General features: G+C 40.0%; 3 protein-coding genes across 7 annotated transcripts in view; 2 read left to right on the top strand and 1 right to left on the bottom strand.

Annotated features, from left to right (window-relative positions):
* Armcx5 (armadillo repeat containing X-linked 5) overlaps nt 1–3,589 on the bottom strand; it is a 4,745-nt gene extending 1,156 nt beyond the window's left edge. Inside the window, exons 1-5 of one of the 4 annotated variants that reach the window (XM_070040019.1) lie at nt 3,506–3,589; nt 3,249–3,373; nt 2,283–2,471; nt 1,436–1,501; nt 1–1,102 (exon numbers count right to left, since the gene is read on the bottom strand). The exon at nt 1–1,102 is cut by the window's left edge and continues 1,156 nt beyond it. In XM_070040019.1, coding sequence (XP_069896120.1) covers nt 1–853 — 853 coding nt within the window. In that variant the 5' untranslated portion in view covers nt 854–1,102; nt 1,436–1,501; nt 2,283–2,471; nt 3,249–3,373; nt 3,506–3,589. Of the gene's footprint in view, nt 1,103–1,435; nt 1,502–2,282; nt 2,510–3,248 lie in introns of all 4 variants that reach the window. The other 3 variants (XM_070040017.1, XM_070040020.1, XM_070040021.1) reach the window with 3 other exon arrangements.
* Nucleotides 3,590–28,497: 24,908 nt separating this feature from the next.
* On the top strand, nt 28,498–31,384 carry Tmsb15a (thymosin beta 15A). The gene is made up of 3 exons (XM_070039018.1): nt 28,498–28,550; nt 29,961–30,065; nt 31,008–31,384. Exons 2-3 carry the CDS (start codon nt 29,966–29,968, stop codon nt 31,043–31,045), a joined length of 138 nt encoding a protein of 45 aa, XP_069895119.1. The 5' UTR covers nt 28,498–28,550; nt 29,961–29,965; the 3' UTR covers nt 31,046–31,384.
* An 11,780-nt stretch (nt 31,385–43,164) lies between these two features.
* On the top strand, nt 43,165–61,290 carry Tcp11x2 (t-complex 11 family, X-linked 2). 2 transcript variants are annotated; one of them, XM_070039015.1, is made up of 10 exons: nt 43,165–43,236; nt 43,789–43,923; nt 50,547–50,649; nt 56,178–56,298; nt 56,821–57,041; nt 58,277–58,413; nt 58,643–58,860; nt 58,962–59,143; nt 59,871–60,034; nt 60,901–61,290. In XM_070039015.1, exons 2-10 carry the CDS (start codon nt 43,821–43,823, stop codon nt 61,131–61,133), a joined length of 1,482 nt encoding a protein of 493 aa, XP_069895116.1. In that variant the 5' UTR covers nt 43,165–43,236; nt 43,789–43,820; the 3' UTR covers nt 61,134–61,290. The 2 variants fall into 2 exon arrangements, with proteins under 2 accessions (XP_069895116.1, XP_069895118.1); XM_070039017.1 differs by lacking the exon at nt 43,165–43,236 and adding an exon at nt 43,427–43,477.
* The last annotated feature ends 10,406 nt before the right edge of the window (nt 61,291–71,696 follow it).

Here is a 71,696-nt window from a genome sequence, read left to right as displayed (position 1 = left end):
CCTGTTCTTTTATCTCAGCTAAGGTCTGATAGTAAGGTCCATCATAAGGTGGGATCTTGGTCAGAGGCCGAATACCCAGAGGAGTTTCAATCAAGGTGGCAACCAGGGTCCAGTTCCCTTTTGGAGGCGTAGATTTTTTCCGTGCATCAACTGGGGCTAGGACAACATACCTGGCCCTTGCCCATGCTGCTGCTTTTTGTTTTAGGGTAAGAACAGGTTCGGGTGTAGGCTTGGGCTCTTCCTGAATTTTAAGTGGGGGCTTATAAACTTGAAGAGGGGTATCTTCTTTAGGCCAAAACCAGGACCCTACACTAGGTTCTTCCCCAGTCCAAAACCAGGAGCAGACATTTTCTTCATCTTCATCGGTGGATCTGAGGACAACACTACCTGTGTCCTTGGTCTCAGACTGGATGCTGGCTTCTTCCTCTATGTTAGATATACAATCAGTATCAGCTTTATCATTAGCTTTTGCCTCTTTGCCAGCATCAACACTGATTTCAGATTTGGTTTCAGAATTGACATTGGCCTTAGACACCGGTATGACCATTGACTTGGTTTGAGGCATTACATCAGATGAAGTCTCAGTCACAACTCGAATATTAGTCACATCTTCCACTTGGCTCACTTCAATTGTCACAGCCACAGGCTGAGTGTAGGTCACTGTTTGTGTCATAGCCATTGTTCCATCACAAATCTTGGTGTGGGTCACTAATTCTATTGTTGGTTCTGCCTCAAGTGCTGTCTTGGCCTGAGTCATAGCTTTCACTTTAGTATAGTCAGGGCTACTGATTTCAAGTTTCAGGTCAATCTCAGCCTCTTCTGCAGCCCTTGCACTGGCTGTAGAACCAATCATGGTCCAAGTTAAAGGTACGACCAAATTATATGCCCTACCACTGAAGGTCTGTCCCAAGTTGGTGTTTCCACACAAAGTCCAGCAGTCACTCAGCCCCCTTTGCAACTACAAGTTCTGCCAACAATATAGACAATATGCTGAGGAAGCTCACTCAAGGTAAAGAAGGATGACTGTGCCTTGGCACAGCCCGGTGGAGGACGGTGGTCTTCAGCCACTCCCAGGCCACCAGATCTGCCACTGAAGTTGGACCTAGGGGTGGAGGAAGGAAATTGGGCTTTAAGTCTCTTCCAAAGTTTTTCTCCTCATGCTAATTGGCACATTTATAGGAAAGTATGGAAATTCAGTGCTACATGAAAGAAGTAAATTTAACAAACCATCTCTCTTATTTCCTCCACTCTCCACACCTCTCACTCTCCACATCTCTCACTACCAGATATCAAATAAGTTCCTGGAGAACAGGAGTGTGAGATGGAAGTGAGAGAGACTGAGAATTTGCTGGATCATGATTCCTACTGGAGTGAAACACATCTCTACTAATCCATGCCACCAATCTATCCAAGCAGTTTCCAAATTCATACCAACCTTCACTGATTCAGAGTAATTTTCTCTTTTCCTTGCTTCCAATGATGATAAGATCTTCAGGCAGACCTATGGAAAAATAAGCAAAGAGGAAGCTATAGAAACTGACTTTTGTAACAGATCATGGTCTCTGACCCATATTTTTCCTTTTGTGTGCTGGTACTTAGACACTGTTTCTCAGCTTTTTCACTTAAGGCTGGTGCTCTACCACTTGAGCCACAGCTCTACTTCCAGTTTTCTCTTGGTTAGTTGGACATTAGTCTTAAACATGCATTTTTTTTCTTTGAACCACATTCTTTAGATCTAAGCCTCCCAAGTAACTAAGATTGCAGGTGCATATTCTTGCCTTTCCAAGTACCATTCATCTAATGTTTCCCTCCATCTGGTCCCCTCTCCCAATTGCTTGGCTTCAAAGCTGTTCCTCCTTTCTTACTCACTATTTTCTTCTTCAATGATTGTTCTGATATTTCTGTAGTTCAGAATCAGATTACAAGGACACATAAGAGTATGACAACCAAGACGGAAAGGGAAAAGGTAGGTTTTTCCATTGTGTACATCCAAAGCATAACAAATTACCAACTAAATTGTCAAGAGGAGGACAAGCTAGAGTCACCAATAAGCTGGCAAAACAGAAGAGATGAAATTTTCAAATCTCAGTCATTACTGTCCCTGTACCCATACACCAACATTAATAGATATAGTTCAATTTCTCTTCATGACTTCCTAACTCCAAGTTATGATATTTGTTCAAACCTTCACAAAAAGTCTTATTTCTAGAGACTTAGGGACAGGTCTATCCACAAATATGAACAAACACACAAACTAAAAATGGGAGAAGCAGGATACGTACCAGGAACACCGAGTTCTTGGAAGAGAATCACACCTGGGGCATAAATGCTTCAGGATACAAGTACTTCTTTGCCCAACATTGTCTACTTCTCTTTTTCCACTCCCAAATCTCCAAACCCTTCTACTTCACTCTTAAAGTCTAACAATTTCCATGAAGAAGCAACTCAAGCATCCTTGCAAGAGCACTAGGCTTAGTGGGGATGAAATGAACAGACAAACTATAAGAGACTGGAAAAAACAGTAAAAAGCCTTATTTCCAAATTTCTTGGTTTTTTTTTCCTTTTCTCCCCCAAAGCCCGTCGATTTTCTGCAACAAGCTGGGACTTCAGGAAAGACATTTCTGGAAAGCTGACAAAGAGGCAATCTGGAGATTATCCCATATCCTTATCTGCTCTAGTACTCTCCCATTTACCACATTCAAGGGCTGCCCACTCTGCAGACACTAGGCTCTTTTTATCCTGTTCCCTCCTCTTAAGGTTTGCTGCCCCCTAGTGGTCATTACAGAAATTTAAAGTGCTGCAAACCTGAACGGATCTACACAGCTAAATGAATGTATGACATGCACCTAAAGATCAAATGAGAAAGACAGTGAGGGGTGTGATTAATAATAGATTAGTACCCTGGAGTTGAAAGCCTGTTTGAAACCAGGGCTTTGGTTACGCACGTTTCCAACGACCTCCCCCATCAATGTCCTCTTCAGCAGCAACAACCTATTTTTTTCTTCATCATCATCCATTTTCCTGTTGGAAAACGCTAGTACACCCCTTCCCTATCTCCTTCCCCTTCCCAACCTTCGTCTAAAGTGGGGCGATTTTCCGGAAACGCAGCTAAAAAAGAGGCATATCCTTTTATGATTCCCGGTGCATCAATCCCTCCCCCTCGCTTTCACCACCTGCCTCCCAAGCCCACAGCACTCATTTCCAAATTCACATTCATACCCCCAAGCGATGCCCGCCTTCTCACTAACCTGCTCGCCTTGGATCAGAAGCAGTTTTCTTATTTCCTTGTCTCAAGGAGTGCCATGCCATATATAAGGGGGAACTGACCGACACAAGGACCCAAAACAATGGCGGCGCCTGTTTCGGGGTCAGCCTGGAACGTAGAAGTTAGAACGAGATACTTGCTTTTTCAGACAAAAGGCAAAAGGCCATAACTGACATCATTTCTCGGTACTGTCTTCTCTTTCCGGTTCCCAGGAACCCACACTTAGTAACTAGCATCTACCTTGTCCTCTGCAGAATACGGTCTACTCGGTTCCCATTACCAAAATCTGGCAGCGGGAGGAGCTAGAGTGTAGTTTAAGGGGATCCGGCTTCGGGAAGCGGAGTGATACTGGGCTTTGCCTAGCGTCACTTTTCGCTGTGTCAGAGGTCTTCGTCCCGCCCACTTTGCAGGTTTTTGGTGCAGTCTAAGACAGATGCCTGCAGACTTCGGGAAAACGCAGTTCAACGCAAAGCAGCAGACCCAATAGTCAAGTGTCGCGGTATTAGCTCAGCTCGTTCAGAAGCTTCCCCTACCCCACCCCACCAATCTTACCATGTCTTTCCGTACTGAAAAAAGTACTTCTTTTGGGCTGTAGCCTGACAAGGTGAACAGGTATGAGAGTCTTAGTGTCTACAGATTCACCGGTCCAAACTTGACAGCGCTCCAAACTGCATGGGCTGTGAGAGGGGCTGCAGTAGGAATGTTAAGAAAGACTGAAGACTGCGACAGGAGTATAAATTCTAATCTACTAAAATATGTACTAATCTGTGCCAACTGCAAGAGAAACCCTCTATGCTGCCCTTTCAAGCACTGACTTTTCTTCATATAATATGTGGGGTTGTGGCAGAGTATCTGGCAAGCTGCTCTGAACTTTTCCTCTTGGTCTTTTTCTGCTCCTCTTGCCTGTTTCCATAGACCTATTGCTCCTCTCCCAAAGGAAAGTCAATCTCAACCTCCTCTTTTAGGAACTTAGCAACTGGTCTATGCCAAGTGTGATTCTTTCTGCCACACTAATTTTTCCCCATTTGTCGGAAGCCCTAAGCTTGACTATCTCGCTGGAACATCTCAAGGCGGTTTACAGAATCTTTTCATCCTGCCCCAAACAAAGACCAGGTAGTTGCTATCGACCACCTTTTCACACTGCCCTAAGCAAGCATCCTGCAGCTGCTACGGCCAATGAAAAAGCTTCCTTATTCTAAGCATATAAATACCCCTGTGTGAAAAATAAAATTTGCAGCTTGATCAGAATCCTTGTCTTGCTGTCATTCTTCGTGTCTCTTGTCCCTTCATTCCTTCTCGCTTAGGTTCACTGCCCTCGTTGAAGTCCTGCGGGTCGTGTCACCCATTCAAAATGGAAATGTATTTGGTTATTATACGGTTCTTGCAGTTATCCAGTTAGGCCATATCCTGTCTCATCTTCCATTTTTCTGTCAGGAAAAGCTACCACCACTTCCCATGCACTTCCTCAAGGCTGATCTCAACTGTGCATTTCAACTTCACCTTCCCTCTAAGACTTTCATTCTACCTAATGAAGTATATTCTCCCAGTATACGAGTTCTGTCTTTCTGCAATGATTGGTCGTCTAAGTTAGACTGTTAATTTCCTCTTTTCTACCAATCTGTACTCAGCACATGATAGACTGATTAGTCAATGTGTGAACCACTGAGTCATGAGAATTCCATGAAACCAGTTCTTTTTTTATTGTAAAGACGCTGTACAGAGGGGTTACATTTACATGAGCAAGGCAATGAATACATTTCTTGTCTAGCATTGTTACCCCTTCCCTTGTTAGTTCTCTCATTATCCTTTCCCTCCTTTACCTCCGTCACCCCCCCCAAGTTGTAAAGTTCATTTCCAATATACTGTGTTGTGGGTATCATTGTAGCAATGGGTTATCCTGTGTCCTAGTTTCAGAATTTTGTAATTACCCTTCCCCTCCCCAAATTAGACAAATGTATATACAAGATGCAAAGTACCAAAATCAAGTACAGTGACAACAGGGGATATACCATAGGGGGAAGAACATACAAAGGAAACAAAAAAATCACATAGTACATTAAAAATAACAACAAAAGCCGGGCGCTGGTGGCTCACGCCTGTAATCCTAGCTACTCAGGAGGCTGAGATCTGAGGATCGCGGTTCAAAGCCAGCCCGGGCAGGAGAGACCGTGAGACTCCTATCTCCAATAAACCACCAGAAAACCGGAAGTGGCACTGTAGCTCAAGTGGTAGAGTGCTCGCCTTGAGCTGAAGAGCTGAGGGACAGCGCCCAGGCCCAGAGTTCAAGCCCCACGGCCGACAAAAAAAAAAAAAAAAGAAAGATCTCTTTTGTCCATATCTTGGGTTTCATTTCACATAGCATCATTTTATATGGTCATTTGTACATAGGTTTATAGCTTTTCTGCTCATCTCATCAACTTCTCTGGCCATAAAAGAAATGTGAATCAAAACAACATTGAGATTCCACCTCACTCAAGTTAGAATGGCTATAATCAAGAAATCTAATAACAGATGCTGGAGGGGATGTGGCCAGAAGGGAATCCTATTGCACTGTTGGTGGGAGTGTAAACTTGTTCAACCACTCTGGAAAGCAGTATGGAGGTTACTCAAAAGACTCCACATAGAGCTCCCCTATACCCAGCAATCCCACTTCTGGGCATTTACCCAAATGATCACAAACAAGGCCATACTAAAGCTACCAGCACAATTATGCTTATTGCAGCATTATTAGTCACCATAGCTAAGATACGGAACCAACCCAGATGCCCCTCAGTAGATGAATGGAACAAGAAAATATGGTATATATACAATGGAATTCTAAGCTTCTATCAGAAAGAATGGCCCCACCCTATGTGTTAGAAAATGGAAAGACTTGGAAAAATCCTGTTAACTGAAATAAGCCAGACCCAAAGAAATATAGGTCCTATGGTTTCCCTCATTTGCAATAATTAGTATACATCTAGAATAATTTTTTCCATGAAACAATTTCTTACTTTCAGATCAATGTTAATCTGTGTGTGTGTGTGTGTGTGTGTGTGTGTGTGTGTGTGTGTGTGTGTGTCCTGTAACCCCAGGGCTTAGTCTAGAGTCAGTCACAAAGAAATAAAGAAATGCTGTGGGGGAAGGAAACAAAAATTTTGCTTTTCAAAAAAAGCATTAATAATCCTAATGTCATATATTGTAACAAATATATTGGGGAATACATTTAATTTGGACTCAATGTTAGTGATTCTTTACTTTTCTGCATTCTATACATGTTTATCATTATGTTTCACTAAATTCCTTAATATATAATAAAGCCCTAATATTAATAAACAAAAACCTAATGATCAACAATCCAGTAAATAAATAGGCAAACATATGAATGTAGTTCATAACCCATACCAAACTTTCTTAAATATAAAAGAAAATATTTAATTTCACCAGTCACATAATATAAATTGTAAGTATAGCAATATATATTTCTCATCAATCAGACTGGCAAAGAGCAAAAAGTTGTACAAAAGATTGGAATGATGCATTCTTACATATTGTTAGAGGGAGCGTAAACTGGTACAGTGTTGTCCCGACCCGCAGGACTTCAACGAGGGCAGTGAACCTAGGCGAGAAGGAATGAAGGGACAAGAGACACAAAGAAGGACAGCAAGACAAGGATTCTGATCAAGCTGCCAAATTTTATTTTTCACACAGGGGTATTTATATGCTTAGAATAAGGAAGCTTTTTCATTGGCCGTAGCAGCTGCAGGATGCTTGCTTAGGGCAATGTGAAAAGGTGGTCAATAGCAGCTACCTGGTCTTTGTTTGGGGCAGGATGCAAAGACCAGATTCTGTAAATAGCCTCAAGAGATGTTCCAGCGAGATAGTCAAGCTTATCATGCAGAGAGACTCCCTGCAGGGCTCTCGACACACTGTAGTCTATACAGGTCATTTGCAAATATTTGTCAAGGCACAAACATACATAGGGAATGAAGATGGGACATCTAAGATTGTGCCAGAACTTCTAGGGAAAGTGGCTGCAGATAATGGAGAGAAGAAGCAGGAGACTTTGCCATGGGTTCCATAGTCCCTTCTCAAAGTGATACTCAGGTAGCTCAGTGTCTAAATTGAGCCTGATGCTATGCTTGCCAAATCCCATGTAGGATTGTTTCCATTCTTCACAATGAGGCTAAGAAGTGTATAGTGTGCACTGCATTTCCTACATGAGAAGACTAAAGCTTAGACAGTTACACAAGTTTATCTCTGGTGATGGAAGCTATACCCAGAACAACAAAGTTGGTGTTATTCTTTATGTGATGGAAATGTTGATTCCATATCAGTATTTATTTTTCAGAAATTCACACTTCATCATCTGCCTCTGTAATGTAAATGTAAATTACTTGAAAACTAGCAATAAGTAGGAAATCATATATATAGGCATTATTTGCCAGTTGGTGGAACCTCATCTGTGGCATCATTCATAGAATTATAACCTGAAAAGTTTATGTGGCTATTACTTTAATTTCAGATGTGATGTCTGCTTTTTGTCTAAGTGCAAGCATTACAAAAGTGTGGAAAAAATTGTGTAGATATCCTGCTTGATGCCTGCCTGAAATTCAGAACTGTTCATTGCTAGTCATTATGAAAAGCCCCCCCCCCAAAAAAAAAACTGACTACAGAGTGACAATCTGTGTCACTGTTGTGACACAGATTTGAAAATAGATGTTCAAAGATTCTTTGGTGGACATGGTGATGCCAACTCTGTGGGGGATGCACTGGGCAGAGACTGACTGCCCCTCAACCTGAGGGTGCTAAGGGTATGCCCTTACAACACCTTCAGGAAGGGGCAGGGATGGGATGGTGGGTAGGACGGCAGGTGAAAGCACTGTGAAAAGGCTCGTTTCCCTTCTACCTGAGAGCAAATCTCTGAAACGATTATGGTATGTATGGTCTAAGAAAACACTCAAATGATTGGGAATGAGCAGTAACATATGTGAACCTGCACCTTTCTTCCCTTCTCTACAGCCCTCATTAGCCAGGAGATGCCTTTTGTGAAGCTCCCATTGTGCCAGGTGTCAGAACAAAGGGCAACATCAGTAAGGAAAACACACAGCATTGTTTGCCCTTAGGGAAGTGATGTTCACTGGCCTACAAGTTAGCTTCCTGGTCATCAAGGGCTCCAACCCCAGTTGTGGGTATGACTTTTGGATTATGAGAAATAATAGATGTCTGTGGATGAAGAGGAAAATGACATATGAGGCCTCCTTTTAGGACTTTGGTTTGAAGGCCTCCTGTGAGATCTTGCCCTCATTCTGGAAAAAAGGAGGTGGAATGTCAGATGAGCTACAGCTTAGCTTAACTATAGTTTTCCGAGTGTGAAGCTATGTTAAGGTTGAGGGCTCCATAGGAAGAATGACCAACAAAAATTCTGACCTACAAAAATTCTCAGAGTCTCCTTTTTCTCTTCTTTTTAATTATAAATGATTTCCTAAACATATGACATGCTGTTTGAACATTAAGTAAAAGACTAATAGTTAATGTGTGTGCAAATCCATATACATTTAGAGCCCCACTGTCTGATTGCACATCCAGGTCCATTATGTAGAAACTGTAACCTTGGATACACAGACATGTATTAACACAAGACACTTCAGAGTTAATATTTTCTTAAATCTGTTGTGTGGGGATATGCAGTTGTTCCTATACAATTTTTGAAAAAGACATTTTTTACGTCTTAGTTCTTTTTAGTACTCTGAAAAACAGTATAAAGTTGATAGTCTGTAAAATTATTTTTTGAGTCATACTTTATTGTATTAATGTGTATTCTTAGGCCTACACAATCCTGCATTGATTACATTAATAGTAACCTTATGATAACTTTGTTGTCTTTGAATTTTGTTCTTCATTTTTAAGATCATTTTTCTATTTGGGTTCAATGATACTTTATTTTATTCTACAATTAATTTTTAATCTCTACAAAGAAGGCAGCTGTGATTTTCTTATACACTGTCAAGAGCACTGAATATGCATATACATTTGGGAAGTAGCTATCTTAACAAAACTAAGTCTTATAATACAAGAATATGAGTTGTCCTCCCACTCATTCATTTATTTCCATAATATTTTATGGATTTCATAGTATACATTTGCATTTTTGTTAAATATTGTCCTACTTACAGGTTTCTCAGAGGACTAAACATTGAGCTTCCCTATGACCCAGCAATCCCTCTCCTGGGCATTTATCCAACTGACCACAAATGATGCCACACTAAAGCTACCAGCCACAACCATGTTCATTGAAGCATTTTTTACAGAAGCCAAGATATGGAATCAAGAAAATGTGGTATATACAATGGAATTCTACTCATCCATCAGAAAGAATGATATTGTACCGTTTGTAAGGAAATAGAAAGATTTGGAAAAAACTATATTAAGTAAAGTAAGCCAGCCCCAAAGAAAATAAGTTGCATGGTTTCCCTCACTTGCAGTAATTAGAATGTGCCTGTAAATCTTCAAGTAAACCCAATGAATAGTAAAAGACAAAAAAATTACACTTGGACATGATAAATTAAAAAGGATTCTAAATATTCACATGGTGAGACCAAAGGAGGAAATTCTTAGGAGAAGCTCACTAGGGCTCAATAGTTATGTGTATATGATCATATAAAATGATGCTTATTGAAATGAACTCAAAGAAGTGGAAACAAGAGGTTTTTCATTTTACTTTTTGTGGTTCTTTATTCTTTTTTTCCCCTTTTGTCACTGTTTTTTTATTTCTGTACCTTTTGTCTTTTATGTAAGTTTATCTGATTTGGGGAGAGGAAGGGGAAGCATAGAAATGGTGGGACAAAGGGTGATCTAATTCAGCAGTGATACTCACTAGACACTATGTTGGAAATGAACTATACAACTTGGAGAGCAGGAGTTGGGAGGAAAAAACTGGGAGAAAATGAAGGGGGGTACACTGTTCAAAAAAAATGTACTCAATACCTTACTTATATAACTGTAACCCCTCTGTACATCTCCTTTACAATAAAAATTTTAGTGGAATTGTTTTCTCTTTTATATTACTTTTACAGTAGTTATAGTGAGATGGGGTTTTATTTAGACATTTCCACTCATGTATACAGTGTATTCCAATCAATCTCACCCTCCTCAATTGGAATTGTTCTCTTAATTTTATTTAGTATATAGTAATACAATTGAACAAAAGAGGAGGAGAGAATAAGAGAGAGAGTTGTGGTTACCTGATGCAGTTACACTTTTTTTGTGTGCCAGACCTGGACCTTGATGTCAGGGATTAGATGCTGTCCCTTAGCTTTTTTTGCACAAGTCTAGTGCTCTAACATTTGAATCACAGTCTCAATTTCAGCATTTTGGTGATTAGTTGGAGATAAAAGTCTCACAGATTTTGCTGCTCAGGCTGATTTTGAACCACAATCCTCAGATCTCAATATCCCAAGTAGCTAGGATTAAAGGTATGAGCCACTGAAGCCTGGGCAGAAACTTTTAAAATATGCTTTTATTGTAAAATTACTGTACAGAGGGGTTACAAACACATGAATAAGTTAATGAGTACATTTCCTATCCAGCATTGTTATCTCCTCCTTTGTTTTCCCCCTACTATCCCTTCCCTCCCCATCTCCCCAAATCCCCCCCCCTATGTTGTAAAGTTAGTTTTCAACATAGTATCTTGTACATCTCATTGTTACAATGGGTCAACCTGTATCCTTATTTAAGCATTTTGTTATTTCCCTTCCCCTCCCCAAATTAGAAAAATGTATATTCAAGATGTAGGGCACCAACATTAAATACTGTGAAAACAGGGGTTATACCAAGGGGGAAGATCATACAAGAGAAACAAAAAAAAATCACATAGTACATTTTAAATATATTAAAAACAATAGCAAGAAAGAAAAAACCACTTGTGTCCCTATCTTGTGGTTCATTTCACTTTACATCATCTTATATGGCCATATGTACATAGCTTTTGACCTTTTCTGCTTGTCTCAGACATATACTAGTTACTACAAATAAGGGAAACCATGGGACCTATGTTTCTGTGAGCCTGGCTTACTTTACTTAATTTAATTTTTTCCAAGTCTTTCGATTTCCTCACAAATGGGGCAGTGTCATTCTTTTTCTTTCTTTTTTTCTTTTTCTTTTTCTTTTCTTTTCTTTCTTTTTTTTTTGTTGTGGGGCTTGAACTCTGGGCTTGGCACTATCCCTCAGCTCTTCAGCTCAAGGCAAGCGCTCTACCGCTTGAGCCTCAGCACCACTTCCGGTTTTCTAGTGATTTATTGGAGATAAGAGTCTCATGGACTTTCCTGCCCAGGCTGGCTTTGAACCATGATCCTCAGATCTCAGCCTCCTGAGTAGCTAGGATTACAGGTGTGAGCCACCAGCACCTGGTTCAGTGTCACTCTTTCTGATGGAGGCATATACTCCCTGGCAGCAGTCCCTCACTGGTTCCTTTTCTTCTGAGAGAATAATCAAACACTGAGTGAATATGAAGGGAAATATGCACATACAAATGTGAACATGGTGGCACAACATGATAATTCCAGCTCTCAAAAAGCTGAGGCAGAAGAATTTTGTGTTTGAGGTCAACCTAGACACTATAGCAAGACCATGTTTTAAAAACAACAAAGGACTTATAATTTTCTGTTTTTTATTAGCTTGCATTATTATTTTTTGTTAGTCATGGGGCCTGAACTCTGGGCCTAGGCTCTGTCCCTCAGCTCTTCAGCTCAAGACTAGGGCTCTACCACTTGAGCCACACTGCCACTTCCAGGGCCTCATGCATGTAAGGCAAACACTACCACTGGGCCACCTTCCCAGCCTTGGCTTGCATTATTATATGAGGGAAATTTTATTGTTACATTTCAATTATCATTTACAATAGGTTCCAATTAATATGTTCCAGTCAATTTTACCTCTCTACTATTCTACCCTTGAAATTTTCTACTTTTCATTAAGGAGTAATGTATGAAAAGTTTTATAACCTGGTAAATATTGGTTAGTTCTTTTGCTACCTTGTTCAACTAATAACAAATAAGAGAGTACTAAATGTATGTTTATAATATGAAATCATTCTACATCTTCAATCTATATGATTCCTTTACTAGGATCAAAAGACACTCTAAATAATTACATATTTCTAGATGTGTAAAAGATGTCTTAACCTTAAAATATTTAAATAACATATAAACACCAATTAAAACCAATAATTGATTAATAATCAATAATCATTAACACATAACCAATCATTGTTAATAGTCAATAGTTGGTGATCAATAGTCAATAATTGGTAATCAATAACGTTTCATCACATATAAATATGTATCAATATAAACAAATACATGTATCACAGTCATCAGTGGACCATGCCTGTAATCCTAACTACTCAGAAGGCTGAGACCTGAGGATCATGGTTCAAAGTCATCCAAGGTAGTCAAGCCCAGAGACTTTATCTCCAATTAACACCAAGAAAAGCACAAAGTGGAGCTATGGCTCAACTGGTAGAGTGCCAGTTTCTAGCAAAAAAGCTTAAGGACAGTACCAGGCCCAGAGTTCAAGCCCCAGTAAGGGTACACACAAAAAATGGTATGAAGGGGGCTGGGAAGGTGGCTCAGTGGTAGAGCGCTTGCCTTGCATGCATGAGGCCCTGGGTTTGATTCCTCAGCACCACATAAGCAAAGAAAAAAGCGGGAAGTGGCGTTATGGCTCAAGTGGTAGAGCGCTAGCCTTGAGCTGAAGAGCTGAGGGACAGCGCCCAAGCCCAGAGTTCAGGCCCCACGACTGGACCCCCCCAAAAATTGATATGAATAGTGAATTTGAATGTCATTCAGAAATTCATTTCACAATATAAATTTGTGCCTTTAGTATTCATGAAAGCAAACATCTTTAGAAGGAGTAAACCTTTGGCATCTTTTACCTTCGTTAATATTGGTGAACAGGAAAGATATTTCACTGATCAAATGTACACTAGCTCTCTTTATCTTTTATCATAATGATTAGAATACAACATAGCATGAATTTTTTTCATAACATGAATTTGGATGTTAGTTTTAATTAAAATTCTTATTTGTTCTCAGGATAAATTATTAATCTAAACCCATCTTTAATTTTTTCCAGCACAGAATTTCTGAGTTGCATTAGGTCACCTCATATACACAAAAATTAACATTAAAATGGTAGCCATACTTAAATTTGGACTGTCTTTTTAGTTAATGTGAAGAAACTGAGTTAGAAGAGAATAAATCTATCTAATCTACTAGGTGTTTTACACTTTATCTTTACATATATTCCTGTGATTCTCAAAATTATGCTTTGAAACTGATACAGCTAATACCTTCAGATTACAGTTTAAGAAAACTGAAAAACATGTTTTCCAAGGCTATACCATTACAAACCCAGGGGCCAGGCATTCTGTAGGGCAAATTTACCTTGTACCAGTCCTCAGAGGGGGGTACTGTGTTTGAACTTGGGTCTCATAATTATTAGGTAGATGCACTACCAGTTAGCCATTCTGTCAGCCCTGCTTCTCACTGGCTATTTTTGAGATTTTGAGATAGGGTTTCATTTCCTTCTGGTCTGTGCCTGGATCCCCATCTGCCAAATTTAGGCTCCAGTCTTTGCTAGGATGAGAAGTGTGAGCCACTGAGTTCAACTTTCCTCTATTGAAATGGAGGCTCTTGGACTTTTCTCTCTTGGCTTGCCTAGAACCTTATTCCTTCCATTCTAAGCTTCCCACATAGCTTAGGATGACAGGTGCATACCACTTCACCTAAAAAAGAGGTCTCATGAGAAAAATCTCAGTCCAGCCCAAAAAGAGAACAATCTGGAGGAGTCAATGATTTTCTGAATTCTTTTCCTCCAAGGTATCTTCTCAGACACCTGAAGATTAGGGTACTAATGAAACAGGTAAGAAAAATTGTGTAATATCTGTAAATTTACTCAAAGTTTATTGTATTAGTTATGGAATGACAGCCTAATATAAAGTGGCTTATTCCTGTCACCTCAGCACAGTGGAGACCAGTGGAAGTATTTTGAGCTTCAGGCCAGCCTAGGCTACATAATGAGACCCTGTCCCAAAACAAAACAAAAGTTGTGGGCTAGGAATGTAACAGTGATAGGACACTTGCCTAGCATGTTGAGGCCTAGCATCAAAAAATGATGCTAGATTCTGCAGCATTTGTACAAAGTCCTGTTAGGAAACTGAGTCAAGAGGGTATTAGAATAAAGAAAGATCAGAAAATAACCTCAACAGACCAGACAAACTTTAATGGAAAGTTGAAGAGGGACACTATTGTGACCTGAGGAGTCAGGAGACAAGAGGCATGGTGTATTGGAGGCAGAGGTGGAGGGTATTGGTTAGGGGGCAGGGTCACAGGGAGCTGTTGGATTCAAAGGGTGGGAGGCAGTGTTGCAGGTAGCTGGAGGGTTCAAAGAGTTTTATTGGTTTATGGGACAGGTCTGGCTCCAGGAATCTATTGTTTGAGCTAGTCTCCTTCAGTCTCTCAGATGCCTATCACCTGAGAGGGGGGGGAGTGGGCTTTCATATTTATATTAAGATTTTGGGCTTGAGACTGGGCTGGAGAATTGCTGAAAGATCCCTTAAGGGAAAGAGTAGTCAATGGGCCAAGCCGTGGAAGGAACATTGAATTATGAACCATGCAGATTCTCATCACTAACTGGGTTCTCATCACTAAAACTGGCCATAACTTACAGGAAAAAAATTAAGAAATTGGGGCTGGGAAGGTGGCTCAGTGGTAAAGCGCTTGCCTTGCATGCATGAGGCCCTGAGTTCGATTCCACAGCACCACATAAGCAGAAAAAAAAGCCAGAAGTGGCGCTGTGGCTCAATGGTAGAGCACTTGCCTTGGGCTGAAGAGCTAAGGGACAGTGCCCAGGCCCAGAGTTCAGGCCCCACGACCGGACCCCCCCCAAAAAAATTAAGAGATGTCACAGTTCACCTTTCATCTGTTACTGCACAGATAATAAGAGGTTTAGAATCACTTCTAATATACAAATAAAGTTTTAGTATTTAAAAAAACTTAAAGTATGGATGTGAGACCTGTCATTCAAATTGTAAAAGGAAATCTCATCCAATTCATAGTCCAGGTAAATGCTAATCCTTTTGGACTTTTCTTTTAGAAAATGAGTGACTAGAATATTGCATCAAGCCACATAATCACTGGACATACTCATTCTATAAATGAAATGTCCAGCATTTCCTCAGACCTGATAACAACCACTTTCCAGCCCTGCAAAGGGCTTACAAACCTCCATGGCCCATCATCCACTTGGATCTCCCAGTAATGCTGGCTGGAATTGAATATCCCACAACTCAGAATAGCTGGATAATCCATAAACTGCGTTGGATTATATGAACACTTTGCTTGTTCTTCAAAAACGTCATACACTTTTCAATCCTCAGAGACACATAGATACTGACACTGTTTCAGGTTCAGAGTAACTTCTCTAAGCTACTGTCTAAATTTCTGCAGAGATGAAAGCTGCTGAGGAAAACTGCCCACTTCTTAACTGGAACTAATAGAGAGCTGGGGGCTTCAGGCCTCACACAGGGTAAAAGACAATTTTGTTATGTCAGCAATCTCCCTTCCAGCATCTGCCACCAATGTGGCAGACTTTTGATTGGGAAATTGTAGTGTTATCTGGTTGGTATCAAGCTTCTCTGTTCAATTTGTTCCTCTTGCTAGCCTTGATAGGACTGCCTGTTTCTTAGGTTCTACAAACTGTTCCAAGTAATCAAATTGAGAGAAATGTCTTTTTTTCTTTTTTTAAAATTCAAAGTGAGAGGAATGTTTATTGGAAAAAGAACACTCTTTCAGTAGACTGAAAGTAGGTCATCTCTAGCGTGAGAATGACAGGATAATCTCTACCTCTAATTTTCTATCTTCTCTGAGTTTAAATTGTTTTCTTCCCTGAGTGGTTAGTAACTTGTGAACAACTGTTACTTCAGACTGAAGTAACTATGGGACTTTTCGCTGAGATGAGAGGTAGTCTCCACAATGAGACTCAGATGATTGCCTTGGTGGTCAAGGGACTAAGTTTAAGAGGATCGGACACATCCATCCTGTTAGGTTTTTAAAAAGAGGTAACCGAGTTAGAACAGCACCAGCACGCACGTGGTATTTAGGTAAGGGGTAGGTTTATTCAGTAGACCTGCTGGGACCAGGCAAGGTTGGCACTCCACGTGGCTGGGAAAGGCCCCTGACTTTAAGCCTTTATCCGAGTCACGGCACCATTTATGTTAGGTTCCTAAAAAGAGGTAACCGAGTTAGAACAGCACCAGCACGCACGTGGTATTTAGGTAAGGGGTAGGTTTATTCAGTAGACCTGCTGGGACCAGGCAAGGTTGGCACTCCACGTGGCTGGGAAAGGCCTGGGAATGAGAGAGAGCTGGGAAGAGAGGAAAGAGAGAGAGAAGAGCCAGAAAAGAGCAGAGAGAGGGGTAAGAACAGTAGCACTCACGTGGTATTCAGGTAAGGGGTAGACCTGCTGGGACCAGGCAAGGTTGGCACTCCACGTGGCTGGGAAAGAGAGAGAGCAAGAGAGCAAGAAAAGAGCAGCAAGAGCTAGAAACAAACAGAGAGAAAAAAGAGGGGGTAGCAAGAGAGCAAGAGAAGAGCAGCAAGAGCTAAAAAGGAACAGAGAGAGAAAAAAGGGGGCAGCAAGAGAGCAAGAGAAGAGCAGCAAGAGCTAAAAAGGAACAGAGAGAAAAAAGGGAGAGTCTGGGCCTGGGCTAGCCCTTATGTAGGGTATGGGTGGGGAAAGGTGTGGCCACATCAAATTCAGATGTGACGTCAGCGGATGCAGATGTGACCTCTTCCAGGTGTCCCAGTTGCCTAGGTAACGCAGGTACTGGGTGGAGACTGCTGCGAGGAGGGTGGAGTCTGCTCGCCATCCAGGAGCGGACCTTACACATCCCAGGGACCACACAAAGGCAGGCACAGGAGAAAGATTATTATAAGGTTTATTAGAGGAGCCATATTTCCCCCAAGAGGGAGCACATGGCTTCCATCACCAACCAAGTAGCAGGAGGATCTGAGGGAAAAGGAAGTGAGGTAGATGGGAGTTCAGGTGGGTCTGGGCAGAGAGAAGGAAGTGCCAGCAGTATGGAGGGAACACTAGGAATGGGGGGGGGCAGGTCTAGGTGGAGCTGAGGACCAAAGGTGAGCATAACACTAATTCCCCACTCTGTTGTTTAATAAAAATAGGGGGTACCAGGCAGGGGGCGGGTAATGGGCAGAGGTAATTTCTTCTGGAGCTACTTCCTGCTGTCAAGGGGCGAAGTAGTCAGTGGTCTCTGCTTTGTTGCTCAGCCTGGTACCATCTATGAAGCATCTGCTTGGCAGTGGTTGGTAAAAGGTCCTCCTTTTTCCATGGCAATAGTTATCTAAAATGCGAGAAAATTAATAAAAGTCAAAATTGCTGTTAAGGCAAAAATTGCTGTTAGCAGCCTAAGAGAGGAATATGCTATTGGAGGATTGATTCCCAGAAGGGGCTATCAAAGACCTGAAATTGCCTTTTCTGTCTTGGATTGCAGACATAGCATTGTACCTGACTCCTGGCATCCTGGAGGAGGGGGAGTAAGACTTTTCTGCTTTACGTTCACAGTAACCTGAGGAGGAGGGAGCAGAAATATTTAAAGGTACCAGAGCCAATGGGTGTCATGGGCTCTTTTGGCTACTTCCTGCTGGACTGGGGGCATCAAGGAATCCCTGGAGCTGGGATCTTTAGGGTCCTGGTCTGTGCTGGGCAAGGCAGGGCAGTATAAGTGATGTCTCGTTGCCTGTAGAAAAAGGATGGCCTTGACTTGTTTCCAAGTGGTATACTGGGCAGGAGATGTTATCCTGTTGAAAGAAACTTTGGGAAGGATCAGGCAAAAAGCTGACAAAAGATCAAGCAAAAAGCTGACATGGTGGGCTGGGAAGGTGGCTCAGTGGTAGAGCGCTTGCCTTGCATGCATGAGGCCCTGGGTTCAATTCCTCAGCACCACATAAGCAAAAAGAAAAAAAGCCGGAAGTGGCGCTGTGGCTCAAATGGTAGAGTGCTAGCCTTGAGTTGAAGAGCTGAGGGACAGCGCCCAGGCCCAGAGTTCAGGCCCATGACTGGACCCAAAAAAAAAAAAAAAAAGCTGACATGGTGACAAGGTCAGTTAACATGAATGACATAGGAGAACACACATTGGCCATGGGCCAGAAATGTTTCATTTGGAATATAAAGCCCAGTTGTAGCCTATTACAGGGAAGGTGAAATAACTGGACTTGGGGCAAGAAGGCAGGAAGGGGGTGTCTAGGGTCTTTTGGGCAACTGGGTAGGGGAGAGCATAACGGACTGGTTGGGAATACCAGTCAGAAGCTACTACAAATACAAATAGCAGGCAACAAAGGCAAGACTGCTAACTTTTTGTCCAGTTAGAAGGTAGTCAGGTATAGACATTAGGTGGGCAAGCACCTATCTCTCTTGATCTCCCGGCTCTGATTAATTTTGAAAGGACAAGCATAAAGTGTCTCCATTTAGGATACCATCTCCTCTTACTCCTTTCCATGGTTTTCCATTGTCAGGACTGACTTTGTCCTGGTGGCATCTCAATGTCGGTTGCTGGGTTAGCTTGTCCCAGTTGGCAGTTATGGTTTGGACTCAAGGCCTGGGCACTGTCACTGGGCATTTCTGCTCACGGCGAGTGCTCTACCACAATGCCATTTTCAGCCTTCCGCTGGATATTTAGAGGTAAATCTGGAGCCACACCTCCAGCCTGGCTCTGTGCTGATTAGCTGGGAAATGGAGATTTAGAGGGATTCTTTGCCTCTGGATGGCTTTGAACAGTGGCCAAAGGAGTCCTTGTTACAAAAGCCCTTTTATTTCCAATTAAAGCAACAAAGAGATCAATGAGATAGAGGTTACTTATAACTTGTTAACAATTGACTAGCAATTACTTGCCAGAGTTTTTTTTTTTTTTTAATAAAACCCAGTAGCTGTTTTTTAAACTGGGACTGATTGGTACTCTAAGTACTGTCCACTGCCTCTAGGCAGCCTGTTTAAAGTGGCTTATATACAACACTTAACCTTTAACAAATGTACAGGCCTTTTCTTGGGCTATAGCAGCATAGCCTGTTTTTTTTAATTTAATTTAATTTAATTTTATTTGTGAACATACTGTACAGAGGAGTTACAATTACATGGGCAGGATAATGCGTACATTTCTTACCAAGCATTGCAGCCTCCTCCTGTGTTTACCCTTCACATCCCTTCCCAGCCTCTCCCCCCCCCCCCCCCCCAGCATAGCCTGTTTAACACCCTGGTGTATAAAAGCATTTTCTGGCTGGCAGAGGAACCTGATTTTTAGTGGCCCCAACAATGCCTACCTGTATAGGCCTTTAGACAGATCTTAGTAGGAACATAATCTCAGCTCTACAAGCTTTTCAACAGATGAATTTAACCAGCTCAAAAGTTACTGCCAATTAGGACTTTGAGCAGATACAGGGGGTTTGGGACTTAAATTACATTTAACAGAAATAAACCTTTAGGAAAATTTCTTTTAAACTTTTGTCTGGGAGGCCAGCCCCTCCCCACAACTTCCCAAATTTTACCTCAGGGAGGTCATATTAATCCCTTTTTGTAAAGTTACTTTAATTTGCATTTAAAAGCCTCATTGAGACACTGGGCTACACTCTTTACCTCTAGGCTGCCCTGCGGGTGGCACAGTGAATAGAAAGAGTGTCCATTTTTTCTGTAGTCTGAGTTACCTTTAGGAATTTACATCTGTTAGGTGTTTAAAAAGAGAGGTTACCGAGTAAGAATCACACACGCACGTGGTATTCAGGTAAGGGGTAGGTTTATTCATCTTTCTGGCTGGCACCAGGCCATGCTGGCCCTCCACACAGCTGGGAAAAGACCTGGGAAAGAGGGCATCTGGGCCTGGGCTAGGCCTTATCTAGGGCATGGGCGGAGAAAGGTGTGGCCACATCAAATCCAGATGTAACCTCAGCAGATGCAGATGTAACCTCTTCCAGGTGTGCCAGTTGCCTAGGTAACAGAGGTACTGGGTGGGCACTTTGCTGCGAGGAGGGTGGAGTCTGCTCACCATCCAGGAGTGGACCTTACAACATCCAATTGTAAAATAGTATGGAAATCAACTTATATCCTTTATTCATACACCCCTTATTGTCTAAAGTGGCTTGTGTTTTACCTCAAGTTAGCAGGCTTTTGGTCATGTGTGATGAAGCAAGGCCAGAGTCTGAGCGACACTGTGGCATCTTTCAGCATGTATGGACTGTCGCACCTCCCATTGGTTACCTACAAAATTTCTACATATACTGGTTAAAGACCTGGTTCACACTGGCTTTTGCAGGCTGGTGCCACTGGTTTAGGCAACTGTGCCTGGGCATAGTCACTCTGGTCCCTTAATCTTAAAGGGAGTTGATTGGCACACAAGGGAGAAAACAGAGAATTAAACCCTTAGCCTTAGTTTACTAGCCAGGGTCAGAGGTACAATATTTAACTCTTAGCATAGATGGACATGGGAATGATATAAATCACAGTCAACTTAATTACCAATTTCATTTACTTTGCAAAGGAAACCGTCTTTTTTAACTCCTTTCCAAAAGCCTTTTAAAACTGCCTGTTTTTTCTTTGGCTTAGTCAGGTCACAAACTTTTAAAGCGATTTAGATGAAATCACAGCTTTCATTGGCAAAGATCTTTTAGTACACAGAATACTTGGTAACCTTGACACCATAACCACTTACATATAGACAAATAGACACAGACAAACATGTTTGTGCACTCATTATAGAGCGTTATTAGATTTTAAAATTGGCCATTTTAAAATTTTGAAATTTTAGTTGTATTACTTTTTCTAATTATGATGGAGCCACATGGTTGGTTTAAAATACAAAACTTTGCCAACAACAGGAAACTTAGTGAACAGGAGATGACATGAACAGGCACGTGGCCTAGCTCCACAGATCAGGTTGGGGGGAGGTCAAAGAATCAAGTTGAGTCTGAATTATCACGATGCCAAGATGGTGCATCCACCACATGCTCAATGCTAGAAAGAAGATTTAACAGAATTTAATACACTTTTGGTAATATCCAAACTTGTTGACCTTTTGGGGGAGTTTAAACTTAAACTCATCCATTTTTTATCTCAAGGAGTATAAACAAGCGATTGCAGGCTACATTCTTCCAGGGCTTAACCAAGTCATTTAGCATATGAAAACGTGTGAATACCTTTAGTTGGAAGAAGCTAATTTTGGAAGCAAGCAGCAGAGTTTAAGGGAGAGGGAGAGAGAGAGATTTTTACCTGCCTGTGCACTGACCAAAGTGGAGTTTTAAATTTGGGGCCAAATTTGACTCTGATGGGGGCTCAGTGGCCTTAATGTAAAGAAATTTAGTGTCCTTCCCATGGTAAGTAACCTGAAGCCATGCGCCTACAGTAAAGCTTCCTCTACAGTGCAGGTTGGCTCCTAAAGAGGGGGTGGCCCTGCCAAGCCAACGGAGAACGTTCACATTGGTCCGCAGGGGGTCCTTGGGCCACGATAGACCCCTAGTGGCCAGGTCCAGGCACTTGGCCAAGATTTCGGTCAGATGGCAGGGGTGGGGCTTGGTTAGCCCACAAAGGACCAGGTGGCCTTACCACTGATATTGGAATTGGAAACCCAGACCTTAGAGAAACTGGTCATTTACCTTGGAGTGGGACTTAATTAGCGATGTTGGGTGGGCTGGTAGAGCGCTCAGTCAGGAGAAAGTTACCTTAGTGGTCCTCTGGCGACCGGAGTGTAGGATCTCAGGATAGATCCCAGGGAAGCTGGTCGAACCCCCTTCTGAAGAGGAGGGGGTAGCAAATCCACTGGGGAGCCTATCCCTGTACCGGCCACCAATGTAAGAGGATCGGACACATCCATCCCAGGGACCACACAGAGGCAGGCAGGCACAGGAGAAAAATTACTATAAGGTTTATTAGAGGAGCCATATCTCCCCAAAGAGGGAGCACATGGCCTCCATCACTATCCAGGTAGCAGGAGGGTCTGAGGGAAAAGGAAGTGAGGTAGATGGGAGTTCAGGTGAGTCTGGGTAGAGAGGCCAGCTGTATGGAGGGGACTCCAGGAATGGGAGGGGTCTCAGGTCTGGAGCTGAGGACCAAAGGTTAGCATAACACTAACACTAACTGCACAGGGGACACAAAAGCTCCAGGTTCTCCTCACAGAAAAGAGTCAGGAGCTGGATTTGCTTCTCACAGAAGGGTATCTCTATCTGTATCTTCCTCTTGTTCATGCTGTGCAATTTCAGGCATACTTTCCAGCTGTGTTTTGCTCCTGAAATTGTCCTCTTTACATTGGTAAAGACAGACAGGATAGGGGAAACTGTCGTTCAGATCTGCCAAGGACTGTTGGATGCTGGCATTTGATTTTTCCAAGGAAATAATACAAATGCATACAGTGACAAGATAGAAGAGAATTATATAGACTGAGTATGACATTCAAGCTAGAGAATGAGGGAAGATAAGACAATAAAGGGAACCAGAAATTGTGACAATCTGATACTATAAATATATTGGAGCTTCTGGTAAGGGTAAAATAAAGTCAAAATGGAGGGAGCTGAAAAGTAGGAGATGAGGAAAAACATTACTTGAATGAAAACTATGGGTGGGTTGTTAAATTGCAATAATAGAATATAGGAGACAGTGTTAAGAAACTGAGTCATGAGAGTATTAGAATAAAGAAAGAGCAGAAAGCAAACTCAACAGACCAGATAAACTTTAATGGAAAGTTGAAGAGGGACACTATTGTGACCTGAGGAGTCAGGAGACAAGAGGCATGGTGTATTGGAGGCAGAGGTGGAGGGTATTGGTTAGGGGGCAGGGTCACAGGGAGCTGTTGGGTTCAAAGGGTGAGAGGCAATGTTGCAGGTAGCTGGAGGGTTTAAAGAGTTTTATTAGTTTATGGGGCAGGTCTGGCTCCAGGAATCTATTGTTTGAGCTAGTCTCCTCCAGTCTCTCAGATGCCTATCACCTGAGAGGGTGGGAGAGTGGGCTTTCATATTTATATTAAGATTTTGGGCTTGAGACTGGGCTGGAGAATTGCTGAAAATCCTTGGGGGAAGGGTAGCCAAGGAGTCCTTGGGAGCAACACTGAGTTATGAGAACTGAGCAGATTCCTACCACACAGTTTTGTCAATAACTGAGGTAGAGTTGAGGACAATGCTATGGAAGAAATATATTAAAAAAAAAAAAAAGGACTGGTGCTGGGAAGGTGGCTCAGTGGTAGAGTGTTTGCCTTGCATGCCTGAGGCCCTAGGTTCGATTCCCCAGCACCACATAAGCAAAAAGAAAAAAGCCAGAAGTGGTGCTATGGCTCAGGTGGTAGAGCACTAGCCTTGAGCTGAAGAGCTGTGGGACAGTGCCCAGGCCCAGAGTCCAGGCCCCACGACTGGACCCCCCCCAAAAAAAAAGAAAAAGAAAAAGGGCTAGTTTTTCAGAATGATCATTTATAAATCATCAAGAATTAAGGCACAACAACTACTGTTGAGATTAACCATGTTCTAGAAATGGACATTTTTGAGAAATGAGGCAAGAATTGTGGAAATGTGGATTTTTTGAGACAAGGTCTCACTGTGTTGGATTCCTGCCTCCACCTCCCAAGATCTGGGCTTACAACTGTGCATAGCATCACACTTGTTGAAAGGATCAATGAAAGGATCCACCATATATATCCATCCCAGGGGACCGTGAGGAGGCAGACAGGCACAGGAGAAAGATTATTACAAGGTTTATTAGAGGAGCCATATTTCCCCCAGAGAGAGAGCACATGGCAGCCTCCACTATCTAGGTAGCAGCAGGGTCTCCGGGATAGGAAGTGAGGTAGATGGGAGTTCAGGTAGGTCTGGGCAGACAGAGGGAGGGGCCAGCAGGTCTGGCTGGAGCTGAGGACCAAAGGTGGGCATAATGCTTACATTCCCCTCTCCGTTGTTTAATAAAAAATAGGGGGTACCAGGCCAGGGGTATGGGCAGAGGTCAGTTTTTCTGGATCTACTTCCTGCTGTCTAGGGGTGAAGTTGTCAGGTGTCCTTGTTTCAATGCTTTGCCAGGTACTGTCCAAGAAGCATCTGTTTGACAGTGGTTGGTAAAGGTCCTCATTTTTCCATGACAATAGTTATCTAAAATGCAAGACAATTAATAAAAGACCAAATTGTTGTTAAGGCAAAAATTGCTGTTAGGAGCCCAAGAGAGGACTATGCCATGGAAGGACTGAGTTCCAAAAGGGGCTGTCAAAGACCTGAAATTGCCTTTTCTGTCTCAGATTGGAGACCTGGCTTGGTACCTGACTCCTGACATCCTGGAGGAGGGGAAGTAAGATTTTCCTGCTTTAGGTTCACAGCAACCTAAGGAAGAGGGAGCAGAAATAATTAAAGGTACCAAGCCAATGGGTGTCATTGCTCTTCTGGCTACTTTCTGCTGGCTTGAGGGCATCAAGGAATCCCTGGAACTGAGGTCTTTAGGGTCCGGGTCTGCACTGGGCATGGCAGGGAAGTGTAAGTGATGTCTCTGGTTGCCTGAAGGTATCCTGGGCAGGGTATGTTATCCTGTTGAAAGAGACTTTTGCAAAGATCAGGCAAAAAGCTGACATGGTGACAAGGTCAGTTAATATGAATGACATAAGAGAACACACATTAGCCATGGGCCAGAAAAGTTCCAATTGGAGTATAAGCCCAATTGAAGCCCTTTACTAACTGGACTTGGGGCAAAGAAGGCAGGAAGGGGTGTCTAGGGTCTTTTGGGCAACTGAGTAGGGGAGGGCATAATGGACTGGTTGGGAGTACCAGTCAGAGGCTATTATAAACACAAATAGCAGGTGACAAAGGTAAAACTTTCTGTCCAGTTACAAAGTAGTCATATATAGACATTAGGTGGGTAAACAACTATCCCTCTTGATCTCTAGGCTCTGATTAATTTTGATTGAGTGAGGGTAAAGTGACTCCATTTAGGATGTCATCACTTCTTACTCCTCTCCATGGTTTTCCATTGTCAGGACTGACTTTGTCCTTGGGGTTCTCAGCATCTGTTGCTGGGATAGCTTGTCCCAGTTGGCATTTACTAGATTTAGACTCAAGGCCTGGGCACTGTCCCTGAGCACTTCTGCTCACGGCGAGTGCTCTACCACTTAGAGTCACAATGCCACTTTTAGCTTTCTGCTGGATACTTAGAGGTGAGTCTGGAGCCACACCTCCAGCCTGGCTGTGTGCTGATTAGCTGGGAGATGGAGATTTAGAGGGATTCTTTGGGCCCAGTATGGCTTTGAACAGTGGCAAAAGGAGTCTTTGTTACAAAAGCCAATTAAAGCAATAAGGAGATCAGTGAGATAGAGGTTACCTATAACTTGTTAACAGTTGACTAACAATTACTTGCCAGAGTTATTTTTTTAAAATAAAACCCAGTAGCTGTTTTTTAAACTGGGACTGATTGGCACTCTAAGTACTGCCCATTGCCTCTGGGCAGCCTTTTTAAAGTGGTTTATATCTTGGGCTACAGGAGGGTGTAAGGTCCACTCCTGGATGGCTAGCAGACTCCACCCTCCACGCAGCAAAGTCTCTACCCAGTACCTGCATTACCTAGGCAACTGGGACACTTGGAAGAGATTACATCAGCATCCTTCTGAGTTTGATGTGGCCACACCTTTCTCTGCCCATACCCTAGATAAGGCCTAGCCCAGGCCCAGACGCCCTCTCTCTGCTCTTTTCTAGCTCTTTCTCAGCTCTTTCCTTCTCTTCTCTTTCCCAGCTCTCTTCTCTTTCCTAGCTCTCTCTTTCCCATCTTTCCCATATGCTCTCTTTTCTAGCTCTTTTCTCTCTTCTCTTTTCTAGCTCTTTTCTCAGCTCTTTCCTTCTCTTCTCTTTCCCAGCTCTCTTTCCTAGGCCTTTCCCCACCGTGTGGAGGACCAAGATGGCCTGGTGCCAGCCAGAATGATGAAGAAACCTACCCCTTACCCGAATACCACATGCGTGGTGCTGTTCTACCTCTTTTTAAAAACCTAACAGAGGGTAGCCTGTTTAACTCTCTGGTTTATAAAAGCGTTTTTTTTCTGGCTGGCTGGGGAACCTGATTTAGGTAGATCTCAATAGAGACACAATCTCAGGCAGCTGAGGCGCCATGTGCTCTCTCTCCAGGAGAAATACGGCTCCTCTAATAAATCTTCTAATAATCTTTCTCCTGTGCCTGTCTGCCTCTGCATGGTCCCCTGGCATGGATGTGACGGATCCTTTCATTGATCCTTTCATTTGTCATAGATGAAGTTTGATTTATGACAAAAACAAAGGCTAATTAGTGAAATAAGCTGTCCCAAACTGGAGGTTTTTAGGGAAGCAAGAGACTAATGGTTTAAAGGAAGCAATGAAAAGTAAAGAGGTCACTTACCTAACATTTAGGCTCTGCAGTTCTGTGGCAGTGAGGAAAAAATTGTATATATCTTTTTAGGTAATCTTCAGAGGATGGAATCCTCAAGGAAAAACTTAATTTCTGGTGAAGCAAGACAATGAAGGGAAGTTTCAGAGAATTTGAGAATATAGAGGAGTTACCAGAGGGGGCGCTGTATTTTCATATTAGGGGAGATAAGTGAAGTAAAAGAGGGAACATGGATATACCCTTTGATGGTATATTGGGAATTGGAGGCTTCTTGTTTCAATGATTGCTCACAGATGTACATAATATCATTACATAAGTTTTTTTTCCTTCTTTTTTCTTTTTTATTGTTATTTTTTGAGATCGGGTCTTGTTATGCAGTCTAGGCTAGCCTGAACTGATGATACTCCTGCCTCTGACTCCCAAATGCTGGTATTACAGACACACATCATGACCTTCAGACCATTGGATGAGTTCTGATGAATTCAAGACAGATAGGAGTAGATGATTTCAGGGTTGGGATAGCAAGTGCAGAGTGTCTGGAGTTTTGCATCACCTTCAAGTGATGTTGAGAGTGATGTTGGAGCACTGTTTTGAATAATGCCCATATTTTCTCTTGGAAACAAATAAAATGGAATTGTAATGATAGGAAAATGGGTTGGAAGGTAAATGGAAATGGTGTAAAGACCAAGAAAACCTCAAATTTTCAATTATGTTTTCATTCCTTGATAAAAGATCAAATAAATAGACATAAATATTAACAACAAAATGTGAATGGTAGAAGTAGTAGGAATTATTGTATTTTAATGCATGAGACATTTTAGAAATATTGTTGAATGCATGTATTTCGGTTTTGAGATCTGTCCAACAATCACACAAAACTCAATACAAAGTGCTATGAGAGTATGGAAAAGAGGATAGAGTGCGGTGGGGAAGACTTCAGACAACCTTTAATCAAGACAGTGGGTTTTGATCTGTGTAGATCTACACCACATGTGTAGATCATGTGGAAAATCTGGGGAGCAATCTGGACAGTTCTACCTCCATTTTGCCTTAACACTTAATATTCTGGGTGAGTACCCAAATAATGACCTTAAACTTTTGTCTCTTCAAGTAACAGAAATATTGTTTCTCCTCACAATATTGTCATTTATTGTGGAATTTTTATTTCCGTCTACTGACATGTTTTTGTCTCTTTTGCGCAAGCAAAGTGTTATGGATTGGAGAACATAAAGATAGTCTCGGCAGATTCTCCCATGATTATTGTAATTTGTCTGATATCAAATTTTAGTGGAAGCGAAAGTGAGAAATGTGTCTTCTACATAGGACTGCATCATTTCACAGAGATGTCCAGCTGCGGGCGTGGATGAACTCGTACCCCCCACCTTCACCATGAGCAGCATCGCTGCTCTTCTGCCAGGCTAAGGATTGGGACAGAGATCACTGAGTTTCGCGTCCGTACCACGGTCATCTCAACATTCTATTAAAAAAAAAAAAAAAGCGGAGAGTGCTTGAAAGCATTTGATTCCAGGGAAATACCGACCCCCTAGGCAGAATCGGTGAGAGGAAGTCGGCTCTCCCTTGGGTTCTCCCCGGGCGAGTCCGAGGCGGGGTCTTCAATGGCGTCTTAAAGCCGGGTAGCGAGTGGCAGGGGTGAGGGTGTAGCAGGGGGTGCGGAGATTCCGAGCTGCCGCCGTGGGAGGAGGAACCGAAGGGCCCGGGATCCGCCGTCCAATCGGAGAGGTCTGGGGCGAGGCCTGAGGGTGTGGCCTGCTACAAGACTTAAAAAGACCCGCGCGGAACCGCTCAGCTCCCAACCGGCTCCGAGCCAGCCAGCGTTCTACTTCTGCCAGCGTCCTCGCGGGAGCCACCAGGCCTCCAGGTGAGAACGCGTGGTCCGGTCGGAGTCGGGGACCGTGAGGACGGGAGGGCGCGCGCGGGGCATGTGCGGGGTTTGGGGAGGAGGAGGCGGCGGTCCGGGCCGATGTTTCGCGGCTGCGCGGCGGGTGGGTCGTGTGAGAGGCCGCGCCTTTGTTTCCTCGGGGCGCAGCCTCCAGGTTTTCAGTTAAGGATACTGAGCCTCCCGGGGGTCCCCGGACGGCCTGAGCCGTCCAGCCGCGTCTCTACAGTTCCCAGACGGGGAGGACCCGGAGGAGGGTTGGGGCTACTCTGGAAGGCTTTCGGGGTCTTGGCCCTTGGCTTCTTCACCCCCATTGTGCTAAGGCACACGACAGCGATAACAGGTACTTTGAAATGTACGCAAACTGCTCCTGACCGCCCGCCCTGCCATGATTCTGTTAATCCCAGGTTAGCCAGCGTTGCCTTTGGCGTCTGATCGCAGAAACAAGTCTCTTGGGGCAGCCTTGACTGGACGGGGCGAGTTTGGAACTTGTGGCTGCTTGGGGTCCTCTCCACTCTACCCTGGGCACTGGCCCTGCCTTCTCCCACCAGGGTGGGGCGAGGCACGCAGAGGACAGAGCTTTCCCCTCTGGTGTGTGTGGGCTCCTATTGTCTCTTCTGAGCAAACCCGGAATGATTGGTGGTCACCAAACGTCTCGCGCCTACAGCCAAGCAGCTTACCTTCTTGCCTCTTACCGGTACCAAGAAGGGTGAAATGAGACAACTCATTCTGCTGAAGTCTCACGTCAGATCCTAATTAGCTGTTCTTTCTAATAGCATTTACAAACCAATGACACCAAGATTGCATGACGTGTAATTGGTTATGCTGAATTAAATACCTCCTTTTACTGTAGCATCTTAGTCTATGGTCTTTGGACATTTTAAATAGAAAGAAATTAGTTCAACTGTATGTGTATGTGTGTGTTGCTGTTTTTCGCTTAGAAAATGCAAAAAAAAACACCTGTAATTGAATAGAAAGTGAAGATACTCAAATAGTTCTACCCTCTATTATCACACAATTCAGCCCTTGTGGTAAGCCTCCTCCTCCTTACCCTTCTTATCTTCATCCCCGATCTTCTGTCCTACTCTGGTGCTTCTGTCCCCTCCATTTCAGAATTGTTGTGATTTTAGAAGTCAGACATATTGGCTCTGGACTTATTGGGCGTCTTGATTTTAGTGTATATTCATTCATCATCACTGCCTACCAAAAGTAATGATGTGAAATTGAGAATATTCTAATAAAAACGTGACTTTTCTAAGGTTGATTTCTGTTTCCTGTTAAAATAAGCAAGAAAAATATACATTGTTATTAAATGAGGTAATATTTTACTTTTGCCTCTGGATCTGATGGTTGTTCTGAATAACCTTAAATTTTGATTTTTCACTGTTTTAGTCAAGATGAGTGATAAGCCAGACATGTCCGAAGTGGAGAAGTTTGACAGATCAAAACTAAAGAAAACTAATACTGAGGAAAAAAACACTCTTCCTTCAAAGGAAAGTAAGTCATGTGGGATTTCTAGTTGAATCAAACAATGGGCAAAGTTGATCAGATCTGTAAATAAGCCTATCAGTTTTGCTCTCCAGAATTTCTCAAGGAAGATTTCTAGACAAACAATATATTCACAGATGCTGCAGAAAACTTTTTGTTATGTCTACATTATTTGAGAACTCCAAAATAAGTCAAAATTATTGAAAAGTGGGCTGGGAAGGTGGCTCAGTGGTAGAGCCCTTGCCTTGCATGCCTGAGGCCCTGGGTTCAATTCCTCAGCACCACATAAGCAAAAAGAAAAAAGCCCCACGACCGGACCCAAACAAAATTATTGAAAGGCATAATTTGGGGGCTGGGAAGGTGGTTCAGTGGTAGACGCCTTGCATGCATGAGGCCCTGGGTTGGATTCCTCAGCACCACATAAGCAGGAAAAAAAAAAGCTGGAAGTGGTGCTATGGCTCAAGTGGTAGTGTGCTAGCATTGAGCTGAAGAGCTTAGGGACAGCGCCCAGGCCCAGAGTTTAGGCCCCACGACTGGACCCCCCAGAAAAAGAAAAGCATAATTTACTTACTGTCTTTTGATATATTTTACAAAATTATTTGCTTTACTTTTCAAATTTACATAGTCTATGGGAAAATGGAAACAGTGCAAAAAAAAACTATAGTTGATGTGGATTCTAATAAATCTTGAGATGGTTTACATTCATGCATAAGGATTTCTAGTAATGATTTCTGTTTGTAAATTTAAAGCAGGTATCACAGCATTCAGTGACTAATTCCTTTCTAATAATGTTAGGGATCAAACCCAGGGCCTGTGCATGCCAGGCAAGCACTCTACCACTAAGCTATTACTTCCCCCTTCCAGTCTGGTAGCAAAGAGCTCTTTTGCAAAAAACTGAAATTAATCTTATGAGAACATTATCCTTATGACTTCTTTTGTTTTTCTCCCCAGCTATCCAGCAGGAGAAAGAGTGTGATCAAACATCCTAAAATGCAGATTGCCTCTCAAGAGCAAGCTTCAACATCACCTGACATTCTTGCTTAATTTAGGCTTATTTCTGTAAAACTATGTGTTTGTGGAGACTTGAGGCACCTGTAGATGATTTCTCTTCTATATTCCCTGGCTAAGAGGTCAACAGTAACCAGTGTCCCCTTAAATTTGTTTTTAAAGTGAAATTTCAGATGGTACATGACATGCTGTCAGTAATCTCACTATTGATGACCTTTGTGGGTATGGTCCTTGTGCCCCCTACAGCGTGAGTCAGTTTAACCTATAATGGGTGCCTTCTGCTTCATAATAATTTTGTAGTCTCTTAATTTTCATTTACAATAAAGCATTAAAAATATAGTCATAGTCTTCCTGTGGTTTATTCTTAGTGGTCTTCTTAGGAATTAACAGTACATAAGTGTAGCCTTTCAGCTAACCAAAATGGTTGAAGAAAACTATATTAACAGATTAGTCATGTGGGAAATAGTCTTTTTGCCTATTCACCTCTCCAGGAACTTTGTTAGACCTTGATCAGATACTTCCAACATCTACAATTCTGAAGAAATGAATTTAAGCCAACTATTTATATTATTATAACAGTTCAAACTGGCAATGCAACAAGGGCTGCGTAGAAATGAGCATCTTCCAAATCCCTGTCCTTAGATAATGCTATTCTCAGTTTAAATTTAGAAAAGCCAATATCCTATAATTCAGTTTTATGTCATATTTGTTATATGTTATATTTATAAATATAAACATTATGGGCCTATTACTGCAGAATATTTATTTACTTATTTTTGGTGATACTGGGTGTTAAGCTCAGGACCTCTCCCTTGCCAGGCTGCTTCTCAACCACTGAGCTACAGACTAAATTTATGTTTGTCCACAATGACTTTTTTTGTGTGCCAGTGATGGGGCTTGAACTCAAGGGCTGTCCCTGAACTTGTTGATGAAGGCCAATGCTCTACCATTTCAGCCACAGCTCCATCTGGCTTTTGTGTGGTTAGTTGGAGATTAGAGTTGGAGTTCCTGTCCGAGCTGGCTTTGAACCTCTATCTCAGATGTTAGCCACTAGTACCCAGTTACAATGATTATTTTTGAGACAAGAGTCTCGCTACCTGCTTGAGCACTCACCTGAACCAAACTCTGCCTATTTACATTTCCCCTGAAGCTGTTTGTGCTACCTGCCAAGAAGGTAATCTCTCATTTTGCCTGGGAATTATCTTGAACATGATCTTTGTACCTCAGCCTCCCAAGCAGTTAAGATTGTAAGTGTGAGCCACTGTGCCTGATGAAGACCAGGACCTTTTTATTTAAAAAAAAGTACTATGGCCGGCCCCGGTGGCTCACGCCTGTAATCCTAGCTACTCAGGAGGCTGAGATCTCAGGATCACGGTTCAAAGCCAAGCCCCGGCAGGAAAGTCCGTGAAACTCTTATCTCCAATAAACGCTCAGAAAACTGGAAGTGGCCCTGTAGCTCAAGTGGTAGAGCCCTTGCCTTGAGCTGAAGAGCTGAGAGACAGCGTTCAGGCCCAAAGTTCAAGCCCCATAGCCAACAACAACAACAAAAAGTACTATGGCCAGGCACCAGAGCTCATGCTGGTAATCCTAGCTACTTAGGAGCCTGAGATCTGAGGATTGAGGTTCAAAGCCAGTCCAGGTAGGAAAGTCCATGACTCTTTATCTCCATTTAACCACCAAAAAGCTAGAAATGGAGCTGTGGCTCAAGTGGTAGAGTGTTAGCCTTGAGGAGAAAAGCTCAGGGACAGTGCCCAAGCACTAAGTTCAAGCCCTAGGCCTGGCACACACACAAAAAAAGTACTATGTCAAATGAACCTAGGCATTGTGCCTCTCTGTTCCTGTCCCAAGAGTATCTCATGGATTTTCTTATCTCCCTTTCCTAAAGGGTCACTTTCTTATATTTTTGCTGAGGTTAAAGAAAATGGAAGCTCTTTGGTGTACTTCATTATAAACTTCCACAAGCAAAATGGTAGGAAGGCCAACTTTGTTCAAGTGCTGATGAGGCTACTAAAAATCACAGGATTTAGTGCAGCTATCGAGAATTTGGACCTTAGAAGAAACTATGTTGGCCAGCAGTACTTTATCTTCTACCTATAGCATCATTCTATTAAGTCACTTAGCCCCTTGAAGGGTTGTACTGCTTTCATTGTGTTCAACCATGTAACTTCTGTCCAATAATCATAGATTTCATACTGAAAGACTTACACAGTGTAATCATTTTCCAGTATTTAAAATCAAATGTTGTGTGCTTGTACCTTTAAATCTTCCCTGATGACACTTCCTATATCCATCCATTAGATCCGAGTTACACAAGATGGGGAACCAATCTTGGTTGTAGATATGCTTATCATCAGATCTCTGGACCCTGATTCTATCATCCAACACATTTACTCTCTTTTCAGTTTTTCCATTTGTAAGTTTCATAATGATACTATGCATTCATAACCGTTTTAATCTACAGCTTCACACTAATCCAGTTTAAGACTGGGCCTATTTCAAAGGGTCTAAAGGAAAGCATGAATGTTGTCAGGTGAACAAGAATGGGCAGTAACTCCTAGTGCCCAGTTGTACCTAGTAGTGCATGTAGTAACCATACTGCTTATTCAAGTATTTATTTACCACTGGGCAGTGTAAGTGCCAGGGTGTGTGTGTTGGTAGGAGGCAGATGAGCAGTACATGGCAAGAGGTGAGAGATGCACCCGATAACACAGAAACATGATGGGAAAAACATAGTTTCTCTGTGGAGTATTTTCCCCTTACATTAAAAAAATTTATTTTATTAGCATATATTATTTCTGCAGGGGATTTCATTGTGACATTTTCATAAACTCATATTATGTACCCAATTCAAATGCCCCCATCACACATCCTAATCCACTTCTCTCTCTTTCTTAAAATAGCTTCAACTGATTGTTTTATTGGTATATTAATATATATATATATTACTTAGTATTTAGTCTCTTTTACTTTCTCAATTTCTTAAATACATAATGTGGGGGCATTTTTTCTTCCTACTGGGATCACTTGCTTTTCCAATCCAACATGTTTTCAATAGCCTCTATACCTGTAAATGAAAATTTACTGCTGTGAATCCATTTATTTGCAAAAAACAACATCATTAAGGCCTTGTAAGAGTTACACTTAACAATGAAAAGAAAAGGCATAACCTGATAGCAGGACCTAGTGTACAACTAGGCGTGCTATATAGTAGAGTTGCATTTGGTAAGTGAAGAAACAAACCCCGAGAGAAAACGAGATATTATTTAGGTTGAACAGGAAAGAGTTATTGCTCAATATGCAAAGAAGGTAGTTTCACTCAAGGTGTGATAATTACTTGCAATGATGTTTAGAACTTCTCAATATGTAGTCCCTGGACTACAAACATCAGACTGACCCTTAATGGTTTGTGTGTATTCCTAGGCTTTTTTTTCTAGATATTAAGGTTCAGTTAGGATGTTCTATTGTCATGGTCTGACAAAGTTAAACTTTGTATTATTATTACTTCTCTCTTTCTCTCCCTAACATATACTCACATCTGGCACCCTACACTTGAACTATACCTCTAATTTTGGACTTTTTGCTGGTTAACTGGAGATTAGATTCTCATGGATTTATCTGCCTAGGCTAGCTTCCTGAGTTCAGCTTCCTGAGTTGCCAAGATTAGAGGCATGGGCCACTAGCTTCAAACCTACTTCTCTCCTTTGATGATGTATCACAATCTTTGGTTGCATGACAATCTTTTGCTTCCAACATTTGGATTCTGGGTCTCATGTAGAAAATTTATTTCTAAAAAATTAGTATATAGAAGCAGGAAGATGATGGCTCATGCTTGTAATCCTTGCTACTTAGGAGGCTGGGATATGAGGATTGTGGTTCAAAGCCAGCCCAGGCAGGAAAGTCCATGAGACTTATGTCCAATTAACCACCCAAAATCCAGTGGAGCTGTGTCTCAAACAGTAGAGTACTAGCCTGTGGACAAAAGCTCAGGGATAGTGCCCAGGTCTCAAGTTCAAGCTGCACAAATGACAAAAAAAATAGTATATAAATGAAATGGAGTAGACTGCAGGAATTTTGCTTTAGGTCAATATTCTTCGAGTACTGTATCTGGGACAGCAGCATTATTGTCATCTGTGAACCTGTCAGAAATACAAATTTTCAGGCTGCCCTCCAGATGTAATAATCAGAAATTAGGAGAATCTGACCCAGAGATATGTTTTCACATGTTTTTCAGATGACTTCAGTGATACATATTTCTGCTTTAGATAAATGGTTTGTTGCTGAGATTGTTTTTAGGACTAGATTATAATATAAAACTTTGTAAAACATTTCAGAAATTATAAAGACAATTCTTCAATTCAGCAGGCATTTATCAAGAGTTTACTGTATCTAAGCTAAGCATAGTGGTAAACGCCCATAGTATCAGCACTAGGGAAACTCAGACAGGAAAATTGGGTTGCATTGTAGGTTACATAGTGGGTTACAAAGTGAGTTCCAATCTACACTAGACCTAGGCTACATAGCAAAAGGTTTATCTAAGGTCATATAGAGACATTCAAGAATGGAGTAACAGATACTTGTTTTTCAGGGACTTACAATTTCGCAGAAGTATTGGATAAATAAGAATATAAATGAGTGGTTGGCTCTGTAACCAAATGAAGTATATAAAGTAGATTGAAAAGGAGAGGCACATCATAGAATGTACATCGAAGTTTTTTTTGGATCCTTTTCTATAATATTATCCTGTTCCTTCAAGGTGTACCAACCAGCCTGGTTTACATAGTGAGTTCAAGGATAGTCTAGCCCTAGGCCACAAACCAAAAAGTTATGTCTAAGTAATTTGTCAAGAATATATTATATCTGAGAAAAATTTAAGTGGAAGAATATATGTGAAGGAGACTAGGAAAATGATGTATTATTACTATCATCACTATTATTGTAGATAAAGAGAATACAATTTTTCTTTACATTTTGTCTCTGCTTTTCAGTGAAAGTGGAGAGAAATCATTCATCCAAACCAAGCCTCGACCTTTCCCACTTACTTCCCACTTCCCACCCAGCAACAGATTTCATTAGATGAAAACTATCTATGGATGTAATGGCTTTTTCTTTGATACTTGACCATTTCAGTGGTCTGAACCTAATTTGCTGTTATCTAGTAATCATCATATTATACACATGATAGTTTTGGTCTTGAGATAGTACTGGAACAATGTTTGAAATCCAGAGTTTTCTTCTCTCAGCCCCTTCCAGGGCACAGAAGTTTCTAGTTTCACTAATCTGGCGTTTAACATGATGTTTAATCTTTTTTTTCCCTTGTTTTTCTTTTTTGGTAGTATTTCATTGGTCACAGAGTTTGAACTTAGGGTTTCATGTTTACTCAGCTTGTTTGCTAGGCTAGCCCTCTACCACTTAAACCATACCACAGCTTTTTTGATTTGGTCAGCTTTTTGCTGGTCATTTTGACATGGAGCCTCACAGATTTCTCTACCCCTGTTGGCTTTGGACTACAATCCTCTGCTCTCAGCCTTGTCCATAGATCAGATTTCAGGCATGAACCACCAGCACCTACATGTTCAACAGTTTCTTAGTAAGTGTTCCATAATATCATCTGAGCCACAACTCCTCTTCTGACTTTTTAAATTTCAATTTCAATTTTATTGCAAAGGGGATGTGTACAGAGGGGTTACAGCTACATAAGACAATGAGTACATTTCTTTTTGAACAGTGTCATCCCCTTCTTCATTCACTTCTGGCATTTTGGTGGCTTAGATAAGAGTCTCATGGACTTACCTGCTCAGGCTGGCTTCAAATTGAGAGCAACAGATCTTAACCCCGTGTAGCTAGGATTACAACTGTTAGCCACCAGCACTCAGTCTCTTCTGTTGTAAGAGTGACCAGATCCAAGCCAGCCACTGGTATTAGGTTTATGTAAGATGGCAAATCAAAAGACTATATCAAATTGACTTTGGGTTTACAGAAAAAGAAGTATTGCTGAAATTTCAGATTATTGTATTTATAGTCTTTTTATGCCTCTCCAGGAAGAACAGAAAATGGAAAATGCCCACTGAGGCATTTTTACTTTTTTTCTTTCTGATTTCCCTGGCTAGAATTTCTACTACTTTACCAAGTGGATATGACAATTGAAATCCTTGTCTTTTTCTTGATATTAATGAGAAAACATCTGGTCTTTCAATGTTAGGTATGAAATGAGTGGTTGGATTTTTCATAGATACCTTAGTAAGGGTAAAGGCATGCAAAGTGTAAAGAAAAACTTTATTTTACAAGTATATCCTTAGGCTAAAGTATGTTATAGATCAGAAAATACCATGAAATATATTGAATACCTCAAATGAAAAACAGAATGGTTGTGACTATACTCTTGCATCATTGTAAATCTGAAAAACTATATCAAAACATCGTAAGTTTTGGACCATCTTATAGATTGTCTGGCTATTGTCTGTATATTCAGTTGAAGCCAAGAACTGAAAAAGAGACAGAGAAGAAACATTTCTGAGATGAGAGAAAGGCTGGCATACAATAGTCCAGCAGGTTTTGTAATGGAGGGTGTTCAATTTTATATCATTCTTCCTACTCTGCTATTTCTCTGTGGGGTTAGGGTATTTATGCATTCCATAAGTAATTTACTATCTACTATGTCCTAGGTACACTAAAAACTAAAATATACATGACTCCTACCTTTAGAAAGCTTAGTTTCATAAGAGTTCAATTATCAGTAAATATTAATTATATAAATGAATATATAACTACAAACTGATGATTTCTGTTTTTAAAGTATAGAATATTAGGAGAGTCTAATAAGAGGTTTTTCCTTATGTTGTAGGGCATAGAGGGTTCTCTGAGTAATTTAGAACTTGAAAGTTGTGACTTGAGCAATGAGGAATCAATTCAGAGAAAGGAATCTAGAAGAGCAAGAAATATCAGAAAGAAAAATAACAGCATGTTTAAAACCTTATGATAAGCAGACAGTTGGCTTGTTTATGAAAAGAGGCCAGAGCTAATGGAAAAGAATAACAGGAGATATGAAAAGAGAGTAGACACTAAAGCACTGCTACCAGGTTTATTTTCTACTGCCTTGAAACTCCTGTCCTTTAAGATCTCTCATAGCTTCTCCAGGTATCATCCCTCACTTTTTTTTACTTGAAAGTTTCACTTTGTGACTGCCCCCAGATCACTTTGAATCTTCACATACTTCTTTCATATTCTGTGGAGAAAAAATATTTGCCAAAAAACAGAAGCATGGGCTGGGAAGATGGATTAGTGCTTGTCTAGTGTGCATGAAGCCCTGGGTTCAATTCCTCAGTACTACATACACAGAAAAACCTGCAAGTTGGTGCTGTGGCTCAAGTGGTAGAGTGCTAAACTTGAGCAAAAGAAGCTCAGGGACAGTGCCCAGGCCCTGAGTTCAAGCCCCAGGACTGGCAAAAAAAAAAGACAAAAGCACATAATATTATGTTTTCTGTGCTATAAAGGAGAATGCAATGAAATAAATTTATTTTATTTTAAATCTTGATTTTATTTAAAAGTATAACCCTGTATTTCACAAGTTCTTATCACTTTAGCTGTTTATCTTCAACTACAATATACTGTTGTGATGTTGAGATCGAGGATTTCATTTATAACTATCATTTACACTTTCATTAACAAATGTAAATGCTCAGTTAAATGATCAGTTTTTGCCCTTGCATGGTTCTGTGTGTTATGGAATAAACAACCTGAGACATATGTTCTAGCTCCAACTTCTACAAAATGGTTATGCCTTAGACAATAATTTGGAATTTCTGAGCCTCAGATGCTTCTGTAGAAAAGAAAATATTTAATTCTGTGTATTAACTAGGTTATTCTTATCTAGTAATCCTTCTAAATTGTGTACCTCTTGAAGAATATTTGTCTTTTAATTGATCCATTTTTATATCTTTTTGCATAGGATTCACTTTTTAGAAAGTTTTCTTTTTTGGAATAATAAGCACAGACATCATTTAATAGATGATTACACTAACAAATATGAGTTAAAGCAGTCTGAAGAATAAATGTTTTCTGATGAAGACATGAAATTCTATTAAATGATATTTCAAACTGTGGTATGTATATCCCAGAATGGAGACCTAAAAGTATGGTAAAGAGTAAAGGAAGCCAATGAATATATATATATATAATATAATATAATATAATATAATATAATATAATATAATATAATGAAGCACACACACACACACACACACACACACACACACACACACACACACACACACACAGAGAAAGAGAGAGAGAGTGTGTGTGTGTGTCATCCTCCTGAAGAAAAATTATTAGGGACCCAGAGGCTCACTCTTGTAATTGTAGCTATTCTGGAGGCTGAGATCTGAGAATTGCAGTTGAAAGCTAGCCCTAGCAGGCTAGTCCATGAGCCTCATCTCTAATTAACCACCAAAAAGCTGAAAGTGGAGCTGGCACTGTGGCTCAACTGGTAGAATGCTAGCTTTGAACAAAGAAGCTCAAGGACCATGCCCAGGCCCTGAGTTCAATGCCAAGTACTGGCATGCACATGAATGTGTACACACACGCACACACACATATACACACAGATTTAGGGTTGGCTTTACATTAAAATGATCACAAATGCAATATTAGTACTGAACAAAGGTCATCACCCATTAAGAAAGTTTAGAGAGGGTCTGCCGTTTGAGTGGAGAGAAATATGAGACAGGGATTCCATTATTATGAAAGCCCAAGTTATCTTGTATGATATTGCTCAGGGGTTTAAAGGCTAAGTTATTCCTTGATTTAAAATAGTATAACAGATATCCTTCTGTTTTCCTGACTACCTATTATATTGTTCTTTTTAAAATTTTATTTATTTTTTTATTTTTTTATTTTTTTAAGGGGGTCCGGTCGTGGGGCCTGAACTCTGGGTCTGGGCGCTGTCCCTCAGCTCTTCAGCTCAAGGCTAGTGCTCTACCACTTGAGCCACAGCGCCACTTCCGGCTTTTTTTTTTTTGCTTATGTGGTGCTGAGGAATCGAACCCAGGGCCTCAGGCATGCAAGGCAAGCGCTCTACCACTGAGCCACCTTCCCAGTCCCTTATTTTATTTTTTTTTTGTAAAGGTGATTTACAGTGTGCTTACAGTTATATAAGTAAGGCATGGAGTACTCTTGTTGAACAATGTTATCCCTCCCTCATTTTGTCCCACTTTCCCTTCCCCCAGACTCCCCTCCCCACAAGCTGAAAGTTCATTTCCAACATAGTGTCTTGTGAGTATCACTGTTGCATTGGTTCACCTCTGTCCTTTGTCTAACCATTTTATGATTCCTCTTTCCTTCCCCAAATCAGATATACATATATACAAGACACAGGGTAACAAAATCAAAAACAATGACAACAGGCGACAAACGAAAGGAAAAAAAAAATGAAAGAAAAAAAAATAACTCCATACAGTACATTAAAAAAACCTCTCTCGTTCCCAAATATTCTTCTTATATGTATTCCACTTCTGGTGTTTACCAAACCTTTGCAAATTAAGTTTTCCTGAATTTTGATATATAATTTTTCAGCTATATAGGCAAGGTTGTATTATATAATATATGTAAATATATGAGATTATATATACATACACAAACTTTAAATTTTTTTGGTTGGTCGTGGGGCCTGAACTCTGGGCCTGGGTGCTGTCCTCTCAGCTCTTCAGCTCAAGGCTAGTGCTCTACCACTTGAACCACAGCACCACTTCTGGCCTTTTCTGCTTATGTGGTGCTGAGGAATCGAACCCAGGGCCTCATGTATGCAAGGCAAGCACATATGCATACTATATTCAAGACTTATCTCTCTTGCCTGATATGTGTTCTTTAGTAATTTACTAATCCCAGTTTGTTCATTTAATCTGTTTTATCTACTATGTGGGCAGTGGCCTGTCCAGAGCAGATAGATTAGAAATACATGAAGGTTTTATATGTAATTATATAAAAATCAGTTGTCATTAACTGAATCTCTGGGGAAAAGTTATATTTTTCACATGACTTTTCTTTTTTTAATTTTTTAAATTTTGCCCCCCCCACTCCCCCTTTTTCTATTCATTTTACTTTCTATTTTTTTTGTTGTTGTTGTTGGTTGTGGGGCTTGAACTCTGAGCCTGGGCACTGTCCCTCAGCTCTTCAGCTCAAGGCTAGTGCTCTACCACTTGAGCTACAGTGCCACTTCTGGTTTTCTGGTAGTTTATTGGAGATAAGAGTTTCATGGACTTTCCTGCCTGGGCTGGCTTTGAACCGTGATCCTCAGATCTCAGCCTCCTGAGTAGCTAGGATTACAGGCGTGAGCCACCTGTGACCGGCTTCTAATTTTTGTCTTGTTGGCATTTGTAACTGCTGATGATTTAGATTATTAAGTGAACTGTTTGGGCAAACCTGGAAAAATTATAATTTTCTGTTTTCCTATCCTCCTTTTTTATGCAGACACTTCTAACTTTTTTTTTAAAATTTCCCCCAGGAGATTTTCATATGAAAAGACACTTGAGACTATTTAATTTGTTTGAATTAAATACTAATAGAATTTCAGGAATTATTGTGGTAGGTTTTTGTTTTGATTTGCTTTTTTGTCTGTAGGTCGTGGGGCTTGAACTCTGGGCCTGGGCACTGTCTCTCAGCTCTTCAGCTCAAGGCGAGTGCTCTGCCACTTGAGCTACAACACCACTTCCGGTTTTCTGAGTGTTTATTGGAGATAGAGTCTCACAGACTTTCCTGCTGGGGCTGGCTTTGAACCTAGATCCTCAGATCGCCTCCTGAGTAGCTAGGATTACAGGCGTAAGCCACCAGTGCCTGGCTGTGGTAGGTTTTTAAACAATGTTATTTTGCTTACAAGTGCATTTGGTGCTGTTCTAGAAACATTTTCTTAGAAACCTAATCAAATTTAGATTTCTTAAAATGTGGTATTAATTTCAAATATAATGAAACATATACCTTAGGAATATAAAATCTGATGTTCAAATCAAGTAAAAGACCTGAGTTTAGTGTGAGAGCGATTTATTTAAAAGTTGACATTACTGGGGCAAGACCAGGAGAGTATAAGTATTTAATATTAATTAATATGACACACAGTACTCTCCACTTAACAGCAACTGTACTAATCAAGTCTCCTCCCCAAATCTTCCTGTGCTGGAGGGTAGAGTGGATTTTCCTTAAGATGAAAAGTTCTTGAATATCTTCTGTTACATTCTTCCTTAAAATTCACATGTGCATTATCTCTACACTACTATTATCACTAAGAAGGGAACACTACTATCATCACTAAGAAGGGATGATTTGATGAGAATTTGATAAAAGTATAATCCTATTTTATGAAAATATAAGTTAATGTGTTAAGAAACTAAGTTAGGATGAAAGAGAAGTACAAAACAGTGCAAAGCATAAACCTTATTAAAATTTTTTCTCAAGAGCCAGAAATGGGCTAATCCAGGGACCCTCATATTACTCTATAATTGGACAGTGATGTGACAAAGTAGATTGTGAATAAAATGTGAATAAGAGAACCCTATTCTAGCATCCTTGGCTTATTCAAGGGCGCACTATTGTATTTCAGTGAAGAACATGCCTGGAATTCAGCTGGCAGAACCCAAACCAAAATATGCTACCTCCCAGGCTTATATCTTGTCAATTTCACTGGCCTGCGTGCTGTCCCCAAGCTTTTTTGCTCAAGGCTAGTGCTCTACTACTTTACCCACAGCGCCACTTTCAGCATTTTCTCAATACTTTATCGGGGTTAAGAGTCTCATGGACTTTCCTGCCTGGGTTGGCTTTGAATCATGATCCTCAGATCTCAAGATCTCAGCCTCCTGAGCAGGTAGGATTATAGGTGTGAGCCACTGGCCCCCAGTCTTTTTTTTTTTTCTGTCCATCTTGATACTCAGGTACATGGCCCCAAGCCTGCTACCAAGGCAACACATTGCCCATTGTGTCCTATTCTGGACTATCTTACCTAGGATCATGGGTAGGGGTGTACCTCTAGTTGGACTTCATCATCCCTATAGTTTCTTATGACCCTTCCCTGATGATCTCCCCTCTCCCCTTGAACACCATGGTATGCTCCAGGACTATGATGTGTAGGCAGCTGGGGTCTCACTAACAGACACAGCCACCACCAGAGCAGTGTGTTAAAGATCAGGAAGAGGTAAGGGAACTGGTTCTTGAGTGGTGTGTGTGTGTGTGTGTGTGTGTGTGTGTGTGTGTGTGTGTGTGTGTGTGTGTGTGTGTGTGTGTGTGTGTGTGTGTGTGTGTGTGTGTGTGTGTGTGTGTGTGTGTGTGTGTGTGTGTGTGTATGTGTGTGATATAGTCTACTCTTTGAATTCAGGTCAGTAAGACTCTTTGGTTGGCCTTGAAGCAAAAAGAGGGTATTCTGGAACTAATTAAAGGTAACTAGAGTCCAGACAGATTCCTTCCCTAGTTTGGCTAGTGAAGTGCAATCCACACTCCTGTTAGTCTATTTCTGGGCCTTTGTTTCTCTTTTGCTTGCCCAAACTTCATTGATTTCACTAAAGAAAAGCCCACTAGTCTCAAGTATGGCATTTAAAAGATTCTAGTTCCTCTTAGAAGCCCTTGAAGTGTTTGTTCCTCAACTAGGATCAGCATGGTCAGTCACCAACGTACAGGTAAGCCCTTTTCTCCCTTGTCCATAGATCAGAGCCAAATCTAACATTGCCTCTTCTTTACTCCCCATTTCAAGGTAACACCAAGGTGCCTAAGACTTAAGAAACTATGCTGCGGAACAATCCCAGTGATTCAGAGAGTGGGACCCAGGAGCCTGAAACACCAGGACAGAGAGAGGAAGACAAAACCTGTTTAGAGGACCACTCTCCAGGTAAGTCACGAATATTACTATTACTTCTTTAGGTAGTGCTTGAGAACAGTTAGGTTAAAGGAACACACAGCCTGTGGCTTATGATCCTTTAATGGATACACAAGGCTTTTATAGCTGTGCACTTTTCCTTTCTCACCTTTCTGAAAGCTCTCTTTTGAATTTTTCTTCTCTTTGCCCCCTCCCTTTTATGCACAAGCTTCAAGACCCTGATTGTTAAGGAAAATTAGATCCAGAGAAGGAGGCCAATAAAGCATGAATTACTTGTGTTTGACAAGACTTACTTATGACCAAGTCCATTAAAAACATGAGAAATAGATAACATTCTTGTATTTTGATTTTGGAGAATGTATGAAATAATCCAAGTTACTTGTTATTGGAATTATGTTTTCTCCTATCCCAGGAGTTCTTGTTAACATAAGAATTATCATTATGGAGCCGGGCGCCCGTGGCTCATGCCTGTAATCCTAGCTACCCAGGAGGCTGAGATCTGAGGATCGCGGTTCAAAGCCAGCCCTGGCAGGAGAGACCGTGAGACTCCTATCTCCAATAAACCACCAGAAAACCGGAAGTGGCGCTGTAGCTCAAGTGGTAGAGTGCTCACCTTGAGCTGAAGAGCTGAGGGACAGCGCCCAGGCCCAGAGTTCAAGCCCCATGACCGACAAAAAAAAAAAAGAATTATCATTATGATAATTATCATTATCATTGCTCTGGGTAAAATTTTCGGATGTGTAATGTGTTTTCATGTAAACATTGGGACTTATGGTTTTTCTACATATTAGGCATTTGAAGTTTGTTTTGACAAATCCAACCTCATAGGAACTCAAATTACCAATTAGCGGGGCTGGGAAGGTGGCTCAGTGGTAGAGTGCTTGCCTTGCATGCAAGAGGCCCTGGGTTCAATTCCTCAGCACCACATAAGCAGAAAAAGCCAGAAGTGGCACTGTGGCTCAAGTGGTAGAGTGCTAGCCTTGAGCTGAAGAGCTGAGGGACAGCACCCATGCCCAGAGCTCAGGCCCCATGACTGGCAAAAAAAAAAAAAATTACCAATTAGCTAATGATCTCAGGAAATTTAATGGAACATTAATTTGCATACCTGTTCACATGTAGCTACTTTAAACTCTTAAAGACTGAAATAAGGAAGAAATATTTGGAACGATGACTCTAGTTTGGTTAAACATACATGTTTCTCTGGTGACACTTGAGGTCACTGATAATAAACTCAATTTTTAGTTCATAGTGCCTCATAAATAGCTTAGTGAAGTCAAGCACTAGTGGCTCACACCTGCAATCCTAGCTACTCAGGAGGCTGAGACATAAAGATCACAATTCAGAGCCAGCCTGGGCAGGAAAGTCCATGGAAGTCTTATCTCCAGTGAACTAGTCAGAAAAAGCCAGAAGTGGTAGAGTGCTAGCCTTGAACAAAAGAATCTCAAGGACAGAGCCCAAGCCCAGAGTTCAAGCCCCAGAACTATATATATGTACACACACACACATACATACATATGTGTGTGTGAGTTTATTAGTATTTTTTTTGTCAGTCATGGGGCTTGACCTCTGGGCCTGGGTACTGTACCCTAAGCTCTTCAGCTCAAGGCTAGCCCTCTAACACTTGAGCCACAGTGCCACTTCCAGTTTTCTGGTGGTTAATTGGAGATAAGATCTCACAGACTTTCCTCCCTGGGCTGGTATTGAACCGTTATCTTCAGATCGATGCCTCCTGAGTAGCTAGGATTGCAGGGATGAGTCATCGGTGTCTGTCTAGATAATATATTTTAATGTAGATATCTGTTGAATTAGGGTACAGAGGATATAAGTTGATGACGGTTTTGAAATTTTAACACAGAAAAGTAAGACCATCTTGGAGTGAGATGTAAGATTCTTGATATGTGACTTTTAGTGTACCTTGGTGACAACTGAAAAATATTATAGATCCACATTGAAAATGAGTTAGAAAATAGCTTACTTAATTGCATGTTTTATTGTATACACCAGATATACCACATCTTAATTATAACTACTTGATATGCTATTGTGTATTATTGTTTCTGGTAATTTGCTTAATGGACTTCAAAACTGTGGTTTCCTAATTCCAATGCTGATCTGTATCATAGTTCTTATGAATACTGAATGAAATAAAACAATAAAGTCCTCCTCATCCCAGCATCCTCACCATTCCCTGGCAATTCCTTTTCAATTTTCTGATGATCTTTTTTAATGTTTCAGTTTCCACATATGAAATAGAATATTTAATATGTGTCTTTCGGTGTCTGGCTTATTTCACTTAATGTGGTATCCTACAGTTTCATCCATATATCTGCAAATGATAATGTATGGCTGAATAATATACCATTATGCACATAAGTGCTATTCTACTTTTTATTCATCTGTTGATGGGCAGCAAGGCTGATTCTGTGTTTTACCTATTAATAGTACCACAATAAACATGGGCATGTAGCTATCTACTTTGAATGCTAACTTGTTTCCTTCAGATATATGCCCAGAAGTGGGATAACTGGATTGTATGATAATTTTGAGGAATCTCTATTCTGACTTCCACAGTAGATTACTAACTTATTTCCCCCAACATTGTATAAGGGGCCATTTTTCCATGTACTTGCTGCATTTTTTCTATAATGCTCAGTCTGACTAAAGTGAGATGGAATTTCATTGTACTCTTAATTTGCATGAGATGTGTTTATTCACATCATTTACCATTTTTGGATTGGATTACTTGTCCTTTTAGTGTTTAAATTATTTCATTTTCTGAATACCCTGGATATTAACTGTCACATCAATAGCAAAATCTTCTATCTGAAACTTGCTCTTTATTCTGTTGATTTTTTCCTTTGCTGTAAAAGAGCTTTTAATTTTGATGTGTCAAGTTCGCCTTTGCTCTTATTTACAGATCTTCTAGTGTGCCATTTAGAAAGTAATTGTTGCTGCCAATATCTGGCAGAGTCTCTCCTATGGTTTACTCAAGCACTTTGAGAGCTTAAGGTATTAAGTTCCTTTATTCATTTTGAGTTTATTGAACAGGGTAAGATATACCAGCTAAGCTTCGGCATTCTGAGTGTGGATATACGTGTTTTTCCCATCATCATTTGTCATAGAATCTGGCTTCTTTAATGTATGTTTTGGGCAACTTTGCCAAGAATCCATTGGCTATGGATATGTACTTTTATTTCTGGGTTTTCTATTCTGTTCCCTGCATCTCTCTGTCTTTTTATGCCAATGTTATGCTACGTTTGCTACTGTGGCTCTGTAATATGTCTTGAAGACAGATGATGTGATGGAATCAACTCTACTCCCTTGGCTCAAAATGTCTTGGCTATTCATGTTCTTCATGATTCCATATGAATTTTGGATTCTTTGAGCTGTTTTTCTGTATAACACATGGTTTGGCTATGTTATATTTCTGTTTTCATTCCTTTCAAGTGTTTTTTAGTTTCCTTTCTGACTTCCTCAGTGATCCTCTATTTAAAAAAAGTGTTTGATTCGGTCTCCACCTATCTATAATATTCTGAAATTTCTCCTGCTGTTGAATTCCAGTTTCATCCCATTGTAATCAAGAAAGTTACAGGATATGATTTCCATATTTTTGAGTTTATTAGTACATGTTTCATGGTCTAATATATGGACTGTTTTAGAGAAAGTTCCATGAGCTTATGAAAAGAGCATGTATTATGCAGCTGTTGGCTGGAATGTCCTGTAAATGTTTAGTACATTTTATCTCAGTTTTGTTTGATGTTGCTTTGTTGTTGTTTTTGTTTGTATAACTGAAAGAGTTTTGGTAAGTTTCGCTTAGGATGTCTTTGATCTGTGATTTTCTTACCTTTGCCTCATGAATAGCTGAGATTATAAGTATGCAGCATTATATGTGGCCTAAAGAATGGGTTTCTTTTAAAATGTCTTTCTCCAGAAGATATTTTTCAGTTTGCTATGCAATGTTTAATTTATCTCCAGATGGGCACCTTGTTGTAACTTTCCTGTAGCTTCTCTGTCTCTGATTAGGAAGTTTGGGCACAGTGTGTATATCAGACTTAGAGAGATCCACTGCCTCTGTGGATCTCACAAGAATGAGGACACTCTATTAGATTAAGCAACTTTAGTGTAGACCACTGATTGTGTACAGTACAGTCTGTACACTTACTCCTACAAAAGAAAATGGGGAGCCTTATGGGCTATGCAGGCTTCCTCAAGTACTACTGGTATTAGTTCTGTTACTTGAAATGTTCTCTAGTTCTGGCTGCTCCAGAAGTAGTGAGGACTCTGAAGCACTTATCCTCTGCTTTAGACACTTGTGAAGGTGCAGGTGCTTCATAGGGAGAGGAAGGGTAAAGAGGCAGGACTTGCAGCATCTACCATGGCACTTGCACCCAATCTCATCAACAGTGACAAGGTGCACAGTGACCTATACAGGGGACCTGTAAAGGTGCAATTGCAGGAGGAACATTCTTTTTGGCTGCAACTGGGCCAGGCTTATCAATGGCCAGGATCTTCCTCTAATTATTTTAGTTGTGGTGCTCACTGGGGATCAGACCAAGCCAAGTGAGTCAGAGCTAGAGCCAGGCAAAACTAATCTCAACCGAGGTGCTCACAGGAAAGAATGTTACTGGAATACAACCTGCACTGTGTTGTTTCTCTCTGAAACTTCTAAGGGTGTGTACCCTTCAAGGCTGTATTTGTAGGAGTGGGGGTCAGCAGAATGAGACTGAAACTGGACAAAGTTCCTCTCTGGATATTCTTTGTGTGCCTTGGATGTTGAGCTACAGACAAGCTACTGTGGTATTGTTCAAAACTTTCCAGAGTAGGGGCTGGGAAGATGGCTCAGTGGTAGAGTGCTTGCCTTGCATGCCTGAGGCCCTGGGTTCGATTCCTCAGCACCACATAAGCAAAAAAAGAAAAAAGCCGGAAGTGGTGCTGTGGCTCAAGTGGTAGAGCGCTAGCCTTGAGCTGAAGAGCTGAGGGACAGCGCCCAGGCCCAGAGTTCAGGCTCCACGACCGGACCCCAAAAAAAAAAAACTTTCCAGAGTACACCATGGAGGTGGGGAAGGAATGAAAACAGTTAATTTCTCCACCTTGTTAGCAAACCTTTGAACTGCTGACACAAGTGACATCTGCTCTACAACCAGCATAAAACCACACTTGACTGAGTATACACCCAGTCTCAGAGGGCAGGCTTCTTGATTCCTTGGTTCCTGAGGATGTTATCCTTGCCCAATTCCCTTTGTATTTCAGCAACCATTCCCCCCTATATAGCCCTGTCAGTATGTTTGTGTCAGCATCAGGCCACCAAGCCAAGTTTGATTCATGAAGCTGCCAAAAACTGAGCTATTTTAGAATACTTGCAGGGTTCCAGAGGTGGGGATATTGGAGAGGGAGGGGGAGGTGACACTTAAAGCAGTGCAAATTTAGACACTAGGTTACAGGGAATCTCCCTAAGGGTTTTCAGGAGATGAAGCAAGTTCTTTTGCAAAGTCTAAATTACTGTCCAAACATTAGGCTTCTTTTCTATTTAGGCTGTAAGCCTATACGAGCTACAATAGCTAGGAGTGCCCAAATGTGTGCTGACAGCATTGTTTGGGACTCTCTCTCACCTTTACCTCTACGGATGGAATACTCTACAACCCCCAGCTGTGGAAACAGGTATAAGTGATAGAATATTTTGTTTTTCTAGCTATGTTCCAGTCCCAGATGTCTGGATTTTACAAACTTTTGACTATTATCCTATTGAACTCCAATTTCTCATGCTGTGTTACAAATTCTCAAGTTCTCTTTTGGTTTAGATAGGCCAAAGACAAAGTACCAGGGATGATGATCATGCTTTTATTTATAGGCACTCCTGTTCATAAACGCATCCGCTGCACAGCACACTGTTTATAGGCTTAAATTATTTCCATCAGCACAACTTTAGCCCCTTGTCTCCTAGTTGCATCTCCTCATTGTACCCTCTTGTTTAGTGGCAGTACACTGTGCAACAGTTCATTCTCTCTCTAGACAAAAGTGGCGCATGGCCAAAGGTGGCCACACATAGTCTCACATGCACACTCAGTTTCAAAGTTATATGTGGGGTTACTTTAGGTAGCTTATATATTCATGACTTGAGGTTTCCTGGATATGCTCAGCCAGTTGAATCACAGTCCTTGGGAATTGCAGGCCTGAAACTCTCTGAGATTATAATGAAAGAAGTCTAACTTACTCCATTTGCTTCTTCACATGAAGTCACTTCAGCAGGCAGTTATACACCTGCTATTTTAGTTCTTTTTGGAGGAACATGTAAGTGCTAAGTCTGCACTCCAACCATCTTGACTCTCCCTCTTATCTACTGTTCTGTTATTTCAAGTGAAAGATTTTGACATAAATCTCACCTTCTGCTTTTTATAAGCTGTCTTCTCCACATGCCTGAGTTCTCTTAGTTTCCAGTGTTATTGAAGGATAAGGAGTTCAGAAAATCTGAAATACTGAAAGGCTGAGTGACTGTAAGATTCACTTGATGAATCAAGATTAGAAGGCCCTTACTAGCTGAATAAATCTCTGAATTAAATAGAAATTCTTTTGTGAATTCACTTTTGATGACAGCTATGCACTTCTACAGCGCTAACCTGAAATCTTTTCTGTTAAAGATCTGACACAGACAGCTATTGACCATTCCAAGCTGAGTACTGCTCTTGATATCATAGTAAAGGAAGATCTCTACATGGAAAAGAATGCTTTAACTGCAGACAGGTACAAACTTCTATTTTTTTCTACTTCCTCTTCCTTGCATAGGAATATAGCTCAGATGATTTTTGATCATTTTAAATTTGATATTTTGAGTCTTAGTCTTAAATAGTACCATCAAATAAAAAACCAGAGTAACCAGTGTAGTTATTCATTTAAAAGTATTGAAGTATCCGGGCGCTGGTGGCTCAAATATGTAACCCTAGCTACTCAGGAGGCTGAGAGCTGAGGATCCTGGCTCAAAGCCAGCCCAGGCAGGAAAGTCCATGAGAATTTGGTCTCTAATTAACCACCAGAAAACCGGAAGTGGCACTGTGGCTCAAGTAGTAGAGAGCTAGCCTTCAGCCGAAGAGCTGAGGGACAGTGCCAGGCCCAGAGTTAAACACCCATGACCAATGCAAAAAAAAGCATTGAAATATCAAATTACATTTAAATGTGAAACAAACCAATGTCATATTGTTGAAATGTTCATTTCAGCTAATAATGAAAGATAGTGTGAATTTCACATCTTTTCAGCTTCTTATGATTTTCTACAGATTAAATAGGTATTAATAAACAGCTTACTTTTCTAATAGTAATATTGACAATTCTTCATGGAATAAAGTATTTCAGGAACATTTTTACTTCATAATTGGCTTAATAAAAATTTGGCTTAATTTTGATTCCTCTTAATTATCTTGATACTGTAATACATATGTAAGAGCCACTCAGCAAGTATGATTTGATGCTGCTATTGGAGTTGTAATCATTATATGGGTAAATTTTCAGACACCATGAATGAGTGTGCATTTTTTCCACTTTAGGGACTGTATTAGTAAAGTACCTTACTCTTCCAGAGGTTCTCTTACTTCTCACAGATATTAGATTTGCCCTGCCTATTACCAACAATGATCGTGCTAAGTCCAACTCCCCTGAAGGAAGACTTCAACAAACATGGATGTCTAGCATCCTTTTTACTTCAGTCATATACATGGAGTCCAAGTTAGATTTATTTTCCTGCTGGCAGGGGTGTATAGAAAAGTCAGACTTGGAGAGTGAAGGATTATTAAAGTTCCTGGTGGTAATTAGAGGTGGGTAAAGCAAATGGGAAATAATGTTATCTAGAGTTTTTAAATTTTACTTTTTATTATAATATTTTTTGTCATGCACACTAATAAAAAAGGTTGAAGTAGAGTTTGGAGTTATTCTTTTGTTTTTCTGTTTTTGTTGGTCATGGGGCTTGAACTCAGGATCTGGGCACTGTCCCTAAGTGCTACTATTTTTTATATGAAAAATTAGAATGTTATTTTTGGTACATTTTTATTGTAAAAATACTGTACAGAGGGGTTACAGTTACCTGAGCAGGGTAATGAGTACATTTCCTATCGAGTATTGTTGCCTCCTCCTTTGTTTTTCCCCTTCCATTCCTTCCCTTTTATCTCCACAACTACCTTCCTCACCCCCCCACAAAGTTGTAAAGTTCGTTTTCAATATAGTGTCTTGTACATCTCATTGTTACAGTGGGTCAACCTGTATCCTTATTTAAGCATTTAGTTTTTTCCCTTCCCCTCCCTAAATTAGAGCAATGTATATACAAGATGCAGGGCACCGACATAAAATACAGTGAAAACAGGGGTTATACCATGGGGTATACAAAGAAACAAAAAAATCACATGGTACATTATAAATATGTTAGAAACAATAGTATGAAAGAAAAAAAATATTTGTGTCCCTATCCTGGGGTTCATTTTGCTTAATATTATCTTATATGGTAATATGTACATAGCTTTTGACCTTTTCTACTTGTTCTACACATGTACCACTTATTGCAAATAAGTGAAACCATGGGACTTATGTTTCTTTGGGCCTGGCTTACTTCACTTAATATAATTTTTCCAACTTTTTCCAGTTTCTGACAAATGGGGCAATGTCATTCTTTCTGGTGGAGGCATAGAATTCCAGAGAGAGAGAGACAGACAGAGAGAGAGAGAGAGAGAAAGAGAGAGAGAGAGAGAATACCACATTTTCTTGATGCACTCATTTACTGAGGGGCATCGGGGTTGGTTCCATATCTTCGCTATGATAAATAATGCTGAGATAAACATAGTTGGGCTGGTAGCCTTAATATGGTCTTGCTTGTGATCATTCAGGAAAATGCCCCAAAGTGGGATTGCTGGGTCATAGAGGAGCTCTATGTGGAATCTTTTGAGGAACCTCCATACTACTTTCCAAAGTGGTTGAACAAGTTTGCACTACCACCAACAATGCAGTGAGGTTCCTTTCTGTCCACATCCCCTTCAGCATCTGTTGTTTTTAGAATTCTTGATTATAGCCATTCTAACTGGGGTGAGGTAGTATCTCAATGTTGTTTTGATTTGTATTTCTTTTATGGCTAGAGAGGTTGAACATTTCTTCATGTGTCTATTGGCCATCCTTCTTTCCTCTTCAGAGAAGTTTCTCTTTAAGTCTTTAGCCCACTTATTTATTGGGCAGTTGTTTCTTTGAGGATTTGTTGTTGGGAGATTTAATTTTTTGAGTTCCAAGTATATTTTAGATATGAGACCCTTGTTTGTTGTATGGCTATGGAAGATCTTCTCCCAATCTGTGAACTTTCTATTGATCTTGCTAGCTATGTCCTTTGCTATGCAGAAGCTCTGCAACTTCATGCAATCCCATTTGTCCAACCTTTCTTTGATTAGTTGTGTTTCTGGGTCTCTACTAAGAAAATTTCAGCCTGAGCCAAGGAGACCTAGGGTTTCTCGTATTCCGTCCTATAATGTTTTCAGGGAGTCTTCTTTGTCTCCAAGGTCTTTGATCCATTTGGAGTTGATTCTGGTGCAGGGTGATATATAAGGATCTAGCTTCAGTTTTCTACAAGTGATTAACCAATTTTGCCAGCACCATTTACTGAAGAGGCTGTCTTTCTTCCATTCTATTTTTTTAGCTCCCTTATCAAAGATTAGGTGGCTATAGGTTTGTGGGTTCATTTCTGGGATTTCAATTCTATTCCATTGGTCCTGTGGTTTCTTGTGCCAGTGCCAAGCTGTTTTGTTTGTAGTAGAGTTTGAAATTTGGTATTGATATTCCTCCAGAAGTGTTCTTTCTGTTAAGGTTCATTTTTGCAATTCGGGGTCTTTTATTGTTTCATATGAATTTTTGGATTGCCTCTCTTATTTCCTTGAAGAATGAGGTTGGAATATTAATAGGTATCGCATTGAATTTGTAGATAGCCTTGGGAAGTATTGCCATTTTCACGATGTTGATCCTTCCAATCCAGGAGCATGGGAGATTTTTCCACTTTCTAAGTTCTGCTTTGATTTCCTTTTTCAAGTTTTCATTGTAGAGGTCCTTCACTTCTTTAGTTAAGTTAACTCCTAGGAATTTTTTTTTTGTGGGGCTATTACAAAAGGAGTTGTTTTCCTGATTTCTGCTGGAGTGCTACCATTTTGAGCCACAGCGCCACTTCCACTTTTCTGTTGATTAATTGAAGGTAAGTGTCACACAGTCTTTACTGCCTGGGCTCGCTTTGAACTGTGATCCTCAGATCTCAGCCTCTTGAGTAACTAAGATTACAGGCATGAGCCATTGGTGCCCAGCTAGGGGTTTTCTTTATATATTATTAACTAATTTTGCATTTGGGTTTATAAAATGATATTATTTATAGGTTTCTAAGGGAAATCTCATTGTCACCCATCCATTTTCCAGTTACTTTTTTTTTTTTTTTTGTCGGTCGTGGGGCTTGAACTCTGGCTGTCCCTCAGCTCTTCAGCTCAAGTCGAGTGCTCTACCACTTGAGCTACAGCGCCACTTCCGGTTTTCTGGTGGTTTATTGGAGATAGGAGTCTCACGGTCTTTCCTGCCGGGCTGGCTTTGAACAGCGATCCTGAGATCTCAGCCTCCTGGGTAGCTAGGATTACAGGCGTGAGCCACCAGCGCCCAGCTTCCAGTTACTTTCTGAATACTTGTGAGGTAAAAGTAGAATATTGAGTATTGAGAACATATGTGTTAGCTGTCTGTCTACCATGAAGAAATTTCTGTAGGATAGACAAACAGCTATTGTACAGAGGGATATGTTTTCTAATATCCAATGTCTGGATTTATATGTTAGTGCTTAGCTGCTTGGGGAAGATCAGTATTGTCTTTCCTGAGAAGCTAACTTTTGAGTTGAATATTGGAATATGAATATGGACTTTTTAGGTAGTAAAGGAAGAAAGGGTATATCTCTTTAGAGTCACATATTCACATATTCACTATAAGCAGATTGTTATTGTTGGAGTACTTGGTGTTAAAAATAGAAGTAGGTAATATAGCATAGTAGAAAAATAAGATCCCGAAGGGTCATAAAGATCCTATGTCCTGCTGGTGTTAGACTTCCTGAAGAACTTTAATTGAGAATGATAGCATCATGAGATTTGCTTCTTAAGAGAATCAATTATTTTATCAAGGATATGTGGCATTGTGGGAAGTGAGACTATGTGAGTCAGTTTGGACACTTAATAGATGAATGCAGTAATCCAGGTAGAGATGATGGTAGGTAGGGTGGATTCTAGACATAGTTAGGAAACAGGGATTTGCTTACCAAATAAATATGAAGGATGATGCGAAAGGAATTAAGTGTTCTAGTACATTCCAGATAGTTAAAAGTTGATGGCCCATTTTGAGTTAGATTGATATATGAAGGAAAAAACTTGGACATGTCTTCATTTACTTTGGTATTTTTACAGTTTTTAAAGAAAACAATGCTGTATATCTGAAAAGTATGCTCTTAAAGAACAAAGCCAACCTCTCTAGCATGCAAGACCAAGTATAAATGAGGGACCAGTTTGAAGGGGGCTGATAAGTTCCACCATTTTGGTTGTGCTGAATATGAAATGTCTGATAGACCTTGTATGATATCAGCAGGGAAAATCCTTACTCATAGACCATGCCTGAAGAAAAAGAGATGACCTACTTCAAAAGTTTAAGTATGTGGAATTGGAAACTAAATCATACATTTAGGCTAGGGTACCATGACCAGAATTCAGGGTTTCAACCTGTGCTTCATGTTTTTTTTGTTTGTTTGTTTGTTTTGTATGGAGAAAGCTCTGGAATCATAGGTGCTGTTATGAGTGGATTTGACCAATTTTTTTTTAAATTTTTATTGTGAAAATACTGTACAGAGGGGGTAGATAATGAGTACATTTCTTAACAAGCATTGTAGCCTCCTCCTTTGTTGACCAATGTTTTTTCATCAGATTAAGTACTGTTTGAGAGACAACTATCCTGTTTGAATTCTATAAGTAAAACACAATTTTCTGACAGGTGCTGATGGCTCACGCCTGTAATCCTAGCTACTCAGGAGGCTGAGATCTGAGGGTTGCAGTTCAAAGCCAACTGGGGCAGGAAACTCTGTGAGACTATCTGCAATTAACCACCAGAAAACTGCAAGTGGCTCTGTGGTTCAACTGGTAGAGCACTAGCCTTGAGCTCAAGAGCTCAAGGACAGCACCCAGGCCCAGAGTTCAAGCCCCATGACCAACTAACAAAAGCAATTTTCTTATTTGCTTTCTTGTTAGTCACGACAGCAGGTTTGTGGAGAGAATGTACAATGCTTATTGGGACCATCTGAAAGAACAATTATCAAGTACTCCTCCAGATTTCACCTGTGCTCTTGAACTAATAAAAAATGTCAAGGAGGTGAGTAATCCTACATTTGTTGATATGCAGTACCTAGACCCTTGAGTTTTCAGTGGATACTAGTGTCCTAAGTAGCACACTTTCTGAACATAGGTAATATGGAGAGGATTCATATTATTCGTAATATATAGCTTGAGAGTTAGGCTATTGCTGTGAAAGGACAATAAATGTCAATCAAGCAAATTTTCACTGGATTGTCACTATGTTTTACATACTCTAGGAGCATAGAAGTAAATTTTTGAGTCAAACAGCTATTTCCTGCACTTCTTTTTATATCACACTCTTATTTTTATTTATATCATTCCTGTTTCTTGAAAATTATAACTACATCTATAAATGATCCCAAAGTAAGCTTCAATTGTAATTGTCCTCAAAATAGAAAACATAATTCTCTAAGAAATTTAAAGATCTGCTTTCCTTACCTCTAAAAGACATGGTCTAGGATGACTCTAACCTAAGAGAATTGTTCATTGAAGAGATTCTAAAGAGAAATTGGCTCCTTTCATGTCCTTTGCTGTTCAGATCTTGCTGTCGCTCCTATTACCACACCAGAATCGTCTGAGAAATGAGATTGAAGAATCTCTGGACCTGAGTGTCTTTGAGCAGGAGACAGAACAAGGAGCTCTAGATGTTCTTCATCTCTCTACCTACATTCTCAAATTGATGAGCCTATTGTGTGCTCCAGTACGAGACGAAGCAGTGAAGAAACTAGAGAGTATAAAAGATCCAGCGGAATTACTGAGGTGAGAATGTAGACAAGCTATTTTTGGGGCTGGGAATGTGGCTCAGTGTTAGAGTGCTTGCCTCACATGCACAAGGCCCTGGGTTCGATTCCTCAGTACCACCTACACAGAAAAATCCAGAAGTGGCTCTGTGGCTCAAGTGGTAGAGTGATAGCTTTGAGCAAAAGAAACTCAGGGACAGTGCCCAGGCTCTGAGTTCAAGTCCCAGGACTGGCAAAAAAATGAATGAAAAGAAAGAAGTTTCAGGAAGTGGGACTGTGGCTCAAGTGGTAGAGTGCTGGCCTTGAGCTGAAGAGCTGTGGAACAGCACCCAAGTCCAAAGTTCAAACCCCACGACCAGAAAAAAAAAGTCAAGACAAGCTATTTTTGTCCATTTTGTTGCTAATAATGTAATTCCACAGACTGGATACCTTAGGGGGAAAAAAAGGTTTTTTTGAACCCCATTCTGGAGGTTCAGTGTCAAGGATCTCCAGACAGTCATGGCTTTCTTGTTGGCAGAAACCCAATGTGATGCAGGACACCATATGGTGAGAGACACGAGACAGCTAAGTGTGTGCCACAGTCTCTTGCTTTTTCTGATAGTCAGTCATAGGAGCTCCACCTTGATGGTTTTACATAACCTTAATCACCTTCAAGGGCCTCACCTATAAAAGCGTAGTTGGATAAAGTTTCCTCCTCCTAATATCTAACTTCAACATGGATATTTCATGGGGCAAACGGTATTTAAACGTTAGTATGCTCTCCTAAAGATGCCTTTTTACTATGTGGCCTAAACCGTTCCCATGTCCCTCACTTCCAAACACTGACAAACTGATGATTAAGTTTTTAACACATGCTTTGAGGGGGCACATTCAAATAATATCAAATTGTAAATTGAAGTAGATCTATTTTTTTTGTGTGCTAGTACCATGACTTGAACACAGGGCCTTGGGTTCTGGTTTGCTTGCTAATTGCTGGCCCTCTGCTACTTGTGCCTTGATTCCTATCTAGCTTTTTGCTGGTTATTTTAGGGATGACCTTTCTTGGGTTTTTCTTCTTAGGCTAGCTTTGAACCTTGGTCTTCCAATTTCAACTTTCTGATTAACTAGTTTTGGAGATATGAGCCACTGGTATACAGCAGATCTGTTAGTTTAAAGGCCCTTTCTAACTCTAAAATAAATTCAATCTTATGATTCTTTCTTGAATTGTACTGTTCCGTGTTAGATTTTTTATTACATATTCTGTTTTTGTGACAGGGGAATCTTTCGTGTTTTGAGTCTGATGAAAATGGACATGGTGAATGATACTGTCAAGTATCTTCAACCCTACAGGCAGGAACATTCTATCCAACATGAACGAGCTAAATTCCAAAAACTTCTTGAAAAACAGCCAGGTAGGTTTAAAATGTAAGAGCAATAGGGGGGGAAAATTTTTATCTTGGATCTACTTTTTTATAGTGATTTCCTATTTTTTAATAGGAAGTTTCCTAGTAGGTCAGGGATAGGGAGAAGTATTTCTCTAAAGACAAAGAACCCTTAAAAAGTACTTATTTATTTACATATCTCCATGTCTTAGCCTTCCGTTGTTGGAGTTTAAGATACGTGTCCCCTGTTCTGTCACAGATTCCCTCATATGCACCAAAATGTGGCTAACTGATGCAGCCAGAGATCTCACTACACCATTTCCTAGTTCTGAAATTCCTCGTTCCTCTACCAGCACAACATGGTCATTTTCTGATCAAGAGGTGGAGAACTCAGAGCCTCCTAGTCTTACAATGGTGCTATACCAAGCCTACTTGAACCTCCTTCTCAAGGATTATGGAAATGAAGAATACCCAGAGGTAGGAATATGTGTCAGGCTATAGCCTTGTTTTGTTGTTGTTTTCAAAGCCTTCATTGGAACTCTCCCTTCCTGAAAGCCCATTCTTTTCTGCCTCCTCAGACTCTCCTAATGGACAGAATTCGTCTTCAGAAGATGAATTCCAAATTGAAGCATTTAACTATCCTGGCCTCAGTTTTGCTAGTGGCTAGAAGTTTCTCTGGAAGTGTTTTATTCAGATCACCTGAATTTGTGGAAAAACTGAGATGTGTCACCAAGGCTCTGACACAGGAATTTAATTCCAAGTATGTTGCATAGTTCTCTCTTAGAATAGAAAAACAATGTGGTATTTGTGATATATGCAAGCAATACATTACCCTTAGTCTTTATTGAGGCCCACATGAAGGCTTTCAAGAACCAGCCCCAAAGACTGTATTTCCAATAAGTTGTATTGAGGTTTAGGGCAGAATAAAATAAAACTTTTCCTAAGAGAAAATTATGAAGGTTAGATTGCTATAAATATTCATTCATTTTTTTCAAAGAATGAATCATTATATAATTCATTGAGCAATGGTGGATTTGTGTTATGCATATCCAGAAATTGATCACTTAATTGTATTGATTATTTACTACATTCAAGGATAGCATTCTAAGGTAAAAAAGAATTAGAAGTTCAAGTTTCTTAAGGTATTTACAGTTTAACTGTAAAACAGAAAAATACTATCAAATATTTAAGGTTTTTAAAGTTTACAAGCACTAAAGATATTGAGTGGATCCAAGGATGGACCTAAACATTTTCCAATTCTTATTTCCTTTGAATCTTATTTCATATGGTGATATGTTTATGAATTACTTGGCACATTGAAGGTAACAATCAAAATATTTTGCATGCCCACTGGCTTGTGCTATGTGTTGGTGATGGGAAACTGGAACTGTCCCTTGAGTGGACCTAACTTCTGGTATGAAGTCTTCTGCACTTTACTCCTATATCAGAAACACTCTGTACTTTGTTCTCTGTACTTCACTATCTAGGCCTGAAGAGACTATGTTGAGAGTGAGTGAACAAGTACCTCAGGAGATTTATCAAGGCCTTAAAGACAAGGGCCTCACTGCTCTGAGCAGTGAAAACAAGGCATCACTTGTAAGCCAACTCCAGAATATTGCCAAGAAAGAAAACTGCATTCGTATCATCATTGGTAAGAATCACCAAAACAGTGGTAGGGAAAAGCAATGACCATTTGTGGGGTTGGCAGATAGACTCCGCTATAGCAGTGAATTACTAAATAATTTATAAATATATACATATTATTTTGGAAGTATTTTAGCTTTAGTTAATTCATATATGTTTTACAGGCCTTGAAATAAATCTTTCTTAGATGTGAGTTACTGTCCCATCAACCCTACTAAGACATTCATGTTCATTCTGTAACTACAGTTCAAGATCTATGTTGGAAAGTCCATTCTGGATTCCATTCTTTAAACTACTCTTTTCAATGGTACTGATGCAATGTTAAGCTACAAAATTTGTTCCATCATAGCATGGAAATAGTTCATTTGGCTAGCTTGCTTGTAACTTTAACATCTTATAATCTAGTTTGTTTATATGGGTCAGAACTTAGTGTAGTGTCTCTAACATGTGCCCATAGAATTCCAGGTACAGTGTCAATGATCTTTTTATTGGTTCAGGTGTCCATCATTCATAGATATGTAATCTTATAAGCAGCCAAAATTTACTAGCTCTGCATTGTTTTCATTTATTTATTTATACTGTGGTGCTAAGGATTTCATTCAGAACCTTAGAAATACCAGGCAAGTGCTTTGCCATTGAGCCACACTTGTAGCCCTAGTTCACCATCTTTTGATAATGCATTATCTTTGGAAGAATGATAGCATTCCTTCTTCCAAAATAGAGCACAACAAAAATCTCATTTGTACAATTTATACAAATGAGTGGGTAAGCCACTGAAAACTCGATTAACTTAAAAGCTTTGGTGAGTAAAGTGTATGCTATAATTTCTTCTGAAATCTCTTTATTCCTTTTTGTGTTTTTCCTTGTTGACAGAACAGCGGATTCGCTTGTTTTTCAAATGTTGTTTAATTCGTGGCATGCGAGAGTCCCTTTTAGACTTCCCTGGAGGCCTTCTATTCATTGAAGGGGAGTTGGCAGAACTGGGCTGGAAGTTTGTTAGCCTGATACATTACAATCAGCATGTCTTCAGCCCATACTATGCTGAGATCATGAAAGATATCATTTCTCCAGCTCAGCCAAATAAAGCAGAAGTGGAACCTGTCTAATAGTTCTGGCCCCCATCATAGCACCAGGAACCCAGAAGATCGGGCTCAGCATATTCCTGGGATTATACTACCTGTGGCCACCAATTCAGGCATCCTTCTTCCTCATTACAGCCAGGACATAGCTGTAGGCATCAAGCATAAAAACACCAAGTGACCCAACCCCCTTTCACTAATAAATTGTGAGCTGCAAGAAAACCTCAGTTCCATCTGTTTTATAGCTGAAACCGGGGTATATACACTCAATCTCTGCCTAGTTGAAAAATGTATAGGTCCTCAGTTTTTCTTTCACCACCTGACCAGATTAAGTGGGCATCAGCAGCTACCTTATTATTTTCCCCAATGGAAAATTATTTCCTTGAGGGGTATGAAAACACTGTAAGTATAGGAGCTTCTGAAGCCAGAAATTAACTGTTATAAATTGAGAGAAAACATAGAACCTCATATCCAGGACTAAAGATTGTAGCATTTTATCCTATCGTTCTTGGGCAAAGTGAAATAAACAAACAGTAATAATATGGGAAATTGGGGGAAATGAGATTTGTATTTGGATTGATTTAGATGAATACAGGAAACTATAATCTCACTTTTTTCAATGATAATTTTATAATTTTTATTTTTACCTTTAAGTAGTTGTACAAAGGACTTGCCATTCAACAAAGTAGTATATTAATACAATGAATCAATCTGTGTCACCCTTTCCATCATTCTCCTCTATCCATCCCTACCCTCAATTTTCTTAATTTTGTAGAATATGCATTGAATTTTTTTTGGGGGGGGGGTCCGGTCGTGGGGCCTGAACTCTGGGCCTGGGCGCTGTCCCTCAGCTCTTCAGCTCAAGGCTAGTGCTCTACCACTTGAGCCATAGCACCACTTCCGGCTTTTTTCTTTTTGCTTATGTGGTGCTGAGGAATCGAACCGAGGGTCTCAGGCATGCAAGGCAAGCGCTCTACCACTGAGCCACCTTTCCAGCCCCGCATTGAATTTTTTTAAAATGTTTTCCATATACACACTTCTTCTTTTTATTTGTGTATCCTCCTCTCCTGGATCCCACCACCCATACACTTTTTTGAGATATCCTCAGTGAAACATATCCTTACCATTTCACGGAGGAACTAAATATAACATTTTGCTTTATAAAAGCTAAAAGACAGCCAGTACTCAGAAGGATGGAATATGAGGATCAAGGTTTGAAGTCAGCCTGGACAGGAAAGTCTTTAAGACTCTTATCTCCAACTAACCGCCAAAAAGCCAAAAGTGGAGCACTGGCTCAAGTGATAAGAATGCTGGCCATGGGCAAAAAATGTTCAGAAACTGGGCCCATACCCTGAGTTCAAGCCCCAGGACCTGCACCCACATACACACACAAATGCACGCACGCATGCGTGGACAAAACCTAAGAGATGATTTGTGTTTATTAGTATAAGATTTTCCTAGAGAGTAGATTCCACATGGGTGATACAACTAGTTGAACAGACTGATAGTCTTATTGAGATGGAAGTTTAGTATATCTCTATGAGGTACCTTATGTTGATTCAGTATATGTATACAGTGTGTAATAATCAAATTAAAGAAGTAAGCATTTCTATCTTTTCAAACATTATTTTGTGTTGGGAATGGTATATTCTAGTCATTTGGGGATATAGCATTTTCAACCAATAATTACTCTACTGTACTAAAGAAGAACCAAAAGTAATTCATTCTGTGTCCTGGAGCCCCTTGGTGAACTTTTTCCCCATTGCCTTTTTCCTAATGACCACTGTTCCCTTCTGTCCTTCCATGACATTGACTTATTACTGAAAATGAGAGAGAATGTGGTATTTGTCTCTGTGTCTGCTTATTTTACTTAACATAGTATCCTTTTGTTTCTGCCATGTTACCAAGAACAAGAGTAGGAACTACACAAATGCATGGATGCTGAATAATCTGTTCTTAAATGATTCATGAATAGTTAAAGAAATTAAGGCAGATACTTTTACTTTGGCTAAAATGGGACACAAAATAATCTTGCACACTTAAGAGTTTCTAATCTGATACTACAGTATTTATACAATTAAAAATATCAGTATTGGAAATTAGAATGCTAGACACAAATGTACTTAAAAAGAACCATGTAGATATAATGGAGGAATTGGTGGATATAGATATTAGGCTAAAAAGAAACCTTGCTTTAGACTTTATATACAGACACAACTGATTTTTTTTGTCGGTCATGGGGCTTGTACTGTGGGCCTGGATGCTGTCCTTCAGCTCTTCAGCTCAAGGTGAGTGCTCTACCACTTCAGCCACAATGCCACGTCTGGTTTTCTGGTGGTTAATTGGAGATAAGAGTCTCACGGACTTTCCTGCCCAGGCTGTCTTTGAACTGCGATCCTCAGATCTCAGCCTCCTGAGCAGCTAGGATTTCAGGCATGAGCCACTAGCACCCAGCACACACTTGATTTTTAATTGGTTGGTTCTCTTGTACTTGTATATAGAGGAGATAGGATTCTTGATATTAAACAAGAGTTGATAACTCCATCAATCTTGTTTATTCCTTAGAGAGGGATGGAGAAAGGGATGAATTGTTGGATGGATGAATAGTGAGGTAGGTAGATAGGTAGTAGGTGGGTAGGTAGATAGGTAGATAAATAGATAGATAGATAGATAGATAGATAGATAGATAGATAGATAGATAGATAGATAGATAGATAGATAGATAAAATGTGTGTAGTTAGAAATAATATAATGACAGGGCTGGGAATGTGGCTTAGTTGAGGAGTGCTTGCCTAACATGCATGAAGCCCTGGGTTCTATTCCTCAGTACCACATAAACAGAAAAGCCAGAAGTGATGCTGTGGCTCAAATGGTAGAGTGCTATACTTGAGTAAAACAAAGCTCAGGGACAGTGCCCAGGCCCTGAATTCAAGTCACATGAACAGCTTAAAAAAAGGATATAGTGAACCAGGCACCAGTAAACCAGTAGCTCTTGCCTGTAATCCTAGTTACAATCCAAGGATTGTTGTTCAAAGTCAGCCCAGCAAGGAAGTCTGTGAGACTCCCAATTAACTAAATTAACCAATTAACCAAAAAGTCAGAAGTGGAGTTGTGCCTCAAGTGCAGAGTGTCAACCTGAGTGAAAAAGATAAGGCATAGTGACTAAGCCCCAGTACTGGAGCGGCACACGTGTCCCCGTATGTATATGTGTGTATGTGCTTGCACACTACCATTTGGGATACACCTCTGACCTTGCTTATTGCTGGTTACTTTTGGAGATGGGCTCTCACAGATTTTTTTCTACCCAGGCTGATTTTGAACCAGGATCTCAGCCTCCTGAGTAGCTAGGATTAGAAGCATGAGCCACCATCTCTCAGCTCAGATGCTCCCTTAAGCTTTCTACATATATTTTTTTCATCTATTGCTCAACTGTTTGTCATCAACGTTCTCAATTCTAGAATATTGTGGCACGAGAAGATCTAATAGTAAAAACGCGTGGGAGTTTTTTCTTTGCCTTTTCAGGCTAATAAGGGAAAAATCATTTCAATTTTTTGTTTTCTTTCTTTTTGTATAAAATGTGTACTGGATTCAGTCAGTGATTTTTAATTTCATACAGCAATTTTTCAAAATCCAAAATATTTCCAGAAGGCCAGGAATAAAAGAGGTTAGATTTAGGCAGTTTGTGCTGGCACAAGATTTTTCACATTTATAAATACACAAGCCTTGCCTTTCTATAAAAGAAGCTTGTGAGTGATGATAGCATTCACAATCCATATAATTTTATTTTCCTAAAACTGGAAGGGTCCTTGGAGACTATCTCAACCCAAGCTATATTGTGAAGATAGAGATTGAAAATCTCAATAGGGACATAATGTGCCCAAATTCACACACAATCTCCAGAGAGACAACATACCCTCTTTTCCTTCACCTTGGTGAAATGAGGTTATACTGCAGAAGTGGTTTTTGCAAAACAGCATCCCTGAAATTTTCACAATGTCAATAATCATTTGTTGTTTACTTTTTTAATAGATTACTTTTCTAACCCATTAGTTATGTCTTAATAATCTAATTTTGTTCTTTGCCTCTAATTTCTCAAAATAGTTAAAGCCTCTTAATCTAGTGATCTTGGTGCAATGCTCTTTTTGCCACCCCCGGATTTCTATGGCTTTTTCTAACTGTCATAAAGCACAATGGCAGGAAAATCATAGTTGAGAAGAAGGAAGGTTAATATAGTCTATGCATGTTGTAAAATTACGAGAGTTTACAGTTACCTTCTCCTAATGCAAAACTTCATACTGAAGTGGTTAGCCTTATATCCTGTAGGCTTACAACTTTGTTGAATGCTTTTTAGGTTGCTTGGAAATTTTCCAAGATTTGAAAAGATTTATAAGTTTGAAAATACAATGGAGATGCTGTATATCTTTTGAACTAATGCAATCCACTTGAAATTTGAAAGAAAATATTTGTAATAATGCCATTGTCTCTCTTGGCTAGTTTCCTATTTCAGCACATGCATTGGGTGAATGTTCATAATTGCTTAATCATTGACTAATTTTTTAGTGGAAATTGGAAGGTTTATTTGTGAAATTCATTTTTCTATTTCCAATATTTTCATTGTGCCCAGGAATTACTTATCAGATGAGTAAATCATCCAATGTATCAATTGCTACACTATTTTCACTTCTGAACACTTTGAATGATAGTTTCAAAGGAGAGAGGAACAGAATCAATACAGAATAAATATTAACTGGTCTGCTGAGAAAGCAAGTGAATGATTTTATGAATGACAGTTTTTTCCCAGTATGAGGAACTGAATAATAGTCTAGGAGAGTAAAGATTGCAGTATTTTTCTATGGCCTCTCTTATTGTTGTTGAGTGTGTGTAACATTCACAACAATAATTATGCAAGAATAAGTAATTTTATTGCTATACCACTTTATCTAGTGGCTCTCCAAAAGGCAGAAGGTAGTTGAACACTCCAGTGTAAAAAGTAAAGTACTCTTGTTTCATATTTTATACCTTTTGTTTGATTAAATCTCACCTCTTTATCTTGCTTATCTGACGGAAAGACAAAATTACCTTCTAGAATATTTTACTGTCTTCAGAACTGATTATTCACTTTTAGCAAATGAGAGAGAAAAAACAGAGACTCCTTTGTAACTCCCAACAAATATTTTAATAAATCCTCATACTCTCTCACTGAGTTTCTTACTCTTGTTCCCCCTTTTCTTCTCCCCACTCCCCCTCTCTTTCTTCCTGTTCATATAATACACTTTGTTCATGGATTCTGAATTCTGAATTTCATGTCATTAAACATTCTTTAATTTCAATCATTGAAAAAATCATCCTCAGTGTGTAGAAAATGGACAACTGAGAATTTGTCATTTGGGTCATCGTTTGCTACCCTTACTTTAGCGTATAGGAGACTTTTTCTTTGTGAGTTAGGCCTTGAATGTCAGTTGAACTCCCCATCATGCTGTTCCTTGGATCTGGCAACTAGCTTTATTTGTGTCTCTGGGTTATGTCGCATGTTCTGAATATGAGCAGAGTGATTTTGTCTTCCCCTTCTGAATTTTTCTTGTTCTAGAAGACAACACAGTTCAAGTTTGGTGTCTATTTTGCTCCATTCTGCATTCTAGGAAAATATGGCATAGAAATGTCTTATACCTGTTGCTTAATTTGGTTTCAGTTGATCTATGCTCCCAGTTCCCTGTGGACTAGGTGCCCTGCTTTGAGTTGAGGTCATAGAGCCTTGTACAGAAGTTCAGAAGACTATTTAAAAGCAACTGAACTAGGTGATTTCTAATGGTTCTTGTATTATTTGCTTACAGCTATGTGACAAATTACCACTATTTTGTAGTCATTTTCTTATAATCTTGGAGATCAGTAGTACAAAAATCAGTTTTAATGGGTCAAAAATCAAGGTGTCAGCTGGGCCATACTCGCTCTCTGAAAGCTGTTAGGTAATAATGCTTTGCTTTGCCTGTTCTAGTTTCTTAAGTTATATATTCTCCATTCTTGTAAGGGCTATGGTTTCTCTCCTGCACCTTTCAAATATCCCATTTCTTTATCAACCAAGGCAACAATGGAATATGTTGATTTAGACTTCACATTACCTCCTTATTTGTGTTGCTATTTCCCTTCTTCCCTCTCTCTTCTTATCACTATTGAACTCAGAGCTTTGCACTTGCTAGGTAAAAACTCCACCACTTGAGTCATACTTTCACCACTTTTGCTTCTAGTATATTTTTCAGATGAGGTATCACACTAACTTTGAGTGACTGACCTTTTAAAGTAATCCTCCTTCTACTTCTCCAGTGGCTGGGATTACAGGTGTGTACTTCCACATGCAATTCTTTTTGTCTTTTTTTGTATTCTATTTTCCTCATTTTTATTTTTTAATTTTTATTGTAAAGGTGATATACAGAGGGGTTACAGTTACATAAGTCAAGTAGTGAGTACACTTCTTTTTAAAGTGTCACCCCCTCATTTTCACCCAGTGACTGAGTTTCTACCCTTTAAGCCCAAGACTCATCCCATTCCGCCTTCCATTTCACTTTAAGGAAAGTATATGTTTACAATGCAGTACTTCCGTCAGCTTATAGGATTTTGGAAGCCCAATAGCCTTTGCTTACTTCATTCTCTCTGTCCCTTTCAGATCAAACTGACAGCGCTTCTCTTACTATACCATTCTGTAGTATTATGTGCCTCTACTGTATATGTTGAGGATCCACTCCATTTGACAAGAACATCTTTCACATGTTTTTTTCTGCATAATCCTATCTCTATTCCCGGATTCTTCTTGAGGCAATTCATGAATAATATGTTTAATTTTTAAACCTATATCTTGTTTTAAATTAGAATATATTAATAATTTCAGGGAGTTTCATTGTGATAATTTCACAAATGTGCAGTATACTGTACACTTTGAAGAGTACAGTGCATACTTTGCACAGTGTACTTTGAGCAAGTTTATTACTTTATATTTCCATACTCTCCTACCCCCTTTTTCAAACAATATTTGACATCTTGTTGTTTTCATTCATATATACATATATGCATACATGTTTAATGTACTTTTGTCCTCTTCATTCCTCGTTATACTTTCTTTTCTTCTTTTTCATCTCAATGATCCCCACAGACAGTACCCCTTTTACATTCATCCCAACATAATGATGATGATCATGATTATCATCATCATTCTAGATCTAGGTTCCACAAATGAGCACAAATATGTGGTACTTTGTTTTTACCTTGCTTAACATAATGATCTCCAGTTTAAACTATTTTCTTGTGAATGACATAGTTTCATTTTGATGACTGAATAACATGAGAGAGAGAAAAAATCACATTTTTAAATCTACCTATTCCTTGTTGGTTACCTCAACTGATTCAACAACTTGGCTATTGTTAACAGAACTATAATAAGCATGAGTGTAAGCTATATCTCTTGTATTTATTTCAGATATATTCCCAAGAGTGGTATGGAAGAGTCATAAGATAGATAAACCTATTTTTAATTTTTGAGGAACTTCCATACTGATTCCTATACTGGTTGTGCTACTTTACATTGTCACCTTAAGTTAAACCCTTAAAATCATTTGTTGTTTGTCCTCCTGATGATTTTTATCTCTGGTAAGAACAAAAATCCTTGCTTGGTGGGATGGAGACTGAAACTTTCCCCATGGAAACAGAACAAGATCTGTCCCTTCCCTCAACCATCTCATTGTTACTGGTCCTCTCGGTCCTCCCTTACCCCAACTTTTTCAAAGAGCCACCCACATGAGCCACCCTGTGAACAAAACATTTACAGTGAGTTCAGCAAGCTTGGCTGGGAAATGAGAAAGAACAGCAGCTGTATCTGTTTGCCCCAAGCAAGACAGGTATAGCAAGGACAGCAGTGGGTGCCACACTGCCCAGCCAATCAGAATTCAAGATCTGAGTGCATTGACCCATGTAAGACCTCCAGTGGAAGAGTCAGAATAAATATTCACATAACACATGTTCATTTTCTTATAGTATTAGAGATCAGCAGTCGAAAATATTTTGTCATAGACAGGTGTTTGCCTTTTCACTTTTTCCACTGTGTATTTGGAGGAGCTGAAGTTTGTAACTTTAAGGAAGTTATTTATGAATTGTGGTTTAAGTATCTCACTTATGAAATTTTTACCTTGCCCCAAGATGACAAAGATTTTCTCCTGTGTTTTCTGCTAGAAGTTATGTAGCTCTAAATTTTATTTGTCCATCTGTGATCTACACTTTATTTCACTTTTGAATGTGATCAACATGTTGATGACAGCTTATACTTACAAATATAAATATCCACTAGTACTAACACCAGTAAGTCAAAAGGATACTTTCTTTTCTGAGATGTCTTTAGGAATTTGTCAAAAGTTAGTTGTCTAAATATATATTTATATATAGCTATTTTCAATGCTTCTATTACTTTGATTTATTTTGCTTTTAGCTTGATGGTAGTAACATTCTGGATTACTGCAGATTTATAAGAGCTCTTAAAATCAATGTTTGTGCTCTGACTTTCTTCTTTATGAAACTCATTTCATAGTTCTTTTGTATTTCTACATGAATTATAGAATCCACTATGTTTTATTAGTATAAATATAGTATTTTATAGTACATATAGTACATATATACATAGAGTATATACGCTAATATATACAACACATATAGTGTATAGTACTGTATATTTATTATGATGACATTGAATCTATAGGACATTTAGAAGAAAATAGAAAGCTTAATAGCACTGAATCTTCCACATTGTGAATATGATATCTATTTAGATGTTTATTTTTCTCAGTAATGTTTAGTAGTATTCAGTGTACATGTATTTTGCATCAGTGGGCAGATTATTCTAAGCATTTCAGAGTTCCTGATGTTATAATAAATAACAATATCTTAAAGTACAATTTTCATGTCCTTTTTTTACTAAGCAATCAACAGCCAAAAGCTTAGCAGTAGTTTTTTTAAATAAGATTTTTATTGTGAAAATACTGTGCAGAGGGGTTACAATTACATGGGCAAGGTAATGAGTACATTTCTTATCAAGCATTGTTGCCTCCTCCTTTGTTTAACAACTCTTCCCATCCCTTCCTATCCCCCCCTCCACGGGGGGGGGGGGCGCCAAAGTTGTAAAGTTGGTTTTTTCAACATAATGTCTTATACATCTCATTGTGGCAATGCGTCCACCTGTATCATTATTTAAACAATTTGTTTTTTCCCTTCCCCTCCACAAATTATACCAACATCAAATACAATAAAACAGGGGTTATACCACGGTGGAGGGACATACAAAGCAACAAAGAAATATAACTATGTTAGAAACAATAGCAAGCAAGAAAAAACATTACAGTCCTTATTGGGGTTCATTTAGCCTAACATCAATTTATCTGACCATTTCTGCTTGTCTCAGACATATACTAGTTATTGCAAATAAGGGAAACCATGGGACCTATGTTTCTTTGGGCCTGGCTTACTTAATATAATTTTTTCCAAGTCTTTCCAGTTCCTAACAAATGGGGCAATATCATTCTTTCTGATGGAGGCATAGAATTCCATTGTGTATATATAACACATTTTCTTGATCCATTCATCTACTGAGGGGCATCTGGGTTGGTTCCATATCTTAGCTATGGTAAATAATGCTGAGATAAACATAGTTGGGCTGGTAGCCTTAATATGGTCTTGCTTGTGATCGTTTGGGTAAATGCCCCAAAGTGGGATTGCTGGGTCATAGAGGAGCTCTATGTGGAGTCTTTTGAGGAACCTCCATACTGCTTTCCAGAGTGGTTAAACAAGTTTACATTCCCACCAACAATGCAGTAGGGTTCCCTTCTGTCCAATCCCCTCCAGCATCTGTTGCTATTAGAGTTCTTGATTATAGCCATTCTAACTGGGGTGAGGTAGTATCTCAATGTTGTTTTGATTTGTATTTCTTTTATGGCTAGAGAGGTTGAACATTTCTTCATGTGTCTATTGGCCATCCTTCTTTCCTCTTCAGAGAAGTTTCTCTTTAAGTCTTTAGCCCACTTATTTATTGGGCAGTTGTTTCTTTGAGGATTTGTTGTTGGGAGATTTAATTTTTTGAGTTCCAAGTATATTTTAGATATGAGACCCTTGTTTGTTGTATGGCTATGGAAGATCTTCTCCCAATCTGTGAACTTTCTATTGATCTTGCTAGCTATGTCCTTTGCTATGCAGAAGCTCTGCAACTTCATGCAATCCCATTTGTCCAACCTTTCTTTGATTAGTTGTGTTTCTGGGTCTCTACTAAGAAAATTTCAGCCCGAGCCAAGGAGACCTAGGGTTTCTCGTATTCCGTCCTATAATGTTTTCAGGGAGTCTTCTTTGTCTCCAAGGTCTTTGATCCATTTGGAGTTGATTCTGGTGCAGGGTGATATATAAGGATCTAGCTTCAGTTTTCTACAACTGATTAACCAATTTTGCCAGCATCATTTACTGAAGAGGCTGTCTTTCTTCCATTCTATTTTTTTTTTAGCTCCCTTATCAAAGATTAGGTGGCTATAGGTCTGTGTGTTCATTTCTGGGTTTTCAGTTCTATTCCATTGG

The sequence above is a fragment of the Dipodomys merriami genome, unplaced genomic scaffold (assembly GCF_024711535.1).
Source record: "Dipodomys merriami isolate MVZ:Mamm:240054 unplaced genomic scaffold, mDipMer1.0.p SCAF_3, whole genome shotgun sequence".
Lineage (NCBI taxonomy): Eukaryota > Metazoa > Chordata > Mammalia > Rodentia > Heteromyidae > Dipodomys > Dipodomys merriami.
The sequence above is the reverse complement of the archived record's forward strand: the minus strand, read 5'-3'. Positions and strand labels throughout refer to the sequence as shown.

Excerpts from the sequence above, each read along its gene's own strand:
- Tmsb15a (XM_070039018.1), top strand. The coding sequence starts at position 29,966 with ATGAGTGATAAGCCAGACATGTCCGAAGTGGAGAAGTTTGACAGATCA. Across the intron at positions 30,066-31,007 it reads CACTCTTCCTTCAAAGGAAA|CTATCCAGCAGGAGAAAGAG; the intron begins GTAAGTCATGTG and ends TTTTCTCCCCAG.
- Tcp11x2 (XM_070039015.1), top strand. The coding sequence starts at position 43,821 with ATGCTGCGGAACAATCCCAGTGATTCAGAGAGTGGGACCCAGGAGCCT. Across the intron at positions 50,650-56,177 it reads AATGCTTTAACTGCAGACAG|TCACGACAGCAGGTTTGTGG; the intron begins GTACAAACTTCT and ends CTTTCTTGTTAG. Across the intron at positions 59,144-59,870 it reads ACACAGGAATTTAATTCCAA|GCCTGAAGAGACTATGTTGA; the intron begins GTATGTTGCATA and ends TTCACTATCTAG.